We start from the raw sequence: 53244 nt of genomic DNA, 5'->3' as shown, positions 1-53244 counted from the left end.
CTGCAACCAACACAGCAGTAAAAACAAGGTAAGCAAAGAAATGGGCTGCTTTCCTCCTCCTCAATCATTCCATTTGGATTGAATTTCTCTTCACTTTTTTCTTCTTTAGCTTGCTGTTTTTTTTTGTTTTTGAGATCATCCTCACTGGCATTGACACCAGGATCCTGATTGGTATTTTCTTCGCCTTTAACTGGTATGACTTCTGGTTTCTGATTGGTGTTTAAATCAGACTCCCCAGACTTTCCAGACTCATCTTTAGGCTGTTTGGGTATGTCAGGCTGATTTTGGCCTTTTACTGGTATGACTTCTGGTTTCTGATTGGTGTTTAAATCAGACTCCCCAGACTTTCCAGACTCATCTTTAGGCTGTTTGGGTATGTCAGGCTGATTTTGGCCTTTTACTGGTATGACTTCTGGTTTCTGATTGGTGTTTAAATCAGGCTCCCCAGACTTTCCAGACTCATCTTTAGGCTGTTTGGGTATGTCAGGCTGATTTTGGCCTTTTACTGGTATGACTTCTGGTTTCTGATTGGTGTTTAAATCAGACTCCCCAGACTTTCCAGACTCATCTTTAGGCTGTTTGGGTATGTCAGGCTGATTTTGGCCTTTTACTGGTGTGACTTCTGGTTTCTGATTGGTGTTTAAATCAGACTCCCCAGACTTTCCAGAATCATCTTTAGGCTGTTTGGGTATGTCAGGCTGATTTTGGCCTTTTACTGGTGTGACTTCTGGTTTCTGATTGGTGTTTAAATCAGGCTCCCCAGACTTTCCAGACTTATCTTTCTGTTGTTTGGACATGTCAGGCTGATTTTGGCCTTTTACTGGTGTGACTTCTGGTTTCTGATTGGTGTTTAAATCAGACTCCCCAGACTTTCCAGACTCATCTTTAGGCTGTTTGGGTATGTCAGGCTGATTTTGGCCTTTTACTGGTGTGACTTCTAGTTTTGGATTAGTGTTGAAATCAGACTCCCCAGACTTTCCAGACTTATCTTTCTGTTGTTTGGACATGTCAGGCTGATTTTGGCCTTTTACTGGTGTGACTTCTGGTTTCTGATTGGTGTTTAAATCAGACTCCCCAGACTTTCCAGACTCATCTTTAGGCTGTTTGGGTATGTCAGGCTGATTTTGGCCTTTTACTGGTATGACTTCTGGTTTCTGATTGGTGTTTAAATCAGACTCCCCAGACTTTCCAGACTCATCTTTAGGCTGTTTGGGTATGTCAGGCTGATTTTGGCCTTTTACTGGTGTGACTTCTGGTTTCTGATTGGTGTTTAAATCAGGCTCCCCAGACTTTCCAGACTCATCTTTAGGCTGTTTGGGTATGTCAGGCTGATTTTGGCCTTTTACTGGTGTGACTTCTGGTTTCTGATTGGTGTTTAAATCAGGCTCCCCAGACTTTCCAGACTCATCTTTAGGCTGTTTGGGTATGTCAGGCTGATTTTGGTCCTTTGCTGGTCTGGCTGGTGGTTTCTGATCTTTGTCTTTTAAGTCCATATTTTTACCAACAGAGGCTCCTGTAAAAAAGAAAAGTAAGAGTGAAGCCCACATACAGAAGCACATCATCAAATCTCATAATACATTTCCATGAATGTCGTTTATGTACATCTTAATTCTGAAATGTGAGGTGTTGCATGGGACACGTTGCTTGTCCGCACCTTATTTTCTAATGGCAAAATGTTAAATGTTCCGTCTGTATTTGTGCAGTCCCGACTCAATTAATATGAAACCCAATCAATAGCAGGAATGTAAATTACATGTAAAGGTATAATGCAAAACCTTATAATAAAACACTAACATTCCAAGTTTGTCATTAGAAATGCTTGTCAGTTCTTGCACTGAAAACAACATGCAGCTTCATGGCTGCCACAAAAGCAAAACGGGCCAGTCAACCTTTGTGTGTGTGTGTGTGTGTGTGTGTGTGTGTGTGTGTGTGTGTGTGTGTGTGTGTGTTTGTGTCTGTGTGCAAAAATCTTTAGGCAGTGATCTAGGCTAGTCTCTTACAGTAAGTGAAAAACTCTTATACCTCACTCAATGTGTGCAGATCTCACTGAAAGATAACATATTCTGCCAATAATTAGTCATTAAAAGCAATACATTGGTTTTGTAAGTATGTGTATAAAAAAATCATATTTGTGAAAATAAAAATGAAGTTTAAAAACAAACTATTTGACATCCCCCTTGCAACACCTCAGCAGACCCCCCAAAGTCACAGACTCCCTCATAAATAAAACTGGAGTAATAATCACATTCATTTGAAACATACCATTATAAAAAGGAAAAACCCTTCATACACTGGAAAACAGTTTAGAAGTAAGCAAATGAGTTTGTTTTACAAGCTGGATAATACTTAATTTTAAACCACAGCTTTATCTTGCTTTTTATTATTAAAATTATCATACAATGTGGCGCAATTTCCTCTTGAGTTCCTCTCCGCTCTGATCATATAAATGTCTAAAAAAAAAAATGGCTAGAAGTTAAGGCACGTCTCTAGCAGATTTTTTAAAGGTGTACCTCTTGAGGACATTAGAAGTCTTTGTATAGTAAAACATGATGAATATTGTAGCGAAGATTTACAGCTTTATTTATGAAGGCCGGATTACCAAGCTAAGGACCAGCCTGCCTCAGGCCTCAAGTGTGTCTCAACCTGCTGTATTTACCTACCTTTTCTACTTAAATTGTCTATTGGTCCTGTTTTTATATCCAAAATAGCGACATCATACACACATACACACACATTAAGGGTTTGTTTTCGCAGTTTATACATAACAAGCATGGGTTTGTCACTTTCAAATAAAATTATTATGATTTCAATTCATTATTAAATGGTGAGACGACTACAGAAAGTGTCGCTTTAAAGTATAGCTGTTAGTGACTAAATGATTACTTAAATTACAAAGGATAATATTCCTAAAACAGGAAGGCTAATTAAAGCGATAAAAAAAATGTATTTACCTGTGACCAAACAGCAGCACAGAAATATGGAAAATACCCAAAATGCCACCTTCATTGTGACTTCTGCAAACACACACCGACGAAGTTTAAATATGTCTAAATTAATCCGGCTCTCCTTTAGACTCAAGCACAATCCGCGTTGACAAACGAAAGTCGACAGGTTCGAGGGTTTGACGAGTCGTCTTGTCCTGCTTCCGTGTCCTAACTGCTCTTCTTCTGCTCCTGTTGTAAACACAGCAGCGGAGTTTGCTGCCCCCTAAAGGTTGAACGTTGACACTCCAGCGTAGAGGAAACAACAGCTTCTGCCGTATTCACCTCCACGCTTGTTTGCATTGCATTAGAAATATATATATATATATATAATATACTTGTGTGTGTGTGTGTGTGTGTGTGTGTGTGTGTGTGTGTGTGTGTGTGTGTGTGTGTGTGTGTGTGTGTGTGTGTGTGTGTATAATGTGCAAACATTATGTAATTTAACAAGTAAGAAACGTGGGCTCAATAAATAAGAACATTTTGAAAAAATTCGAAAGATAGTTAAATATTTAATCCTTATCTTGCAAGAGTTCATTTGCCGATGTCTAAACAAAATGTCAGCGACGTCCTTTGGTGAAGATAAAAGTAGCAGCTCCAGCTTGTTCTATTAATTTACACCTTTATTCAACTGATTCATTTTACGTGCGAGGAATTATCCATGATGTTTTTTGAAAGGTTTTTAGATGGCAGTGACAAAAGATACCCGACTATAAACAAAAGAGAGAATAAAGTTTACTTTCCATAATAAGTCCTGTTTAAAGAACTGAATCAAGACATTTTACAATATTACATGTGATTTAAAAAAAAAAAAAAAATCTATAACAACAGTAAAATGTTAAAAGACATGTTATATTCAAGTAGTGATTGTTCCATAATGGAGTTGCAAAGATGACTGGTTGCATTTTTATGACAGATGCAGTTGGGTACAGCTTGCTCTTACAAAATGAATGATGTTGAGCAACCATGCATGTTGCTTAACATCCTACGGCTATTTCAGAAACAAATTCATTTACAGCTGAACACTCGTAGCTGAACAGTATATAGGCCACCTAAAATTACTAAATGTGATTTATTGTAATGTTTAAAGGTCTCTTTTTTAAATCAAGCAGAGAAATAAATTGTATAAACTCATAAAATACATATCTAAAATAAATACCTGCTCTATTTCCATATTCAGTAAAGGTGAGACTATAGAGTTTATTCAGCTGTTTCACCTAGTTTATTGGCAGGAACATGGCCCTGACAATAACAATAGCTGTCAATGGAAACAATGAAAAGCATTTAAAAGACCATTTAGTGATGGATGAATATAGATAGATAGATAGATAGATAGATAGATAGATAGATAGATAGATAGATAGATAGATAGATAGATAGATAGATAGACTGAAGACCCCTAAGTCTCAATGGGAAACACCTCCCAAGGTGTGAAAGGGTCAAGGTAAGGAAAGCAGCAAAGGAAAGCTGTGTGTCCTCCACAGTGGAGAAGTGGCTTCAACAGATAAATGGAGAAACAAAGATATCTCCAAATAGAATAATTAACAGTAAATACAATTTAAATTTTATTCATTTTTTAGAATATAAAAATGCTAAATGAACATATTTGAATGAAGTGTTGAGATTCAATGTTTGTATGTTGTTGTTTTTTTTGGTTTTGTTTAAATTCCATTAAGGGTTATGTCAGTATATGACCTAGTCAGCAGATGGCAGTATTGGCATACACTGCAAGTTATTTTGATCATTTTTGTCATTAACTAAAAGAAAATAGCAAACAGTGGTAACCTTTTCCCTTTTACATTGTGCAATTTCTGCAAGTTTCACAAAGCCTAGATCTAAAAATGTCAGCTACAGTATCCTATAAAAATCCTAACTACATCCTTAAAACAAACCACAATATTAGTTATTTGTATTTAAATCTTAACAGTCTCTCTTGTTAACGCTGACAAACACAACAATTTGAGGTATGCTGTAGCTGTGGAGAAGAGATAATGATCTAAATGTTAATTGGAGATGTTTTACATCTCAGCTGGGTGTTGGGAGACCTGTGGGTTCTTGTAATGAATATGTTTTAATTGTGGCAGGCTATTTGACATTTGAATATACCAATGATCCCTCTCATTCTTGACACCCATTTGCATTTCCATCTTTAAGGTCAAACGGGTATGAATAAAACATTAAGGAGGTTCTTAAGCTCACAGCCAGCCATACCTGTCGTCACAAAGGCACCAGCTGAGTCTTGCTAAGCTTAGTGGATGTGACAGAAACAATCAATTAATATCACTTTAGGAAACCACAGGTGAAGCTAGCAACAGCATCCTGTTATTAATGGGAATATAAGGTCACAGAGTCAATAGCAGATATAGGATAAATTCTGATTTTGCTCATGCATTAATCTGAGCAAAAAGACATTAAATGGTCTTTATCAATACTTACAATAAGGGGAAAGTGACTCTGTTGCCTGTGTATCTCTGGGTGCACAGAACTCGGATAACATATCTAGGATCATTATTACCTGTGTGATATGAAATGGTTAACCTGGAATAAATTCAAGATCAAAGAGAAGACCAAAACAAAAAAGAACCTTGGCAAGAGATTGGAAGAATTTAATGAGCAAAAATTAACATGTATTAACTCTGACCCTGCACTTACATGGCAGATGTTGAATGTGACAACATCCAGCTAGGTTTTACAGGTTAAACATGGAAGTATTATATATTGCATAAATCATGGTACCAAAACATAAAAAAAAAAAAAAAATCGCTTGAATTTTTGCTTAAAGAAGTAAATTTGGTTGTGGTAGCCATGTTTTAGTTTTCATGGTATTCTCTTTAAAAACGCACAAAAAGATAGATAAGCAGGTGCAGGTATCAGGATCGGGTTTTAACAAACTATGCAGTCTTTGGAGAAATGAACATTTCCCGTGACACATGGCCCAGAGGAGATGGATTTGCTGGCTGTTTTGACAACTCATTACCTGTAATTCTATTGATGGATTGGTGAAGTGGCTGAGAGTAGGCAGCTGTGGCACCAGGAACAGTTACTTGTGCCTGGAATGATGTAAGACAGGCAAGCAAACAAGCAAAGACTTATTATGGCTAATGACTGCTTAAAACAGAGCAGGGTGGACTTGACAGTTCGGTGCCTCTGTTTGGGGCCAATACAGAAATACATCATCAGTCCATCTTTCATGGTTTTAATAGACTGTGTGAGAAGGAGCTCATTTGTGTCACCTGCCACTGTTTGTCACACACCGTTAGCGGAACTTAAGTAAAAAAATAATGGCTAGATCCAAGTTTGATCCGAGTCATACTAAACTCCCTGATATTAAAATCATCCACTGTAGATGTTTCAAACGAATTCCCACGGATTCCTCCACAAATGGAGTCTTGAATCATAATTATGTACAACTGAACAACTGAAGTCAAATTAGTAAACTCTATAGTCTCCCTGAAGGTAAACGGAATCAGTAGGTGGGTGGTTGTCAGTGGCTTCGTTCAGGCCTGTCCCCCCACATAATTGGTCCATCCCTGGCACGACTCGTCATTTCAAAAGCCACCAAAAACTGTAACCTACCTTGTGTATTTTTCACTAATTGAAATGCCTAATGAGGTCCCAAGGGCTCCATCCCATTACCTCTGAGTTAATTAAAGCCTAAGCAGTGTGCCAAACGGTGAATAAAGATGCAGTAAAAGAGCAAAAGGAACAGGGAACCCGAGCAGGGTTCGCTGTGCTGGGATGGGGCTGACCTGCTTTTTATTCATTGTTGCGGGACGCTACACTGCAAGGAGCAGATGTCTATAATTTTTTTATTTGCATTTATTTTTAGGCTTGAAATTTTGTTACCCTGCTGGTTCTAGAGCTCATTTTCCAGTGCGGTTAGCCTAATTTTGCTTTATTAAACATTAAATTCATCGGCACCGTCAACAAGGTTTTAATGAAGATGTTCCCTATTTAGAACTGAAGTGCACTGCTGGCGTATATATTGAGAAAAAAAAAAACAGGTATGTTTGGTTTTGCAATTTTAACATGAATTGTTTTCAAATTATAATACATTGACAGAAGGCTGTTATCAATTCACTGTGTTGTGGTCATTAGAATAAAAATCCAAACCGCATTTACCTTTTTAGAGAAACATTTCTTTATGAAAAACAGCAGAGAGAAGACAGAGACATTTTCTTTAAGAAACAATTTCAAATGTTTATTTAACATGTCAAAGAAGGGGCACACACTAGTGAATTGAAAAAGGGGATTGCAATTATTGGCCAGAACTAGGGCTTCAACTTCATACTAACATTAATTAGGTTTTGGCTAGAAAGAAAATGTGTTTTTGTTTCTTTTTCGTTTTTATAAAGAAACTTTATGTACATTGGTTCTTTTATACAAGTTCATTGGATAAATGCATCAAAAAAAGAACCCAGTTCTGCAGTAAACTTTACAAAAAATACATTTTGTTTTCATTGAGAGATGTAGAAAAGGAGGCAGTCAAATATTGACCAATAATATTTCTTCCTTTTCAATATTTAGAAAAAAAGGCTGTTCTAACATCTATTTGAAAGAAAAGCAATATACAGCACAATAAATGAGAGAAAAATTGCCTTTGTGGATTCATTCGGTTGGTTTGGTAACCAAGGAGAGGGGCTGCGACTGGAACAGGGAATGATGGGAGTGAAGGGCTGCCTGATGGAAGGGCGAAGGTGGGGAGAGCATGGAGGGGTGCAGAGAAGTAAAAGGGATAGGCCGGGTGAGGATGGGTGTGTTCGACTGGCTACCTGAAGTACCAATAGGGATGGAGATAGTGGGCTGGGAGGAGGAAGAAGAAGAGGAAGAAGAGGAGGAAGAAGAGGAGGACGTGGATCCAGAGGCCTTCCTAGGTAGGGAGAAGTGGTGGTGCATGCGTCCCTCCGGTTTGGTGGTGAGCGATAACGGCTGGGCCTGTTCGGAGTGAGTGGCAGCAGGAGCAGCGGGGGAGGCCAAGGCGGCAGACGGGGTGGCTGGCGAGTCCAGCATGCTTCCATGAGACGACGCCGGGCTGTCACACATCTTCTCTGACGGCAGGTACTGCACGCACTGTTTCTTACTTCTTATTGAGAAGTCTGCAAGGTAAACGGAGGAGAAATAAAGAGGCTGAATCCCAGATCAGCTGCTACCTCCACATCTGGTTCAAGTCCCACCATGCTGCGGCTGACATTCGTGAATGAGTGATTATGTACGAAGCACACATGACGTCAAGGTACACATAAGATATATAGCATGAAGAGTAAAACAGGATAAAAATGGATTATTCAAATGATGTGACGTGTGATAAAAATGAAAACAAAAACAGAACATGACACAAAATGTGCAGTGAGGAGTAAATGAGGAAGCCTCTTTATTTTTTGGAAAATGTTATGTGGTCATTTGGTTGCACAACCACAAACATACCTGCCACTACTAGCACTGAACCTCATAAGCTGCTTGTCAAAGTATAAAGTAGGGGGAGAGAGTTAGTAAGTGCTCATGAAGGACAGAATTAATATAAAAAAAACAAAAAGACAACAAACCTGCTGATTTGGGTTACATGTGAACTCTGGTTGACTTATAATGCTTATGTTGTTACAATTTCTTTCTTCTCTTTTGTGAAACAAAAAGACAAAAAAAAAAAAAAATCAGTCAGAAGAAAGAAAAAAAAAAGCGTCTTACCCTCTGGTTTTGAGTCTGGCTTATTCTCTCTCTTCCTCTTTTTCCGCTTTCCCTGCGTGGATAAAACGGTGCTGTTAAAAGCTGTTTTTCTAAGCGGAAGTTCAGCACCTCAAAAACTTCTTCTGCTCTTTCAATGAGAAGTGAACTTTCTGCATTTAACTGACACAGTAATATCTCACTCGACCTAACAGGATACAAACTGTTACCAAGGTCTACTTATTGATGCAAAACCAGATGACTGGAACGTATTACTCACATAGTTATCTCGAGCTGACCATCCAGGATATAGCTGTGAGTGGAGTTGCCTCTCTTTTCTGGCTAGCTCGTAGTATTTGGCTTGTTCCTCTCTTGACAGAGAATGCCACTGCGTGTCAAGATAAGAGTGTAAAACACATGCACAAAGATATATAGTTCCAAGCACACGTGCACGTCTGTATTAGCGATTCTTACCCGTCTTCCAAGGATCTGATTGATGGCAGCGCTCTCTTTCAGAGTGCACTCTGCCACCACTTTGGCTCTCATCTCCTTCATATACAGCATGAAAGCATTCAGAGGCTTCTTGATGTGAGGCTTCTTGTCTTCTTCTTTCTTAGAAGGAACGGGCGACTTCCTGCTAATCAAAATGAGAAAAAAAAACCTCATTGAAAAAATGGAAATAATGACAAATTTGAGCAAACAAAAGGAGATAACGTGCAAGAGCTGAGGCAGGTTTTCGACAACTCTTTAAATTGTCCTTACGCATGCATTGAGGGGCTGATGTTGTCACCACTGGGCTCCTGCTTAATGGCTGGTGAGACGATGGCAGGATGGGGAATGCCAGTCTGGTGGAGGCTGTGTGGAGGAGGGGTCACCATGTGTGGGGAGAAACGGCTGGACACCAAGCTGAGAAGACGAAAGGAGGCAATGTTTAACCGGTCAGCGTTTAACTGTAAACCTCAGCAGACCTGACTAGAAAAGGTTTGGCTCATTTGGCACATTACTGCCCAGCCTTAGCCTTCAGGTAAAACTCACTGCGCCTACTGCCTCTGTCTAGACTTAAAATCATACACACAATGTGCACCGTGCTTGCTTTTTTTTGTTCAAATAAAGACTTTTTCAAAAGCCCCTTTATTCACCGGCGGCTGAAGAAAAGTGGAGTGTGGTGTTACCATGGTGACAGCATGGCCATGACACCTGAAACCTCTCTCCGTACCACGTTCCAGACCACGGAGAATGTTCTGACAGCCATCCACACATAACACCATACAAAGTGTCTCCCTCAATTTCCAATTGTTAATACAAAGGAGAATTGTAGGGGAGAAATGGGATAATTAAGCTCCTTTCCTCTTTACCACAAGCTTCAAGTAAAACATTAAAAAAAAACCACACAAGCAAAACCACTGGACTGGATAATTACTCTGTTTTAGGTGCTCTAACATGTTAAGCAGGCATGAGAGAAAATACTATAGATGTCCTGTCTTAAAGCAAGAACCAACCTACAATTAAGTAACATGCATACTGAACTTCAAAAATGATATAAGCAAGCTTGTGCCATGCCATTCCCTTCACAATAAATCTTTAGAAGATATATTTGCAAAAATTCTTCCATCCTCAAAAATACAAGTGATGGGACTCAAGTTCCACATTGCAAAAGTATCATTTTAATTCATCTACGTAGCTGCCATAACATTTTATTATTGCTTAATGATGCTTTTGCCTAAATAGAATCATTACATTGTTTTTGGAAGAGGGAAGAAACACAAAATACTATCACAATTAGGCACAAGTTTGTTCTCAGCAGGTTTTGTTGTTGTAAAGCATTTAAATTTGATTTGATAGTTGAAATGATGCGGATTGTTGCGAGCAGTAAACGTAATTTATTTAACTGCTAAAATAAAAAAACAAAAACAAAAAAGAAACACTTCCATGAGGTGTTTTTCTGATTGTTGTGAGTTTAAAACAGTATGGAGTTGCACAAGGTATTGATCACAAAGACCCCTCTGAATATTTCATCTCATACGAACACCGGAAGGCTCGTTACAAATCTTTCCAATTTTGACAGGGGGTCAGAGAGTTTAGTCTGATGGGACGTGTGGGTTCAGATAAGCTTTGATTTGTCGTAATCGATTCAAAGCCCTTTCATCTCTGCTGTATGTGTGTGCGTGCGTGTGTGTTGTGGAGTGGCTCATAACACAGGCCTGACCACAGAAGTTTAGCTCTGAGGGAGAAGACAGGAGAGGAGTGCTGAATGCCAATAACATGTTCAGTCTATTTAGAAAGCTGTGCCTGTCTCTCGCAGACTTAGACCTCACATCTCTTTGTAGTCCTGACACCAGTGCCTGCTCCATTCAACTCAACTGTTTGCATGCTATTTAATTTAGCTTCAAATCGCGACATTTACATGGCTGAGAGATGCTGAGCAACCTCTGCTAAAATTAGCTTCCAACAATGGGAACAACAGAAGTTTAAGGCTGCACACCAGTCATCTATTTTGTTACATTCTGGAAAAGAAAGCACATGAAATGTGATTACAGCATGTCATAGAAGCAGCATATATTAGATGTCTCCCTTTGGGAGGGTGGGAGTGTTACTGAACATGATCCACTCACCTGGACATGGATGCATTCATTGCCAGTGTTGGATAGGGGTGACGGAATCCCCCTGGAGGGATGGAGTACATGGGTTGGCCCTGCCTGGGGGATGGGGGTAGACAAAGTGAGCGAAAAGCTCCAGCGTGAGGTGGATCAAACACAGCTGACAGCTAACCCACCAGCACTAATCCTCCGCTCATCAACTCAAATCCCCTACTTGTGGAACAGAGCCGTTAAAATTGATTATCAAACCCATAGAAAAACCAATAAATGTTCAGAAATTCCTCCCAGGAAACTCAAATGTTCTCATTTACTTTGTTATAAAATGAGCACCTACACTCAGAACATGCAGCGTTTAACGTAGCTGCATGACAAATATAGATTTATTATTTGTGTTTTCCGTGTTTGATTTGAAGTTCTTTACTTAAAGTATCCGTTGCGTATTCCTTTGCGCTCTACAATTATGTGTATTTAGGTAGCCAATCGACAGAGAAAGTTCATTAACATTCACTATTGCATATTATCCCTGTGGTATGATGCAACTCTACAGCAATGGCACATACTCAGAAAATCAAGCAAAACTGAAAAACTGCAATATGTTTGTCAGACATTTTTATGCAGGTGCTGCTATTTAATGTCATACATCTGTAACAGCAGCTTAAAATACCAACAACTTACTGTGGCATGAGCCAGCTCAGAGGGTGTGCAATCGAACCGACAGCACCGGGAGACAGGGGGTAGTACGGCGAGAGTTCAGATGGGTGAGGCGTCCGAGGAATACCTGCAGGCACCACAGAAGAAGACAGAGGACAGTTATTAAAATGATGACATTTTCACAGAGGGCCTATTTAAAACAATGATCTAAAGGTCTGTAGTTACTAGTTTGAGCATGTTGTGAGCTGTGGTGTGTTTATTTTCGTAACACCAATGGTGACCACTTCTTAAAATAAAAAAAATAAAAAAGTCTGCAGAAACTTGCTCAGTAAAATCCAAGATTTTTTCCTTTTTTTTTATTTTTAAACACCCAGAGACATTCCTCCTTTGAGTAAAACATACTCCATATAAAACAAATCCGTCTAACATTTTACCTGTCTTTGGGTCGAGGATCTCTGGAGAGAGGTGTGATGGCGGCGTGCCAGGTGAGAAGTGTTCATTGCTGTAGGTGATGAGGGGCGTCAGTGGATGGACGTGGTGGGCATGCTGTACGACTGGGACTTTATTGGACTGAAGAATAGACATACAGAGGTGGAGGTGAGCAACAAGTGTCTGACATATAACTTTCAAAACAGTGTAGGTGTCAGGTGAAGCACAATATTTCATTTCTAGACTATTACATTTGCTTTATGTCAGTTGTTTGTGTCTTTTCCATACATGTAACACAGCTTTTGTACTCATACTGTGGCTTAACAAACAGACAATATGCGTGGAGTGAACAGGCTGTCATTGGTGAATGCCCTCCATGGTAAACATCACAGCTTCTGCGTGTGACTGGCCCTGTGATGCAATCTGGACCAGCACCAAGGAGCATGTAAAAAGGCCTCCAGACACATGCCAAAATCATTACGGTCATTTAGCTGAGGAGAGAACTGTTTGTTCAGCCCAACAAGGAAAAAAACAACGGTGCCACCAAGTCCAAAAGTTGCCCCAGCAAGCCGCAAACAAACACAATCAGGCTAAGGTAAACTGGTTGCCCATAGGCACGTGGAAACATCTTCTCCAACTCTGTCTGCAATCACTACTATGACTGGGCTGTCAATGTTAAAAATCAGTGATGTATGGTGAACAGACCATGTCATGATGAGTGTCTTGCAGTGTCCCAGATTCCTGCTGAGATCTGACCAGCATCATGGCTACTACAGGGATGATGAAGACAATAATAATAACCAGCGTCTCTACTTTCATTAGGCAACGCTCAGTCTAGCACTCATTTCCCCTGGCTGCCTGGCTGAATAGAGCACTTGTTGGCTCAAGTTGTCACATGGGAGGGTCAAGGGGTGGGAGGGGAGAAAGGAGTCTTGTTCCTTCAGGCTAACCTTTCTTCAATATCCTTCCCCACCCCCTTCTCAACCTCTGTCTCTCTCCAACGTGGTCTGGTGGGGAACAAGGTTTGCATTGAGACTTCTGTGCACTCTCTTGCTTCACGCTGCTGAGAATTGTTCCAAATCTTGGCTTTTTTTTTTTTTCAAAGTGAGGTCCAGCTTTTTCCTTCTTTTAAATCTTCAGCAAATGAGTGGGGACGGGTGAGGAATATATTTACCACTGCTAAACGCAAGCTACATTAAGGCCACTTTGCTCAGGACATTTTTGGTTTCTCCAAACTGTGAGCATATAAGGTGAAAGCGAACGCCGATGTGCAGCGAGCACATTTCACATAACACAGAAAAGCCTTTGATAAAAGTCCATGGCAGACTTACTGGGTTAAAATCCCAGGTCCCACATGTCATGTATATTTGAGTTGTGCTTTGTTGTTGTACTTCATGTACAATATGCCTGAATTTTCCCTATATTGTGAGGGTTGTTTGAGACCTCTAGACCTGGGTGCCAACACATTTTGGGAAGCACTTCAGTGAGAATTTGAAATGATGCCTATTAATTATTCACATCCTGGAATACATGAATCGTGTGGTCTAAACATAAGTTTGAAGGCACTAGTTTGAGCTCAAGGCTGTTTCTGAGTTGAGTAGTCTGAGAAAATGTGGAGAAAATCAGAGCGTAGACATACAAAACTATCCTGATCCGTGTCACCGTGGCCAGAGCTCTCTGTTAGACATAAAGATGGCTGCTTCGCCGAGCAAACTGCTCTATTAAATCAAAGCCATCAAGGTCAGCTTAAGTTAAAATCTAATTCAAATTGGTGAAGTCTCTCTAGAACCCTGACAGCGTGAAATGTGGTTTTGTAAATTGAAAAAACCAGACCAATGACTCCAAACATTAACGCCTCAATACCATCGTACAGTATGTCTTTAGGCCATGATGGCTTCATATGCCTGGTTTCATGACCCACAAGCAAAGTGTAATCAGAAAACCACAAGGAACATGAGCCATGTTTTAAATATAAACATCTACACGATGGAGCGGATATCAGATGGTATCTACGCTGCCCTTTACATAGATGTGCTTGTTGTGTACCAGTATGCAGTGGTGCATAGCTCTCAGCTAGCAAGTAAAAATACTCTGAGCTGCTTTTAGAGTAATTTCACATAGTAACAGGAAAGTTTTCAGAAAGGAAAATTTTTTAAAAAATATAATAAAAAAAAAAAAAAGGAGGGGGCGATTTAAGGAGAAAGTTTCTGAGGCGATTCAGAGAAAAGATGTCTGTCTGTTCCGAGGGTTTGAAGCTAAAGAGGCCGAGATGGCAGTACCTTGCTTGGCTGTCCAACTTGGAACTGTGCTAAGAAAAGCACAGTCCTTGGTCAATGTGGGTGGAGGGGTGGATTTCATTCAAGCAAACATGTTTTTGGATCCTGCACATCTGAATTGAATTACTAGGCAAACAGCCGATGGGGAAGAGAGCTTAGAACAAACTGAATAACCCCACAGCTTTGTGTGTCTTTATGCTCTGCGATTCTGGGTGGGAGGCTCAGAGGCCTTTCAAAACTCCAGGAAAGACAGGGTGAAAAGAATGCCTGGCATGCTGAGAAATCCAAGCCTTGTTTGTCAACGCCAACAGGAAGCGGACATGAGGGGAGACTGACCGTGTCATATGTCTTTAAAATCAACCATTCCAAAACTATGCCATTCATCACAGACAACGTGTGCTTTACGTCTGGTCATCGCCTCTCAAAAGGTCAATGGCATTATAATTCTAGGTTAAAATAATATGGTGCAGGCCGGCATCAGGTTACTTGAGTAAATATCCCCTGTGGTCATTAAATAAATGAAGGGAGGTAGCAAAATGAGCATATCATATACAGACAAAAACACTGAGAAATCTCTTTGGGATCTAGTGTGGTTATAAATATTTGTAAAAATACAAACATACTGTAATAATATTTTCTGGTAAATCTGCCACTTCCACACAATCTTGTGCAACTTTAGTCACAAACTCATCCTGCATTACTCAATCTGAGTGTGCTCATTTAGGGTTTGACTGGAATCAAAGCCCTGGTTCCTTATCGCATTTTTTAAAGTGGATCTTGTCTCTGCAGCGGCCCAGCAGGGCTGCAGACCTTAGATCAGTATTCAGTTCAGTCCTCCCAAAGCCTTTGATTTCATGATGGATCCCGGGTATCCACTGCCTCATGCAAAATGAGAAAATCTCACCGGACTCCCAGTCAAAGGTCTGTTTAAAGAATATAGGTCGAAAGTGAGGAGCTGTAGCTCTGTGAGATTAAAAGACAGCATTTCATTTAACAACTTTGCTTAAAATGTCGTCCTGCCCTGAGAGCTGAAGACTGCACCAGACACATGCCAGGAAACAAAAGGCATCTCTGGAATGCTGCTCTAGACCTTGCCACTTCAATTCATTTAAACAATTCAGTGACTAAGTGACTTATGACGAGCTGACAGGACCTGGTTCCTCGGTGTCTTGATTACTCTAGACGTTAATACAATATTGAAACAAAGAAGGCGATTCTTGTGCGTCTGTTAAGTGTAGATCAGCCCATACTTGAGCACTGAATGCATCGTGTCAGACATTCTGGTCATTTCTTTCTCATTATAGAGTCACACCTCCATCTAATCCAGAATAACAGAATTATTCAGTGTAGTCTGTGATGAGACACAGAATACGCCTGATGGACAAATTACTGCAAGTGACTGAATGACCTCAGAGAGGGGAGTAGGCAGCATTGATATCATTACGAGCCGAGTGTTAATGATTGTGAATGTGTGCGTTATGGAAGATGAGAATGAGAGTGCACCTTCTCTTTTCCTCTGGTCCAGCCTGGTCACTACTGATGGGCTGACAAGTTCCCCATACTGCATCACCTGGCCCTCAAGCGCCTTTGATGTATTATTCATGAAGAGGCAGACCACTGAGCACATGAGCTGATTTTTTTGGGGAGTTTTGGGGAGAGAGTTGAGGATTTCTGTGGGTGTATGTAACCCACACATGCACACACAAGTACACAAATGTGGGTATGCATGGCATGTTGTTGGTAGAGAAGCTCATTCCCTTCTTTCCAGTCCTCCTAGGCCACCACCACAACTACTACCAAAAGCAATACCAACTGAATGCTAAACAAACCTGTCTGTTGAATAATTGAGGATCTCAGACCAGAGCAGACTCAGATTAGCATACAGGCCTTATGGACCCAATCTGCACAGTGACAAGATGGTATTTCCCTGCTCTTTTTGTATCCGCCGAGAACTCTGCATTTTATATTTTACAACATCCTTCCTTGTTAAACATTACTAGAATATGCAGAAATTTCAGTAATTATCATTTCATCAACAATAAGCGCATTGATCGCTACATGCACGTGTAGTGTGAGACTATACTGCTCAAAAATCAATGCGTGATGACTCGCTGTTTTAAAATGGATTAATCTCTTATGCTTGACTGAGCAGACTCTCAACTAATTGACAGCAAATCCCCCACAAGTAGCTTGCCATTATTAATAGCTTATATAATGTAAGACACGCAAGCGCCTACAAGCAGGTCGCAACGACTTATCCACACCTTGAGAATCTATCTTCACACAAATTCGACAATATCAGATTAAACGCGTGCTTGACGGTTGGGGAAGAGGTCAGCCTCATAAGTCCCTGCTGCGGTCTCCTCCTCGGATCTCTTTTCCTGGCTCCTCTTGGCCCTCGGCAGTAATCCCTGGCCCCCTGTGTGTGCCCATCCGCTCCCCCTGCTCTCATTAGCAACAGTGCTGGGGCCTGGGGAGCCTGCAGGCCTGGGGAGCCAGCCTGCTGCTCCCCTCCCACTCCCTTTTTCCCTCCTCAGCTGGAGTAATGAGCACATAATCAGCCTGGCTCCCCCTCAGTAGCAGCACACCAGAGGGGCATGTGGGCACTTGGCCCAGAGTCAGGGGGTAAGGGCACAGGGGGTGTTTCTGTGCCCAGTGTGCACCATGCCCAGAAATAGAGATTTCCATCCCACACAAGATGACCTCCTGGTCACAGGTCAGCCGATAAAGGATTGTGACTTCCTCTTTTAGTTCACAGAATGAAAGCAGTTCCACTTTTGGTGAACTTCCCTACCTTTTACACTTCAGTAGATCAAAAGTTTAACGTGAGCTCTAAGACAATGATATCATTTTGGACTTTTTACTGGTAGTTTCAGGATTTTACGTGAGAAGTACGACACAACATTCTCATCAGCGCACCTAAACATGTCGGCAAGACATTTGAAGTTGGGAGGCAGTTATATGAAAGTATTTAATAACACTTAAATGACAAAAGAGGATGTGCATCACAGGGCCAGACTCACGCAAAGATGAAATGTTCCTGCCTTAAAGAAAGAGAATGTGTAAGAGTAAAAAAAAAAAAAAAAAAAAAGAAACATCAAGTATGTCTTTCATTGAGTTTTGGAGAAAACTTTTAGCTTAAAAACAGTTTGATTCTTCACATTCTCAGTCTTGTACATTGTCGCCTTCGGTGTTGTCGGGTTTGATGTCATTCAAGCAGATGAAGGCCGAAAAGAACAAAGAAAGCCACATAAAATGTAGGAGCTACTTCTGAAGGACAGAACAGAAATTTTCCAGCACAAAAATGAACCTCAGTCAGTGTGCTTAAAGGGGTCCTATTTTGGTATTTGGAGTTTTCTGAGCTTTCTACAGTGTTACAGTGTTGAATCCTGATCAGACATGTGAACGGCACTGTTCTTTATCACCTAAACACATGTTTGAATTTGAGTTTGAGTTCCAGCACGCTCTCCGTTGGGTTTCCATGGCAACAAAAAAACGCGCCGTTTTGAGAGTTTTTTTCTACTTGGAAATCCTTGTGACGTCCCGGGGGATAAGGTTCGGTGATTGGTTACCTTCTACTGGTTAACAAGGGCATGTACAAATACATCAGGCGGGTGGAAAACGTCGGATAAAGTTATTTCGAACAATGGCTGGTGAGTTTACCAAAGAGAGACATCCTGCTGCATTCATTGCTGTGGGTTTCTGTTTTCCACTTTGTTTTCAGGCTCTGATTCAGGTTCCAACATGTAGGGCTGTATGCTATGTGTTGACATTGTATTTTGTTTTTTGTTTTTTTGAGTTCATATTAGCCTAATCCTTCTGTTTATGAGATGTTACAATGACGGCGAAAGCAGGTGCGGTGCGCGCTCCCGATGTAGCACAGTGGCGGGAGGCGGGGCTTAATGCGGAAGAGTCTCAATCCACTCGTTTTGCCCACAGGCTGATCTGACAGCCTACGGAGAGGGTCGGTCTGAAGTAAATAAAGCGATTTGTGACAATAACTCGATCAATCCCAGCCCTTCTGGGCTCAGAAATAAAAATAAATTAGCCTGAAATGCACAAAATAGTTCCACTTTAAATAATTTTTTTAAATTATTCTTACACCCATTTATATTCTGTTTTGATCCTGATTATTGTGACTTCTCCTCTCTGGTTTTAATTCTCTTTGCCTGCATACCAGAATTATACTTCATGTTAGATGTTGACTGTATGGCAAACTATATCATCAGCAAACTCATACTAAAAAAAAAAGGTCAGTGACAAGTTAGTATCTATTCAAATAAAAAAGTTTGTTTCCATCAGACATAAATCAGAGCTGGATTCCGATGAAAAAACCCCTTCACACACAGTTTCCCACTGGCGGCTCTCAGTGAGGACCTTGTCACATGCACTGCTGCTGTAAGGATCCGGTGAATTAACCGCAAATGCAGCAAATGCATAAAGTCAGGACATGCAAGGTCAAAGGGCACAGTGACTCCTCTTTTTACTAAAGGCTGGCGACAGTGTGCTTTTTGCTTGGTATTACGATCGCTTCCTCATCAAGACAACACTCTGATGTAATCGTACTGGCAAGATGCTAGATAAATGTTCTAACGTCAATGTTATCTCATCTTTTCAATCCCAAACACACATCCCTCAGCGAAGCCACAAACCAAACAGGTCTGCTGAGGCCCCGCATTGTCTAAGTGGAGTGAGACACCGTGATGACTAGTTCGCACCTGTGTGGGAAAGTTCAGGAATGGCAAGGAACATCAAGCTTGAGAGATTTATGGCGGAGGCTGAGTTATTGTGGTAAAGACAGACATACTGCTCAGCAGCTGTCCTGCGGGTGCTGTGAGGACGTGCAGTGAGAAGCTGTACAAGGATGGATGGGAACCAGTGGGTTTACATGCACACTATAACTTCATTATTGTGAGTAACCACATTATGGTTATAGTTTGATTAAAGCGTTTTGTATGACTCGCTGTAAATGGATTTCCCCCAATAAGTTTACATGATTTGTTTGATAATTAGTTTAATCTCCTGTAGGATGTTGACTGGAGGAAATATCTGGTAAGTGTCATAAATAAGAGACAGTAACTGGTGGGACAGTTATATGATGTGTGGAGAATTGTGGCTTTTTTCTTCACCCCTTACCCCCTAGCTGCTCATTTTTTTACAAACAGCCTCTCATTTATTTCTGGCATAAGCATTGAATCAAAGCCGTAAAGGACGTCAGGCATGAGTGTAGATGTGCAGTAGTTTGGGATGATCAATAACACAACAAAGTGTGACTCACAATTTGTGCTTGGCTTAAGAGTTTTTCTCACTTTTTGTAATTAAAACTGCTTCATTTTGAGATGCAGCCCACTTACTAAATGCCCTGGTGTCGGAGAACGAGAGTCTTTGATCCCTGCAGAGCTGGGAACATCCAACAGAGGCCATTTCATCTGCAGGTACTGTTGGTGAGAAAAAAAAAGGAGCATAATTTAACAAGACAGCCCGATGTACATGCAAATCATCACAGGTATAAAAACAAAAGATTTGAGAAAAAAAAAAAAGAAAAGAAAAAAAAAAGCTTTCCAACACACAAGCATGTTGGAATCTCAGACTCTAATGAGTGGAAATGGCTCGTACGAGGGGAAGGCAGTTAATCCTTCTCCGGAGAAGTTGTATGAATGGTGTCAAATCCACAGAGATCAACAGCAAACACCTGTACCAGACCCACACTGCTGCCGGAGTCAGACAGCGAGTTCTGGCACAGACAAGAGTAGGAAGAGCGATGTGAACACAACACACTGGTGGGGGACTGTGAAATTGCCGTTTGTCAAGGAAAAACAAGAGGCCAGCTGTGGGCGCCCATTGCTGAGAGGGTGGGAAGAGACAGCTGGAAGGAAGCCCCATCTACACATCAGCGAAAGGCAGAGCTGTGGCCTCAAAGCTCGCTCTTCACTATCCGCTTCAATTCGTTTGGCCTTTTGACCCAAACATAGCCCTTCCTGCTTCAACTATCACAGTATGTCCCACGTGTGGACTAAATAGTCAAGTTTTTTTTTTTTTTTTGCATTTGCAGCTTTTTTTTTTTATTTTCTCATGTCACAAAAACTTTTACAACCACACGTTTGGTTAACGCTGCTTCTCCCTTAGCTGATGTGTCATTAAATAAGGGCTATGTTGTAGAGAAGAGGTCTTTGCAATGTGTTATTTTTTACAAACTGAGTTATTCAGTTATTCCTTTTCAGTTTTTTTTTGATCCTCCAAGAATGATGATGATAGCATGAATCCTGAGCTCCAAAAGCACAGCGACCATCTGGTTTATGAATCATTTTAAATACCGGATACAGCAGCTTGTCCTGCATGTGGATTTTTCTCCCTGGTAAGAATTTAAATCAATTAAAAGAGAGTTTTATTAGTGCTTGATTCAACACGTTTAAGGGATGTTCGTTATCTGTTCTGCCTCTTGGACTAGTAAGTATATTTTAGAGTATAAATCCTGTCAGAGGTGACTGCATCCTGCACTGAATAGTCATTGTTATTTGCATTGCATTGCACATATGAATTTCTCTGCACAGACAGATTACCATCCTCCCTTTGCAATCAACAGCTGAGTGGGAAAGAACAATGAGTAGCATCTGACGCTTGGAAAAAAATGATGGACAAATCCAGCTAAAGAATACGTGCAAAGCTCTGTCTTCTTTTCTGAAGTGTGCAGGATAAATGATGACAAACAAGCAAACTGGAGGAGTCAGGCATTCAGGTTCTGATTTTTAAAACGCCATTCGTCACCCTGGGTTTGTAAGGAGGAAGGAAGCTTGGGTGACTGCGGGTTAAAAATGGAAAAGACATTATAGCAGGAGGGGAAAAGGGAGAGGAGGGAAAGAAAAAAAAAACATTTTCAGGAATGAGTTTGTCGGAGCAGGCAGAGGGTATTGTTTCCTGACAGCTGGGGTCCAACAGAGCACCGAGGCAGGGGGAAGGGGTCCCTTTTTTCACTTGGAAAAGGGGGGAATTCTTGGAGTTGACATCAGCCCTCTTCATTTTCACTATACTGCTCAAGGCTGAATCGTAGGTTCCAACTAATGGGCCCAAGTCCATACAACTGTCAGGAGGCAGTTGCTTTTAAAGGCTGCTAGCTCTCTATTGAAACTTTACTCTGCTGTGTGCATGGTGCCTAATGAATGCTGCTCTCTGGAGAGAAAATCCAAAACAATGTAGTTTTCTCTGTCTAATCTATGTCAATCATGAGTCCTTCTACAAATGAAACAAGCGCTATTGTGAGCGTTTGGTCTGGTCCAACTGTGCCCACCCCAGCTCTCCCACCCAATCCATCCCTTTTTTTTTGACAGCTTCTGCCAGGACTGAGGAACATGCCCCCAGGCACAATTTTTTTTTTTTTCCCCCTGAGCACCTACTTTTTTTTTAATTGCCACTGTGCCCCATGTAGCAACTGTTCACACACTCTCTGAAACATCCAGCTAGGTAACACCAGCCGCACACTGTCACATTAGCTCCTGTCCAGACTGGGGGAACACACCACTCACTAGAATATGAGGAGGGGGGACAGGGAGGATGGCTGGGTTTATGAGTTCTTTCAGGAAACAAAAGGCGAGGAATTGTGGGTCGTGCAGCTCAGACAAAAGTTTCTGAGAAAAAAAAAAAAACCAAAAAAAAAAATTAAGCATATGAAACACGTTATTAAAATAGTTATGCAGAGGCTTAAGTGATATTAGATGCTTGCAACTGCAAGGCATTTAGTAATGCTTAACACATGTCCTTATTTTATTAGAAACAAATACAGACATATGGCTGGGGCTCATAGCAATGCCTGCTTCGGCATGGGACCTGGAAACTCTGGTAAATGCACTCGGACAGAGAACTGAAAGAAATGAGAATCTAAATAGAAGTTTAGCTGATCCATTTTTGTAGCTCTCTAATTGTCTTCCAGCTTTCCCTGCTGCATCCAGCGCTCAGAATAGACATCAGTAGAATGTGCTACTTTTACAGGACCCAGATGCAACAAAGGTGGCAGAGATGCCACAGAATTTTTTCCAAAAAGCTACACTGGAGCCCTTTGGTTGTTTGAACAGAAGAATACAACATATGCTCCGGGGCAAGTGGCCTGCCAGAGCCGAGTTCTAATTGTTACATTGCTCTCGCAGAGCAGGAGAAAACACAGCCAAGAGTCTTTGTCATCTCTGAAGTGTGTAGAGCCATACTGGAGGCCAACATCAGAGTGCGGAGGAGAGACAGATGTCTGGACATTTGCTGTCAAACTAAGTCACACTCTCTGCCAAAGGGACAGTAAAAATTCCTAACTTTGTTAGCAACTATCTGCCGACTTGAAAGCTGCACTGAGTGGTCATATCAGCTACCGATCTGACAAAAAGTTTGATGGGATTTTTATATTTTTTCTAAAAAAAAAAATCTCTAATAGCCAATTTTAGCTAGAGATTATTATATGCCACTGCATGCTATATGCATTTGCATTAAACCACTTCAGACAATAACAAATAAAGGTTTGAATATGTATAAAAAGTGGCCGCTCAGAGGCCTGGCCATTGTGATACGGGTTGAACAAACCAGCAGTGAATGGCGGAGCGGCAGGAATGCCTCCACGGATCGCTTCAGCAGATAATGTCAATCACCTACTGTGTGGAGAACCCCTCCCCATTGTTTTCTTTTACCCCCAACAGAAAACAAATGGGCCACACAGCTTGCTGTTTGGTTGAGGTGTTAATTACCATCCCCGGCCCATATGAACAGCAACTTCAGACAATAACTCTGTCAGACCCCCTACTCAACGGCTCCTCCCTGGTTTACTCTGCTGATCTCACCCCTTCTTGCTGGGCCTTCGACACCTCCACCTGATCTGTGCATGAAACACAATTAAAAGATTACAGGACAAAGACAATGTGATAAGTAGCCCTCGTCTCTTGCTCGAGAGTTTGCATTGAGTCTCACAGTTTGCCAACATTAGAGGCAATTACACTGACAATTCTTAAGCAAACCCCGGCAGTCATTGTGCTAATTAGTGTGTAATCGAAGGGGAAACGGCGAGCAGCTCAGCTGGTCAGACCTGAACTGTACAACTGGCCCTCCTCACGTTTCTCTGAGGGGAGATCATGACCCATTATGCAGTCCACAGTGAGGTGAGTGTATCAGTCAGGGGGAAGCTATTAATTAAAACCACTTTAGAAGAGGATCCAAAGAGATGCAATCATTTTTTTTGGGAGGGGTGGGGGGTGAAGAGATAATTTTGTGATCATCTCATTTAAATAGACTATATAGATTATTATTATTATTCTAATGAAATTAGCAATGATAATTTTCATCTGGTTGCATTTAGATGTGCTATAAATCAAGCATCCATGAAAAACTTTTTTGCAATTACTTGTCCCATTTGTAAGCCCACCGCTTGCATTTCATTTTACATTAAATTAACCCTGCAGAGTCCATGATGCAACAGTGGAAGCAGCATGCTGCTAATGGCAGAACACATTTGAAGTGTCCATTAGTCCATAGAGGAATGAAGTTAAGTGACTATGACAGGGGCACTCCCTCAGTTTGCCGGGCTCCTATTGTGACCTGGTTGGTCGTCCTGCACTCTTATTCACAGCCGGTAGAAAAACTGGGTCAAAGGTCAGACATCCAGAGTGCTGTGGTTTCTATGGTGACATGGCCTATTAAGGCCAGGCTCATTGGCCTCTTAACATGCTCTTGTACACAAAAGAACTATTAGTGCAAAGAGGGAGAGAGGGCACTGAAGAGGGGAGGCAGCGCAGGGGAGGTCCAAACAACACGGCGTCAAGGTTCCTCCAAGATGGCTCCACGCGGTGCCTGCAGCTCCGGGCAGAACCTTATTTAGCAAAGATAAAATTTCCACATCGTGTTATCGAGGCCAGTCGAATGCACTGACCATCTGTGGAATATACTGGGAAAAAACGCTTGTCTTTATGTTTGTTTTCATCGATATCTAAGATTCAACTCGCAGAGCAACGGTGTCATGTGACGGCTTCATGTATATTCTGTCCAAGGCCAAACAAGCCATCCAGGTTTATTTGGAAAAATCCTTGAGGTGTATTTACTGTCGTTTCAGTAATAAAATGGCATTAACAGAATACAAGGCCAAGATAAATCACCCCCTCCCTGAAAAGTTTTCTAACATTCTTCCCCTGGTGAGCGAGTTGCGACTTCAGCACGAGTTTGCATTTTTGCAGCTCAAGCAATTATTTATTTCTCCGAAATTTGACTTGTCTTGGTCAGACTTCTGCATCCTGAATCGAGATCGCTACCAAACTGCTCACAGAGCTGCCTAAACGAAGCTGCAGTTGTTTGCAGAGCATTATCTAGCTGACTCTCAGCTAATTCCAACCAAACACTCACAGGAGAGCGAAGTTCCAGCTAGGAATCAGTGAGTACTTCTGTAAGCGTAGAGCATCGGGTCACATAAAACTCACTGTATAATTAGACGCAGAAGAAAATAATTATGCATCTGGTAAGAGCAAGGCCATCTCATAAAGACAGAGAGGAGGGTGCAAAGCTATTCAAGTCAATTATGTGAAGTCAGTAATGTGGTTTCCCGTACCTGGGAGATCTGCTATCAATAGTCACAAACTGCTTCCCTTAATGTCAGCGTGATCTGGTGTCAGGACAAGTTACACCTCAAATGTCAAAGATGTTGTCCTATTTCATGTCCTGTGGCATTGTTGAAGCAGTTGCACAGGAACACAACTTCTTTTTTTTTTCTTTTTTACTGTTTGGGGAGTTGCCTCGTTTCATTGAAATTCACAGCTGTAAACATCTGTATAATTAACTCCAGAACATGAGGTGGTTACCAGCGCTCCACTGGATGTTTACAGTAAAGCTCAACCTAGAAATCAAATGCCTATGTGTGTGTGTGTGTGTGTGTGTGTCAAGTCTACGCCAATGACACACAAGTGAGACCAGAATTTTTCATTTATGACCAAACACAAATTGACTGGAGGCGGCAAGAGTTACTAATATAATACAGCGTTTTCTTGCCAAGGCATTTAGGAGGCAATGAAAAGTCCAACATGCTGAACGGGGAAAAATACCGCTGCAAGGTGATCACTCCAAACGCACAGCGAAAACATAAAAATCATCTTCGTCTCTTCTTTTTCCAGAAGTTGGAGACAAATATTGACTTCCGCCCTCGCAGAGTAAACTTGGTTTTGACGACCAAAAAGTTTCTTTTTTGTCTGTCATGGTGCAGCGAGGGTTTTTCTTCTCTCTCTCTCTCTCTCTCTTTTTTTAATTTTAACTTGGAATTCTTTTTAAAAGCACTGCTGACAAAAGCAAGAGAGGCAATGAAGCATCTCGAAGGGAAAAAGTCAGTTTTGAGAAACTGAGGTGGGCATAAGTGGGCGTAGTGGAGAAGGCAAGAGAGGGAGAAGAAAAGAGGCTAAATTAAACACATTTGTTTCTGCTCTCACATACCACAAGTCTTATGAAAACAGAGGGCTGATTGTGTTCACTCTGCAAGTCCACCTCCCTCCTCCTCTGCCCTCCCCTCTGTCTCTTCCCCACCACCCAGCTCCGCTCCCCCAACCCCTTGTCCCAAGCAGCAGCAGCCCCCCTCCCCGCCCACTAACCTCTTTCAACACACACACATACAGCTGCCTGCAGATGCCTGCTGTGTTTGCTCTCTGAGTGCAAAGGCGCAAATCTCCAGGCCCCGCAAACTTCTGGGCCCTGCCTCATCTCACTTTTTACTACCTGACATCCCTGTCACCCCACCGCTAACCCCACTCGATCCACCCGCCGTCTCCTCCAGCTCAGTCTGACTCAGACACACACGCTCATATGCTACAGGTATGTTTCAGCGCTCTGTCCTGTGGCACAAGACAAGAACTGCTGAAAATAAAACAGTTTTCCAGACATTTACAAGCAAACGTGTCTAAAAAAAAAAAAGGAAGGAAATACACAGATTAATTGAAAATACTTTGTTTTCAGCTGGCTACATAGGAAAAACAGCAAAAACCGGGAAATGTATTTATATATATTTACAAAAATATCGGAGAAATCTTAAAAAAACAAACAAATTCTTCTTATTCCACACTTTACTTGAATCCAATGTTTTTGTGCTTTCAGACGTCTATAATGTGTGACACAGCACAAAATTACCATGACATTCCCCAGGATTAGTTATGCGTATTGTCAGCAGGCTGCAGGGAGGTCTGGAAGGTTGCCAGCACATTTTTACACCTGAAACTTTCGTATAAGTCATTTCCTCGCAGTGTCGGGGCTTCATTTTCGTCGCGCCGCACACAGTGATACAGAGTCCTAAATCATGATCCAGTGATGGGCTTAGCTATAAATTCAGTTTTTGTCCACATGTAGGTCTCCCCTTACATGTCGGAAATTCTACAGAGAATAAATCTCTCAGTCAAAACACAGGTCTTCGGGTCAGGAGGAAAAGCTTGCAGAGAAAATACACAGCGAGATGAAATTCAGTTAGCGCAGGCTGCAATCAACAGGTCTCTTGAAAAAAAGGGAAAAAAGTACTTTCTGATGGAAAAAATGTTTATATGGGACTAACTTAAATCATAACCACTCATTATGGCTACTGGAGTAAAAAAAAAAAAGCCTTATGACAGAAACCAGACCTGTGATACCTCGATGCTGGCCATTAGGCTGTATACAGCTGCTGCTATCTTTCAGTCTCAATACAATCTAATGAGAGCGACCAGGTGATTACGATCAGGGGCTGCCGTAAATATCAGATTCCCAGGGACAGAGTTTAGGAGAGGCCCTTTACAATTACACAGTATTAAGGAATGCAGAGCATGAACCACAAGAAGATGGAGCTGAAGTCAAAACGCTCCATCAAATCTAAATTTTAAGCTCCCACCACGCGACAGAACAAAAAATTTAAAAAAAAAAAAAGAAAAAAGAAGAGTTTATTTTGCATGAAGAGCTGTTTCTGCAAGCTCAGGCTCTGTGCTACAATACATTTCTCCTCAATCCAAACTGCACACTTCTGCAAACAATTAAATGTTAACCCAACGACTGTAAGCTGCTCAGAGAGAAAGAGAGAAGGAGGATGGGGGAGGGAGAGGGGGGGCGGACTGGAGAAAGAGTGGGGTGCTTGTGCACAATTACAGCAGGGATTTATGGCCTGAGAAACAATTTATAAATCACAGCGCCTGAGCTAATGTGCTCCAGATTGTTCTCCATGCAGCTGCAATTTTGGTCTGCGTGAAACGGCATAATAAACCTGGCTGGGGGACATGTTTGGGTGGTGATGGTGGGGTGGAGAGAAACATTGAGATTGTGGGTGGGTGCGGGGGGCTGAAACTTTGGAGTTTCAACAAAGAAACTGAGAGTCCTGTGCTGGATTTTGCTGAGGTGCCATATTTGAACGTTAATGTCAGCAGAGGAGATGACAGGAAGAGGAAAGGTTGAGCCCAACGTGGAATACGCAAAAAAGGAAAACGAAAGGACGTTTTCTGTTAACAGTGGAGCAAACAGTCAACTGCAAGTACCTGCACAATTAGACAAGTTTCTGCTGTGATTAAATTGAAGTTTTAATCCCATTTTACAAGCTTTCAGTGAAACTCTTGAAGTGAATCCTGACTATTTCAAAGTTATAATAAGAAAAAGGCAAATGTAGCGAACTGATCCTTTCATTGTGGCTGCGGGGCTGGTGTGGAAGAAGGGATCGGATGTGCCGTGCTGAAGGGAAGCCTGGGCTTTTGTGGCCACTCAGCCAACTGGTCCTGAACCTTGACCTCTGACCCTTCACCCGGGAGGGAGGAGGGGGGCAAACAAAGCCCTGAGTGACATCTGAAACTAGACACTCTGTAGGGAGAGAGTGTCTGGACAGGACTCAAGTAACCCCATTAACTCCACGGAAAAGATTTATGGCTATTTATTCTCCCCTTGCAAATTTCGAAAGCTGAAGAGTCACACAGATCTGTCAAAAATAATCAAGCAATTAGAGGTATGCACCAAGTTTCATGCTGTTTGCTTGCCAATGTCTCGGTCTTGCGCGAAGATAGGCAAAAGTGCTCCATAATTAACAACTCTGAGAAGAGCTGTGATTAGCAGCGGTGCACACATGTGCCAAGAGCTCGTCTGTTGCAAAATAAATTCTGCCTAATAAGAACAACATGAGTCTGTCTTCGGGCGGGTTTGGGAGAGTCACTGGTGCATAATCGCCAGCACCTTGCATGGATTTAATACAATGACTTACGAGAAAGACTGTGGGTTTAGTATACTGTAAACAAAAACAGTGAGATGGTGGTTGATGGTAAATGTGCCACGGTGAATGCAAGCCTCCGTCACCAGAATGCTGAAAGCCACTGTAGTATTTAAATTGGGCAAAGAGGGAGGAAGACTGGGCCAAGCATTCTGTAGCTCAGCTGTGAGGCTCTAAGCCGTTGCCCTAGGGTCTTTGTCCTGCCTTTCAGGGCAAGTCTGAGGTAGTCAAAGACCCTATTCATGACCGGCGCTCCCCCTGCCAACACACCCATACAGCCCCAGTCAAGTCAGCCGAGAGCTATAGAGCCTTCCCATTTCACACGAGAATCAGACCTGCCCCTAAAGCCTGCTTCAGGGATTTCCAATAGCGAGCCCCTCCAACCCATGTACAAATCAAACAAAGGCTCCTTGGCCTGCTCCGTGTCATATAAGGTTGATTAGATTTTCCTTTTTTTTTTTGGTGATGTAGCTACTTTATATTTGAAGAAAATAAGTCAGCTGAATTCGTAGAGGTTTAGCTTCTAACCCCATGAACGGATGCAAGGATTCGACCTGAGAAGGTGCGCCGCTGCCACATCTGACACGAGATCCATCACACACAGTCACACTTTTTTTCCTTGAAAGATGTAGCACCAAAACCCAAACCTAAGCACATCACATGATAAAATCTCAGAACAAAGAAACCTAATCATGCTGATTATCTGAGGGCAGGCACAAGGGGAATCCCACTCTTACTGAAGACTGTCTTATGTCTGCTAAGCACAAGGCCCTCAATCACGGCCATTACTCATAACTAATCAAGAACATTACCTCATATTTTCAAATTGAGCAGATAAGGTCAGGAAAGAGTGATATCCTGTGGCTGGGGCCAACGTGAAAAAAAAAACCTCAGTCCATCAGAAGTTTCTGCTGCTTTTGCTGTTTATTCTAACAGGATCCACAAGTCTGGGCCCAAATAAGGAGGCTACACATTTTAGATGACTTGTGCCTTTGCATGCCTTTAATCGAATTTGATGCTCTGCAGAACATTGTGACTTCTTAACAAGTACAATTGGTTTATGAGGGTAACAAGGGGAGGAAAGGGGCACTAAAAGGTGAAGTTATTGCTAATATTAGGACAAACAGCCCGATCTCGTGGGAAAATTGCACACGTGTGATTTTGAATAAACAATCAAAGATTACTTGTAAGCGACAAGATCAACTGGAATACCAAAAGCAGCCACATAGACGTACATGTGTCCTACTTATATAAATGGATTAAACATGGAAAGTTCCCTGTTGCTGTGGTCAAGATTTATGCACTCTAAACACAAGATCTATTACACACACACTACTCGGTTTCAAACCCGGAGAACAAAATTTGCAGATGGTGGATGAGTTTCATCAGCTGCATCATCTATTACAGCTGGACGTTTAAGTGTTTATGTGTAGATATCTTGGAGCTAAGACATAAACATTCCAGACATCGAGATGCACTGACTTTATCTGTAAGGATTTGCTTAAGTTCGTCCAATCAGCTGTAAACTGTTTTAAAGTTTTGTACACAGTAGGAAATACAAGCACGGAGGTGCAACATGTTGCAGTGGCGTGTGTCCGCCAGGGGACAAGCCCCTGCTCCAATATTGCAGGGACAAACTCAAAGCAAAGCTGATTTATAACTTCACCAAGAAGAACAGCTGCTCTGCTTGCTGTCAGCTAACCTCATCCTGGATGGATAACCATCCACTTCTTAATTTAGTATGACCACTTCAGCCTCACTGATACTACACACAGACAGCATGACATGGCCTTTAACAGCCTGGGTGTCCCGTATGTGACCTGAAGAGGAGCCTGATGTAAATCTCAGCAGCGCTGATGCTACACGTGCATGATCTGATATCCTCCTGCTGTTCACTGATTGGGCTGTGACCGTAAGGGAATGGCGAAGCATTGCGGTCTACGGAGTAGAAGCTGTTCTCTGTGGGAGACAGAATCCCTTCTGATAAGTGAGTGCCTCAAGGTCTGGAAGCAGGCCCACCTCAGGATAACAGGCAAAGGAATCGCAGCACCCGTATCTGCCCCAGTTTATGCTCCCACCACCACATCTCATCAACAATCTCTCCTCCTGCCTGCTCTCGCTCTCCTGCTGCCTGTAGTGCTTAAACTGAAAACAGCTGGTTGGAATACCAGACTGATGAAACCCTGTTTAGAGGTTGTTTTTTTTTTTGTGTGTTTTTTTTCATTTTCTTCCTGCTGTATAATCACATTTTATTAACACACAGCTCAGAATTTAAACTACAATCACAGTTTTCTTTAGTTAAATTAATCAGTAGTGGTTATGGGTATGAATGGACCACATATACTTATATAGAGCAGTCGGATAACACAGCTCATTCTCACCCCACCCTCCCTTAACTCGTATACGTAAGTGTACCTACAAGTAAAAATTATTTTAATGATCAGAATATCATAAATTTTCATGAAAAGTCAGTCTTAGAGGTGAAAGGAACCGTCAGATGATGAGATAATGACAGAAGATTTAAGCAAGTTTTATGTGAGAATCAACTTGTTTGTTTCGTCTAACTAAAGTTATATGTAATATCTCAAAATTAGCAATGTGAAAATGCTCACTTGGGCTTTTGCTAAATGCATTTGACCTTGTTTAAATAACTGCTAATATTTATTTAAACCTTGTCAATGAAACTTTTTACTAATAATAAGCTACAACCCACTAATATCCTTTTAGTTTGACTGACAAATAATAAAGAAAATTCCCAGAAATGAAAGGAAGTTAAATTTTAAAAAGTGACAAGAAGCTACGCTGCTGTCCTTAATGGATTAAAGGAAGATATAGTATATATAGGATTTATTAGTTTACCTTTTTTTTTTTTTTTTTGCAAAAGCTGTTTAGGAACAAACTGTTTTATGACTGCGGCGAGCCCTGATTGAGCACGACTATACACTCCTCACAAATCCAGAGGCCCAACCCTCCCCATCTGCAGCAGAACTCCGCGTTAATACCGCAGAACAGACAGGACTAAGCCGGTATTCACAAAACACATGATACATGACTCCACCTCCCCATTCCTCCATTTCCCAGAGATTTAACTCCCTGCAAAAAGAAAAAAAAAACAAAAAAAAAAAAGACACCAAAACGTTTGCTTTACTTTTTGGATAATTAGCAGCTGCGTTGCATGAGAGAAAGCAAGTGTTGGATTTCCTTTGCTTTAGCCTCAGCTATTTTGAGTCTCAGAGTAACCCAAACCTGCAGCGATGATCATCTGCTAAGGATTGCAATTGTTCAACAGCAGGTCCAAGACATGTATGGGCACGATCAGCAGTTTCCTCCATACACAGCTACAGATTTCTTTACTTGACAGAAGCCCCTTAATATTTAACCTTGATACAGGAGAGTTGTGTTGCCGAGTTGCTAAAACAAGGTCAATATCAAACTTCAAAATCATTTCACGGGTTAAGAGGAACACACTTTGGAGAAGATTTTGGTGTGCTGGAGATGTTAACCTTTAGTCTTTCAAGTCAAATACAAGTTTGCCCAAATGTTCAGAGGGAGAAGAATTGCACCGAACTGCACAGTAGCTCCGACCAAACGTTGCAAACGAGAAAAACACATACACTGATTTTTTTTTAAATGCACACATATTCATCTTGGCACATCAAAGGGATTCATTGATGTCGCTGAACATGGGGAGTCTGCGGCTGGAGAGGGGAGATGTTGGTTATCCTTTCCTCAAAGGGTCCAGAGATGCTCCTGATGGGCCCCACGCTTGAGAAGCCAGAGAGCGCTATAAACAGAATTTCTAATGCCAAGCGGGCGAGTGGGTGGGTTAGGTAGTGAACTAGCAGGCTATGGGGTAGCAGGAGGAATTGACGCCAGCTCATGCTTTCCACAGAGACCAGAGAGGGAAGGATACACACCAGGACTGACACCATTTCACACAGCTCTGTGCGAGCCGTGTTAGGAAGTGAGCATCCATGATGAAAAGGAAATGCAAATGGAAGATGCTGTTTCTCATGTTTCAAATATATTTTCCAAAAAAAAAAATTATAGTGTAATTACTTGATTTTTCTACATATACAAGTAAGTCTGACTTCTCCAAGCCTTAGCAAAGAGATCATTATCAAAACGGATCACTCCGGGCAAGAGTTCCCAGCATTTCTGTGGTTGCTGGGGATCTGTTTCTAATTGAAAAGAGCCACCAGACTGATGTAGATGTGTTTGCCTTTGAAGAAAAAATCTTTTAAAAGCTATAAACCCAGTCAAAGAGCGTTGGCTATGTTGACACATCGCTTGGCTGAAAAAATATTTGCGCGTTAAGATTCAGAAATACAACACTGACGGTTGTCTGAATGTGAGCCCTGCACACTGTTCCCTCTGTTGCAAAATATCCACACAGCCTCACCTGAACACCCTCTCCTCCTCCTCCTCCTCCTCCTCCTCCTCCTCCTCCTCCTCCTCCTCCTCCCTTCAACCCCCAGTACTCACTCACAGACTTAGCACAGACAAACGTTCGGCATGCATGGCTGCATGTTTGCTCATTCACACACACACACACAGCGACACACACATAACAAGGTGAGTGAAATGCCCAGTGAGCCACCTGATGAAAAGACACCTCCACACAAACAGGCTTTGCTTATGTAGGGAGAGGCCCTTTTATTCAGTCGGACAATGTCTGTGTTGACTTTTCTTTGTCTGCACACATTTTTAAGCACCAAAAGCAGCAGAAAGAATGGAAAAAAAAAGAAGTCAGAGAAGCATGCAACCATAGCCACTGACATGTTCAGACTTATCCAAGCTCCCTATTCATATCTCCAAACAATTTTCTATTCAACAATCATGCTCGGGAGTTTGAGCGTCCAACCGCGTATTTGATGAAGATATGTTTAAGCGGCCAGCCTCGCTCTCGCTTACTTGCCACCTTCTCACACACAAGAGACATTTCGCTCTTTAGTGACGGCGATGATGATGTACTAGCAGAGTTATCTGAAAGTGCTGAGGAAGCTGACCAGAGGTGGCGTCAAGCAGAGTGTGTGTTCAACAACTAAATCTGGCACTAGTCCGTCTCTACAGGAACAATGCAAAACTGCGAGCTGACAAACAATGAGCTGGATTTGTAGGGCTGACTTTTTTTTTGGGGGGGGGGGGGGGGGGGGGGGGGGGGCAGCTCTGCACAGCGGGCAGAAGTCTGGTGGAACATCTCTGCAAACATAAAACCTCCTCCTCAGCTCTCAGTGGATTACAGCGGAATGTCAGCTCTGAACAGGCTTTAAATCAGTTATGCTTGGCCCTCAGGGGAACTCTGTGCTGATCCCATGTAGGCCTGTCTCTCATTGCTCATGATAGGGTTGCCACATCCAAATTTTTTTCCTAAGGTTCAGGAGTCAAATCCTTCTTCATGTAGCACATTGCTGAGCAAAATTATTGCATAATGACACTTCAGCTGCATCTCATGTTTGTTCCGCAGAATATGCACCACAGCACTGAAGGTAGCTTCGTCCATACGTATGGTGCTTGGAGGTTAAAGAAAGTTGGAGAAGGTGTTGAGTACACGCCTGCATATATAATAGTTACAAAAATATTTGCTTAAAGCAATAAAAACTTGCAGCTCTCCACCTGGATATAAAAACAGTAGATTTTGTTGCCTGGTGTTAATCACATGACCCGTTTGCCAGACACAACTTTAATGTGTCTCATGCAGCACACGTACAACTACATACCACTCTGCCTGTAAAACAAATCTGTCAGTCCCAGCAGGGCCTTCCAAGCCATGCAGAAGCATAAAATCTTTGCAAGAAATATCCGAGCGGTGACAACAAAAATCCACTCATCCTGTTGGCATTTGTTTTTTTTTTTTTTTGTTTTTTTTTCATCTCTCTCCAGCTAATCTCTCACAATAAAATGATGATCGATGATCTTATTAATTAACCTTAGCTGTTCACCCCAATGTGCATGTGTGTAATGGCAGCAGACTGCAGTGAACTGCTATGATCCTCAGGTGTAAACAGCCACAGCGTCATGATTGCGAGCCTATAAAGGTACTAACTTGAGCCTCTCATCAATCACATTCGCTGCATTCACACTAAGCCGCGAGGGCAGGGCAATATGGAGACCTTAAGACGGCCGCTAAGTATGCCAGCTATTGTCCGCCTGCTTATTTTCTGCCACAGTGATGATTGACACAGCCAGCTCTCTATGTCCCATTGACCTCATTCTCTCTCTTTTTTTTTTTTTTTCCAAATATGGAGGATTACACATCTCGCTTCAAGATGCCCTTTAATTATTTGTTACTTCGCTTCAAGTGACAAGAACGGCAGTTTTCATTTTCAACTTTGCTTAAAAAAAAATACACAACCTAGTGAGAGGCTTTAAAAAAGAAACACAAACTCCAAACTTGCAGTAAAGTGCTAAAATGTTTAGGTCCGTTTGAGGGAGTGAGCTTGTTCCTTATGTAACTTCAACATCAAGAGAAAAGCAAATGATTCTTGAAAAAAGGTTGGTTTTTTTGGGAGGTGGGGAGGCGAAGGAGGCATAAAACTTTACAATGCACTTCTTTTCAACATGTTTATATCTTACTAGTATTCTTACTAAACTCTAAAACCAACAACGCAGACAAATTACAAGGTGCCATGCATCACATAGTGTGAGGAGAGCAGCCATTTAGTTAATGAGCCCCAATGGAGACCTCCAATGAAGCCATCAAGACTGCTCAGAATAACAATGGTCAACTAACGCCTTTCTAATTGAATGGAAGGTGTGGGGAGGCGAGGGGAGTGGGCCTGGAACACTGAAAAGGAGACAGAAAGGTGGGGGTGGGTGGGAGAGTGGTGGTGGGGTGGGAGTCTTTTCAGTCAGATGCCTGCCAGGCCTTAACGAAAGTACTTGTTTTTTTGGGGTGTGGAGGGGGAGGGATGTGACAAGATTTTTCGGAGGGGGGAAACTCCGACCAACAGAGCTCTCCAGCAGGGATTATTTCAAGGAAGTTTGCGTAGACACTCGTAAAATGTATTTAGAAAGCTCCAAACCCAAATGCCATTGGTTAAAAATCCTGTATGTTTGATGCAAATCTTCCTTAGACTGTAGTTTGGGACTGTACATGTACTATCTTACATGTATTATCCAAATGTCGTTCACAAAGAAAAACAAAACACAAATACAACAGACAAGTCTAATAATCAATATCAAATACTATAAAGGCTGCAGAACTTTGCTAACAACCCATGTGACGCCACCACATTGCAAAGTTTGCATCAACAACACTCGCTTGAGACTGTCAACCTTATCTAGACATTTAAAGTCTCTGGACAACGTCTGTCACTGGAACTGCGGTGAGCTGATTCTGTGTGTGTCACCGAGAGGAATTACATTGTAGTTACTGCTGGACAGAACTTAAGGAACAGCCTTCTCCTTCCTGTGCAGTGTGTAGAAAGTTTCTTAATGCGGTTTAAAACACATTTTTAAGGTAGCGGTTATTGGCCTGCACACACACACACACACACACACAAAAAAAAAAAGCCAAAGTCACATAAAACTGCAAAAATGAAAGAAACCAAGTTTAAACAAAGTTCAAGATAACATTGTGTTCTATTATAGTCTGATTTACAAAACTACAGGACAATAGCCATGATAGCATATTTGATAAGATCAACTCTAATAAAGCAAGCTCAGTATAAAGTAAATATTAAGAGTTTTTGCATTGCAGTAAATTCTGATAAGGATTTATTCTAAATAAGGACGAATAAGTTTGAGCTGCACGTGAACTTGTCATTTGCAAGCCTTTGCCAGGAGTGGGTGGTAGGGAGAAATTATATCCCCCAAAAGAACAAAGAAGTAGTTAGTAGCCTACTACTCCTTGAGAGGCCACTTGGAGGGAATATGGCGGTCTGGCAGTGCACAAGGGACTTTTACGCAAACTTCATGTCTTTGTTTTTTCTTGCAGAGTAAGAGAGAATAAAGAAAGCAAAGTTAACAGTAACATAAGTACCAGGAAACTTACTGTTCTGGGAGACAGCGAACCATTGGATAGGTATGGGTTGGTGAGGTCTGGGATCATTAGAAACGGGTAGCCTGGATAGTGAGGGCTCTTAAAAAAGCCACCATCTTGCTGTCTTCTCAGTGCTGCAAGGGGACAGAGAAAAGTAAGCGCTCACCAAGGCACACAACTGGCTCTGTTTACGTTTAAAAGAATATATTAAATAAAATAAAAAACGACCAAAATAAATGATGTTTCACTCTTTACCTTCGCTGAAGTAGTCTCTTGTTTTCTCATAACTTTCTGAGTCGGGTCTAGTTTGGGGGCGCCTCTCCGCCTGCTGCAAGGGAACACATGCACACGGAGGCGCAAAAAACTATTAAAACTTTCAACACTGTTAAATCACATTTCTGCGACTGCTGAGCACCGTGGGGAGCTTTTCATTTGCGCGGTGTGTTTACCTCCGAGTCCGACGAGCTGCTGTTGTTTTCCGACTCGTTCACTAAGGAGGATTTCACATCATCCAAATCCCTCTCCGCGGATACATTCTCGGATATCTTTTCCTCCTGTTCCCCCTCGTCTTTGAACGAGATCATTTCATCGTTGGCCCCCAAATCATCCCCGCCGCCTCCGTTGAGCTGTGGCATTTTCGCACACCAGTGGGTCGGATCGAAGAGGAGGAAAAACAAACGCAAGAACAACGGACTTTTTTCTCTTTTTTTCTTCTTCTTCTTCAACCAGAGTAGTTGTAGTCCAAACGTGCCACTTGTAGTAAAAACTAGCTAAAAGAAATAGTTCATGTTTCAAAACTCCTCTTTCATCCTCTGAACGTGGCTCCGTGGTCCATGTCGTTTTAATAATCCACAGGTAAAGTTAACAGCAGGAGAAATGTGTCGAGGAGTGTTTGGCGTCTGCGGCCGGATGCGCAGCAACTTGGCAAAGTTTAGTCTCCTTCGCAGCTTGTGGACAACTTGTGGTCCTTGTACGTCTCTACTTCTTGTGCTCCTGAGGAATGGCACTTTCTCTCCTCCTCCAGAGTCCGGGGACAACATAAAACCACAGCCCAAGCGACCGACAAAGCTACTCAGCAACAGGCAACACGTCCGATTTCATCTCTTAAAATCCATGTGTGAGAAAACAATGGTGGAAAAAGAAAAGAGTGGGGAAAAAAGAAAGCACGAGTCGGACAGGCTGCAGTTTCCTTACTTCTGACTCGCCTTCCCCAGTAGCGGACGGTTTGTTGTGTCCTCCAACAAACGCAAAGTTCATTACTAAAAAAAAAAAAAAAAAAAGCAAGAGAAACGCAACGCAAGGCAGGAGTGTGGAGAAGGTGGGGGGGGGGGGGGATCAGCTCTACGGCCTTTCCCTCCACATTGCTGCCGGGGAATGCTCTCCGAAAACTACTGGGTTGTTCAAGTGGAAGAAAAGCGCAGCTCGTCCGTAGAGGAGGAGTTAGCGCTGAAAACCGACACTTCATTCACCACCACGCAGATCTGCTATTCTTAACCCTCCAGCCACTGACACGCAGGCACCACTCAGACCCTCCAATTAAACAAAGAGCAGCCAAACTTATTATTATAATAATTATTATTGTTATTATTATTATTGAAATAATTTACTATTAAATTAACAAATATCTGAGCAATTATCTAATCCTCCACTGTCCAGGTCACGTGTTCCCATAAATTGTATTTATATGTTAGAATAAACATCTTAGCAGCGCTGTTGGCCAGCTGATATTTCCAGTAATGTAAGTGAAGGCATCAGAGACCACACTGCCTCCATCTGGGAGAAAATGCCTGGCCAGTTTTGTTTTGTTTTTCCTCTTTTAGTGACAACAGTCATAATTACACACTTGTGCGTTAATTGCACGTCTGCGCCAGAGAAGACAAAGCGCACTAACACCTGGGATAAGCCTGTGGTGTGAAGGCGCAGCTACAGGCAACATTTCAGGCCTTTCTTTGGCAGGACATATCTGGCTTGTTCGCATCCTTCGGCCTACAAAGACTGAAGGTCGTGGTCCCATTATTGATTTGAGTAACAGTCGTGGTCCTGGTTTTGCAAGCTTGTCTTGGAAGTTCAGGGGAAGAAGTTGCTGAGTTTTCTAACTTGCACATGAATCTTAATCAAGACAGTGGCGCAGAAATGATTTTATATATTTATTTATCACTTGCAACTTAAAAATTTTAGCATTGTTTTGAAACATTTTTGATTTCCTGCCCTGTCTTTACCTTTGTCAGTCCAATACCAGTGGACCTCAGACTTGACTTAACTGCTGATGCCATTGGACAGGCTGCCCTTGTTTGAGAAAAGAAGTCATTGATGTTGTTGACTGCATGTCAGCAAGCTGAGGGTTGACTGACAATTCAGCAGTGTCTCCATGGGCCTCATTAGATCCCCAGATTCCTTCTGGGTGTGTGTGTGTGTGTGTGTGTGCGTGTGTGTGTGTGTGTGTGTGTGTGTGTGTGTGTGTGTGTGTCTGCATCTGTATTTGTATTCAGTTAAAACAACATATTGTGCAGTTGCAGGCTGCATCTCCTATGAATTATAGTGTGATAGTGGGTTTCTTGTACACAGTAATACACAGCAATATTTGTGTACTTACACAGACTCACAGGTGACTATTTGGCCTCAGGGCAAAGTATTATTGTTTTTTAGAGTTTTTTTTTTTTTTTTGGTGATGGGGGTAGGTTCTAGATCCATAATGCAACCAGATTAGCCAGTCACTGATTCCCATATTGTCCTCATATACACAAAACAAACACAAAGTAAAGATAATATTCTCCCATACTTTCCCCTCAGCTTGTCATCACAATTAAAATACTTGTTTATGTCCCAGCAATCATTCAGCAGTCATACACCATAGCTTTATGAATGATGAATAAAGAAATCTAATATTAAAACAAGTCAACACAGAAAAATAACAACATGCAGAGGCAGTTGCTCAACAGGAATATCTCCCAAATAACACCTGTGCACGCATAAGTTCAGGCAGTTAAAGCACCACTGGCGTGTGGTAGGTAAATTGTTGCTCAATTGCAGCAGTACAGTGAGAAATCACACTCGTATGAAAATCTGGAGAGAAAAAAGTCCAGTTTGTCTGCAACGTTTTATTCCTTGGTGAGAAATTCTGCCGATGATAAAGTACATTAACGGAGAGCCAGACACAAAATACTTAACATTTCAGGGATATTAAATTCTAGTTGTCTTATTTGTTGAATGCTAGTCCCTTACTCTGATTTATTCATGGAATCAGCTGCAGTTCTGCTTGTTGGATCATCTCCAAATCTAACATTTGGTAAAAATGAATTTTCTTCACACCTGCAACACGTTAAAGAAAATTTTTATCTCCTTTATTTTTACCAATGTAACTTTCCCGCTTCCTATCGCTGTTATGTGCGATACAGATTGGATTAAACGTGGAGTTGATGAGGGGGTCAGGAGAGATGCAAACAGCCACAATCTTAGCCTGGGGGCAGATCGACTGGTGGCCAGAAAATTTATTCAGAGGGTGCTGTCCCTGCATCTGCCTTACTTTGAAGTTGCTCTCTCAACTCTGGCATGTCGTACGTGACTGTGTTGATTTTTTTTTTTCCACTAAAGAGAGTGTGAAAAGCAGAGATGGAGCAGTGGTGTGTGCCAGCACACATGCATGTGTTTCTGTGTGAGGTGTGTTCACGTCAGCGTGTGCTTGTATGCGTGTGTAATGCTGCGTTACTGCATGTGTGTGCGTTTGAAAGACAGTGAGAGTGGAAGAGAGAAAGGAGGAGAGGTTGGGAGAGAAAGCGAGAGATGCTGTGTGCCAATCCACAACTCGCTTTGGAGAATTCAAGGTCATCCTTTCATGTTTTGCCAACCATCGGTCAATCAGTTTCCAATCAAAGTGGTGCTTAATTCAGCAGTAATTCCCATCTCCTCACCATATTCTCCCCTCACTGTCTCAGCAGCGTTAATGCAGTTCTTCTGTCTTTTCTCTGATCTGCTGCATTGTGTCCAACATGTTGCCAGGTCTAACCCACCCTGTCAAGTTCTCTAATAGTACCAGTTGAAGTGTGCTGAGGACATGTCAGATCACACAATGCGCTACCATTGCAGCTATGCAGCTCACTTCAGAAGATTTAGGTTTTGCTTTATTCTGCCTGAAGCATACCCGGGTCACAACGCGCATTACTCCAAAGAGCCAGAACGTCTCCATTTGTTTTTGTTTTTGTTTTACAGCTTGAAAGAACATTGTCTGAAATGGGAAACATTTATAATGAAAAACCCCTTTTTCCAAGAACACATTAGATGTTTAGAATCTAGTTTAAAATCACATAATGTTATGCTTTTCAAACCAACTTTCAAACCTACTTATATTTAGCGAGCGATATTTAGCTTGAATGAAAACAAGAATATAGCATGACTAAACCTGAATTTCAGCTCATCATTCAAGATTTATGTCACGATCACAAATATGGGGATATAGATGAATATTTCCAACCAGTGCACAAAATAATCAAAATAATAAACACTCCATTTCATGTGACTTAACTAAATCCTCCATTTACACACACACACACACACACATAAAAAATAAAGCATTTATATATATATATATATATATATATATATATATATATATATATATATATATATATATATATATATATATATATATATATATATATATATATATAAATGCTTTATTTTTTATGGTTTGCAGATATGATTTTTATGATTCACATAATAAAATGGCAAAACAATTATTACAATAATTTTTATTATTATTTTCTAAATTTATAATAAGGAAGATAATTTCTGCTTTCAAAGACCCTTCTTAAATGTTGCCTACCAGTAAAAAAAAAAAAAAAAAAAAAGTGCTTTTTGTCATTGGTCATTAATTAAACTTGTAATTTATTAATGCATCAAATATGGACAGACTGGAACCTATATGTTCAAAAAACTATCTAATTATGATTGTAGTTATTTTATTAGTGAATTTATTCAGAAAATATTGAAAATCTTACATACTCCACCTTTAAATCACTTTACATCTGGCATCAGTGTGGTTTTTTCCAAAACACAGTATGACCCTGACACAGAGACAAGCGTGTGCCAATGGTTTTGTATATGTTACACATACATTAACTGATGGAGACATAAAACGTTTTAAGATACGGGTGTTTCTTTATTCTGACTGAAAGCCAGGATCCATTTATGAACTTACAAAACTCTTTTGCATCACCACCGAACCATATTAGCTCACCTCCTCAGTCATCACACTAAGTCTGGACGGGAGTGCCTCATGCAATCATGGATCTCACTAAAATAACCTCATATCCGTTTTAATCCGCAGAAAGGTCCCCTTTCCAGGCTGGTATGGGCGTATATGGCATTTAAGACTCTGCGAGGATATGATTAGATGACAGTTTTTACTGCTTGAAGGGTGTAACTGAAACACTAAACTGTGCAGAGAGAGGAAAATAAACGAGTGTGTTGCAAAGTTTTATTTCTGCCTTTCCTCTTAACTCTGGTGTTTTGTTGCATTTGTAGTATCCTTTTCAAGCATAGTCCTGATATATAGATGAGAAATTCTGTCCCATTGCCACAACAAAATAATGTGGATTATACTTTAATTATACTTTAGGAAAGTTTGTTACAGGGTTTACTGCTATATAAAAACATATAGGACATACACTGTGCTTAACACATGCACAAGTAACTAAATAAGAATCAATCAATAAATGAGCAGTGCATTTACAAAGGCATTATATTATGTCCTTTTTTTTTTTTTTTTTTTTACAATGGTGTAACATCATCAACCTTAAATAAAAATAAAAAAAGCTTCAAACATGTCCCCATTCTCCTGTGAGGATTTACATGGCCCCTAAGAAGTGTTCACTCACACCTCTTGTCTGAAATGCATGTTCATGTTTTTGCAGAGGATGCTTTCAAGGAACATTATTTCCAAGAACTTCAAAGCCTGCCAAAAGCACTCTCCTATTGGAGAGTGCAGCAGCTTGAAAATATACTTATATTTTCCAAATGGACCGGAAGAGGCCCTTGCTGGTATCAAGGTGATGCAAATGTGGTGTGTTGCTCCTTTTTACTTATTTATTTATTTGTTTTTTTTGTAACTCAGTTTACAGCACAGAAATACAGCCCGTATTAAAAAAGTAATAGTCTTTTTACAGGCTTTATTTTACATTTACTTTAATTTCCCATAATTTTAAGCACAAGAACACAAATATACTTTTTATTCTGCTGTGTCCATATGGAAATCTCAGTTTTATGGTCAAGGGGGAAAAAACAATCAGTGCCAACAATGCCAACGGGTCCTCATGGACACTATTTACTGTGTTCAGCTCGACAAACTAACTACCATAATTGTCCAGAAAACCTGAGTCAGACTCTTTCCAGATGCTGAATCCAGGTTTTGTGATATTCCCTGTTTTTATTGATCCAGTTATTGCTTGCAAGGTCACAGTCTTCAACTGTCTGTGTTTTCTCAGCTGAGGACGGACTGCACTGCTCCTCAGAGTACTGAGGATTAGTTCCCGTGATGTAAACCCAGTCCAAGTCAGAGGCTGTTGGCTTTATTTAATATGTTCACCAGATTTTTATGAGAATTACGCAAATGAAAAGGTTTGCATTATGTGTGAACCATACATTCCACACAGGCATGCATGGCAGCAGACAGCTGGAAGTAACTTGAACCCCCTCGGTCACTTATCAGCCCTGGCATCCCTGCCATTTCCCATAGCCATCTTCAAGCCAGAAGAATCCAGCCTTTGTTTTCATCTCTGTGGGCCCTGTGTTAACTCAGCAGCCCCGCGCTGATTGTTGCAGAGATATTAAAGAAAATGGTAGATTTGTCTTTGTCCATATAACCCTGTCTTGTGACATCCAAGCTTTATGTGTGTGTAGGTGTGTGTTTGTGTGTGTGTGTTGAGGGGCCTTTACTTGATGCAGTTGTAGAGACCAGCTGCACCTGCCCTGTATGTCAACATCAGGGTCTAGAGCAGGCACTCAAGAAGAGAGGTGGCTTTCACACTACTGGCCTCACTGCTGCTTACTTTCCAAAGACAACAATGAGCATGCTGCAGAACCGGACTGCAGAGCTTTTAGGCTCTATAGGCTTGGCGCCTGGTCTGTGTGGCCTTGAGATTATCTCCAGACTGAGCCCTCCACATACAAGCTCATTGGACTTCCTCACGTCCCTTTGTTTTTGTGGATTAAAGTTTCCAGGATGCTTTTTGACTGTCTGTTTTACACATAGAGACAGGATCCCCCGTGGGGGTTGTTACGAGGTTACAGGGGGGTAGTGAAGGGGTCAGGGAGAAACTGTCAGTCTATTTCCTTTCTCTAGCCTTGGGAAACTGCACCACAAGTTTTTTTGCATATTTTTAGCGTTCTTGCTGGTTTTTGTCTGTGAGTATCCACAGGAGAAGACAAACTAAATCCCAGTCCAGCAGGAGTTGTGTGTTTCTCATGGTTTGCTTATTATTAGTGTTGTCTTTTTGGGTCCATCTTTTTTACTACCTATGGAATGACTGTGTCCAGCACACACAATGTCAGAAATACGCACAGCACCAAGAAACCATCATTTTTATGTGCAGGTCCCTAAATCTTTCTTCCATAGCATCACTGCACAACCCTTCGTGATGGCTGACTCATACTTGAACGTCTACAGCTGGTAAAGTGTGTACATACGTGGGTGCGAGCGCCAACTCTGCCAGTGGAGGCAGAGCTGCTGTTGCTTAGTGAGAAAAAGTTCACAATCAAAGGTGTAGAGTGGAAATATGGAAAAATGTCATGTCAGAAGGTTGATGGTGTTTAATGGTGTTTAAAGTATCTTGTAAAAACTGGGTCATTTGTGAGAGCTGCTGATTTGTGCCAAAATGATATGTTCTTTTATTTTCCCAATTGTTTGTGATGAATTAAACGACTCAGTTCATTTCTTTTTAAAGAAACATCTATTGAGAAATGACATGAACATGGTTGAATTATAGAACAAAAGGCAAATCGCAGCTCCTTCTCTTCTTTGTCAAAGTTTGCATCAAGGTCATGGCAGGTATTGAGCGATCGCATTCAGCAGAGAGAATGAGCTTTTACAAACCTGCTGGGCAGTTGTGCTCATTTACATTCAGACAGTGTAAGCAGAGAATCACCTGAGCAGCCCAGATAATATTGCTCGCAGACGTGTCCTACCTGCTGCACCGCATTTTTTTTCTGCGTTATCTCAAAGTACACCGACACCTCTTGTTCCGTATTGTGAAAGAGCTGGGACTCATCTGTGGCTGTTCGAATGGCTGTTGTATGTTTCTTAAATGGTCTTCTGTGCTACTAAACTGCTGTAAATATTGATCTAGGGAGTTTGCTTCATCGGTAAATCATCTAGGCTGCTATCATTCTCAGTTTTGCAGCAACAGTCTATTTGTATTGTCACTCGAGCTATAAACATGATACTATGTGTTCAGTGAGTACAGTGTTCTCTCAAAAATAGACAGTGGTAAGAAAAGGTCATTTCATTCTGAGAGGAAGCGCTACCGTATACATATAAAGAACACCACTCTGATGTAAAATATAATTAGAAAGCATACTTAATCACATGATCGTAACTGTTTTTCTTGCTTTGTATTTTTGTAAAAATGATCACTCAATGAAGAGAGAGAAAAAATAATAATTTCTACTTTGCGTTGGCCCACCTCTCAGTAATGCCTGACTCTGCAGCTGCACTGTGCACCGTGGAAAACAAACAGTGCAGTGCAGCTGGGCTCCTCAAGACAGCAAATGGGGAATTTTAATCCCCCCACCCCACCCCCCCCACCACATCTCCTTTTTTTTCTTTTTTGGCCCTAGTCAGATTTATTTGGTCATAAAAACAAAAAAAAAAAAAAAAAGAAACGAAAAGGAAAAGTATCCCTCCATCTGAGAAGGATGTCGCAAACTTAGAAACACAACAAACCAGGAAATGAATCCCTCGTAGGTCAAAGTGCTCAAAACGCAGCGGTCTAACCCCAACTGAAATGGTGACACTACCTGCACAGTTCTCATCAGGCTGTCATACCTACAACTGGCACTAACTCACTAAATATGCAGCAGAAAATCTCTTCAACAGTAGTAATGTTCACCGTAACAGCTCATCACCGTTATATCCAAGGGCCAAACTATATGTATCACTTATCCAGTCTCACAGTGTGATCCGAAAACAAACTATCCCGAGATCCTCAAACTATTACCAGCTGTCACATCCCTCCACAAGTCTAACTCCTAACCTGATATGATGGGGCAAGGCGAGGTGAGGGTCAGGCCTCAAGGAAGACTTATAATATGTAACTGAAACCAGGGGCATTATGTTCGTAATTGCCTGCGGTTGAAAAAGGAAGATAGCCATGTGTGGCACCTTTTTGTCTCTCATGTCACCTTCATCACTTTCTTATCTTACATGAGAGCCTAAAATGTTTCATGAAACCAATAACAGAGCAAAGAATATTAAGATACAACAAATATGTGGTGGACTATAACTCAATTTATTTACTGTACTAATCAAGTCAGTCAAGTAAAAGAAAAAATCTACTCATGCAAAGATTCTTTACTGATTTAATTTTTAAAAAAAAAGCAAAAAAAAAAAAATTATAATAAAAGATTGCACATTGTTACATAATCTCTGCAAAGGAGATTATGTTTCTGGTGGCATATCTGTTTCTTAGCAACTTTACACAAAACCATTAGCCTGATTTTTGTAATTTTTTCTGGGAATGGGTCTTGGTCTAATGTAAATCCATTATATTTTGGGACTGATCTGGAAGGAATTGTGGACACAAGAACTTTTAAGAGGATTTTTCACAATATGGCTGGAAATGAGCAACTTGTCAGAGGTCTGCACTTTCCTAGTTTAACATGAGACTATCCAGGAGTGTATAATAGTTATTTAACCAAGTAAAAGTGTTCACTATCAGTAAAGTCTTATCTTCACCATTCATTGGTATCGTCTTTCAGTAGGGGTGAACCATGTGAGCAGTTTGTGTTGAAGTTATGCGATGTAAACTCACTGTCACGGGAAGAAAACACATTCTCTTTCAACAGTTTTTCACATCACAGCACGGATTAAAAAAAGATGTGGTCCCAAACACAACCTCAGAGGAAGAACACGACATATTACACCATGTTTTTATTAACAAAACTGAGCTAAAATTCAGAGACTGTATGAAAAACTAAGTTCAATCCTGGAGATATCAGAAAAAGTTAATAAGGCACTGAAGAACTTTTGCAGATTTTCTCAGTTAGCCACCTACTAAAAAAGCTAATTTAGCATCTGTCTTGCATCATAGCTGTACTCTGAGCTTTTTCCAGCAACTAAAAGTTGGACAAATGTTGACTTATATCTTAGCACTTGCTCTGTCTCTGCCTCTGTTTTTCTTTTTTACTCCAGTGATGTTCCAATGTTTCTTTGACGAATCAGCCACTGTCCCCATTCAAAACGACCAGTGTGTTGATATCTCCTTGCTGATGTGTAATGTGGTGGTGAATAAAGCAAAACTCAGCTGCACCGTCATAAAAGCAAAGTTATGAAATGCAGTTTCTCAGCCTTGAGATGCTGCTGGGCAACGACAGCTCCAGAAATGTTTATAATAAATGTCACTGTGCCATTAAGCAATTCAGGAACGTTGAATTTTAAGGTCAGAAAGTTACATAGAGCAACTTTAAAGGCACCAGTAGCTGCCAGATGCCGTGAATCCAATGCATTTGATCAAGTGAGCATCTACAAATGTGAAGATTTCTGTAAAAACTCAAGTTGCCGCACTTATCTGGTCTGCACCAGGTGTGTATTGTGATACACAATACCAAGTAGGACAGAAATCAATCTAGGAAGGGTTGTAAGGCCTTTTTCTGTTTGTAACAATTCAGCTTCCATTGGTCGACAGCAAGAAAGATTAAGAAAGTTTCTGTGATTCCAACTTTCAAGAACAGCATTACACAGCTGGTGGTTTGGGTTTGTTTTGCAGCCACAAGACCTGGCATCATGCACTTCAACATGAACGTCTCTATATACCCAAGTATTCTCAGTAATACCAGTAGCCATCAGTCTGACAGCGTAAACTTTACTGAAACTCAGTCATGCAACTAACAATGTCCCAATCAAAGTCCAGGTCTCAACCTGATTGAGGTGCTGCACTGGGACCTTAATAGAGTTATGCCAATCAATATCAACAAATGCCAGCAAACCTCAGTAAACTGAAACAACATTGTGAAGACAAGTGTGTCAAAATTCCTCCACAACCTTGTGAGAAACTGATAACATCACAGAGAAAATGGTTCCTTTAAATTGTTGCCTGACAGTGCTTTTACAAGTCATTGAATCAAAAGGTGTATGTAGTTTTTCACACTTTTGCATTTTAGCCTAGTTTTAGTTAAAACAGAAGGAAATTCCTCCACTTTGCAACAGTTCTGAGCACTTCTTTTATCAAAATTAATTTTTTTAGATTAAATCTAATAAAAAAAAACTATTAAAAAAAATGTTTTTCAGCAAGGGACAAAATCTCTGATAAAGTTCCTTCTGATATTTCCTAACCATGTTTTAGCAGCTTTCAATCTGTGCAGACAGTAATGTAGAGATCGAGAGGGACAAAACTTAGCAGTCACAAAAGCAGTAAAGAAAAAGCATCTTAAAGCATTTTGAAACCGTTTGCAGTTGTCAGATGATTCTTATTACACTTACAAATATTATCTACATTCAAACAGTGGCTGGTGCACAGTACAGAAAGTTTGGGTTGGAATATATCGTCGAGATATCAAAAGGCCACACCAGAAGTCCCAAACACCTAAACTGGGGATGGAACTGAGGATAAAACTGGTTAACTTTGGAGGTAGCAATTCAAGGTTGTCCTCTTGGAGTAGAAACAACGCTGTGTGTCACTATCCACTGTTGTTCCCACAGATATTATAAAACATCCTTAAAAGGAAGATCCATTCATCTACAATAGAGACTGTTGTTCGTGCTGGCTGATTATACAGAAAAAATATCCAAATATGCAAAGATCACATTGTTTCAAACTGTTTTCTGAGTCAGCTTGAACAATGGATTCATTATAAGTGACTGTTTCAAAAACTGATGATGAAGCATTTTGCCACATAAAGTAAATAACAAATTCCACAGCTATATTGTCCCTTTTAAGTTTCACTTCTGCTTCCTCTATAACTGTACTAACAGATAAGACTGCAGAGAGAGGCAAATAGAGTGCTTTGCAGAAATCATCTGGAATACCACTCAAAGCTGTAGCTAGCCCCGTAAAAAAGATAAACGTGTCCCCATGAATACCTGGGGAATACTGTGTCTACCTATCCCATTCCATCAGTATACTGAGACACAGGACAGGCTGCAAGCCCCCAAACTCTCCAGTTCAAGATGCAACAGCTCAAAACACTGAACAATTTAGACTTCACTAGAAATACTACATGAGTACTTGTAGTACTTCTAGAACTGTGCAGATGTTTTTAGCTATGATCAAGTTTATTGTCAATGAGAAGGCAAGACAACTTTCATTAGCATCAGGTGTCAGATCCAAACCTGACTGTTTTTCTGAGATGACTTATCTAATAATTATGCAAAAAACAGGATTCATCCAACTCCTTGTATGATATTCTATGAAAAGGTCACTGCAATCAGAGGAGCATATTTGTGCCATGTCACAGCCAGTGTCTTTGCTCTACTTGTGTTTAAAACATAATGCATAATGCAGCCATCCCTTTCCTGGCTCTTTTTTTTTCTTTCATGATAAGATTTATCTTTTGTTTGCTGCTTAGATTGAATTGGACAAAGATATGCAAAGAATGCATGTAAAGAACAGAACTCTAAACATGAACTAAAAGCAATCAGGATGTTCAATAAAAAAATGGTCAGTCAGAGCATTGTTGTGGTTTCATTTCCTGAAACTCTTGATAATGACATGGATTTCCAATAAAGGACGGTGTGACAAGAGGCTATTTTAGCGTTTTGGTTTTTAAAAGGAGTGTGTGTGCATTTGTGTGTGTATGTGTGTGTGTGTGTGTGTGTGTGTGTGTGTGTGTGTGTGTGTGTGTGTGTGTGCGTGTGCATGTAGTTCTTTATCTTGCCTCACTATCCAACCTCTTACCTCCCCTTTTGGGACTTTAGGAGCATCCTGTGACCTCTGACCTCCTTGACAATAGGGGCCAGGACATTTCCCAGTGAGCGCCGATGGAGGCAACAACAGGAACATGATGGGTGCTCCTGGGAAACAAACTGTTTATTGTGCAGCAGGATGGACAGCCCCCCATGCCCGAGTCATTTTACACACAATCACAGACGCTAACTACACACCTCTGCACAGTAAATCCAGTCCAACAACAGGTGGCAGTTTTAAAATCTGAACCGCGTTGCAGCAGTTATGCTCAGATGTCTCATATTTTCTGAAGAAGGCATCTGCATGTGCAAGGGCTTGGATCTGGCTGTAACATAAGTAGAAAGTTAACAAGGATATTTGCCTTTCACCTACGTCATGTCATGTTACAGCTACACAGACACTTTTTGCATCATTTAATTTCACTCTCTCTGTTCCAGCATACAGCCCACGTACATGTTGTTCTAGTTTTTTCTTTCCGCTTCATTTTTGCACTGGCTTCAGCTGCAGATAATAAGTGTATATTTAGTCAAACTTTCTATTTGGAAAGAGTACCAAGCCATTTGTTGGTGCTGCCACTGCCTGTCTGTTTCAGAGGAAATCCCTCCTTTGTCTCTCAAGGAAGCCCAGCAAACTGGAAAAACGTGAATTTATCATAAGGGCTCAAACAGCTGGAAAACATTTGATTAAGGAGAGTCACCACTAAATGTATTAGTCAACACTACACACTAGTTATTACCACTGCTCTGGAGACTATTCATTGCAAGAGCAGCACAGTAAAATAGTTTCCAGAGCTGTCAATCACCACGCCAGAAGTGTGGTGCAACACAAAGACACAGAGGGCCCGAGGGATAAGAGTTTAACCCCAAAGGATTACTGCCTCTTTATGACTGTATGTGTGGTTCTGTCTGTGCTCCACATGATGTACATCTGATACGGGTGGATCAGATGAGGATAGGCATAGGGGACTGGATCTGATCTAATTTCTTTTGCTCTCTCTGAAGAAACATTAAATCATGATCATCAGAAAAGAATTAAAAAAAAGAAAGAAAAAGAAACCCTTAAATCATTTTTGGAGGATGAACCCATGACTGAGACTCAGAGCCTCAAGAGAAGCAAAAGAAAACATTAAAATAACAATCATTTTTAATATCAACATCACTTAATATTGTTATGCTATATTAGTTTCATTCAGTCACGGAAAATAAAATACGAATGGACAAAAACTTTAACAGTTTTTCTTCAATGTGTAAAAACATTGATAAAGTGATAGTTAGTTGACAAGAATGACAACAATCTAAAAGTTATCTAAATTGATATTTTTGCAGCCTTTCATAGAAAACAGCATATGCTGAAGTATAACCCTGATAAAAAAATTATTTGATAAATGTGGTATTTGTATTAAAATACATAAATATTCTTAAGTAAAGACTTTCTTGCAAATGGAAAATCCCATGAAATTAAACCTGCGAGCTTGTTAATTCTACTTAGTAGGTGTATCTTTGAATCCACAAATGTTTATGACAGCATCATGTCAACTTTATAAGATGAAAAAATAAAGAAAAGAAAAAAGCATTCATATGCCAACTAGTTTCAGAGAGGGAGAAGAAAACTTTAACAGTTCATTTGTTTAATTAAAAAAAAAAAACAATTTAAGAATTAAAATTCACTATAGTAAAGTAAAAAGAAACATTAGAGGAATGATTCTGAGACTTTCCAGGTCAAAGGCCATCTTAACACTGTCCAGCAAAATCAAATCACAGGCAAGGAAATGGGCCATGAAACTCTGATTGCTCCATACATAATGACCTTTCTTCCAGTTGCTTAGCTCAAGAATTATTTGATTGTGCAGAGTGCTGACTTCACTGCAAACATGAGCACTGCTTGCACATATTGCCTGTGTGCATAATCAAATCAAGACCACTGATATAAGGAGTGAACAAATATCTCTTAGTATGAAGGAACAATGCATCTTTGTTCCATAAGAAAGTCCTCAGAAAGCTACAGACTGACCGAAGGTAGAACACCTCTGGGGACTGTGAGCCTAGCTTGTGCTCAGCATTAATTGGTTGTGCTTTTATTGGATAATTTAGACATTAGCAAGACCCATTTAAGTTAATTTTGAAAATGACAGTGAGCATATGTGCTTTGTCATGGCAACCATGGGAAAAATGCCATTGAGGAGAGGATACTGAAGCTCATACACAGCTTTAACATAATTGCTACAATGAGCGTAATGCTTTCCACTATACAGTGGAACTTTCATGTGACCAAAAAGACAGATCACGGGAGTCTGCGGTTTCAAATAACAGTAGTATAGACTATATTCCCCAGGAGACAAGTCAGCTAAGCCCCTACCCCCACCCATATCATTCCACTACAGCGATATTCACACCTTGAGTCATACATCAGTTGGGAACTTAGGGCACCAGTCTTGTAACTAAAAACTCAACTTCCTGCAAAAGGTGGGAAATTCCCCCATACGCTTCAATTATGTAAAGGTTTACAGAAATAAACACTTATATTTACTGCTTTGAAGTGCTACAAAGAACAACATACCGCTTGAGCACTGAAATCATTACTGTTGCAGCAGCAGCTACAAACCTTGTTGGTTAAAACACAGTAGCGAGAAAATCAACATGATTTGAGATTTCAGAGGCAACTACTAGCGGGTGAGCCAGGAAGGCTTTGTGAGGAGAGGCTTAAATACAACAAAGTGTGAGCTTGACAGTGTCTGAAAACCTCATGCTGATAAATGGTCTCTCCAAGTAGAAAAACTCAGAAAACAAGGCCCCTGCTGCACCAGACCCAAACTGCTACCTCTGCTGCTAGCTGAAACTGATTACTGGCAAGCCCTGAGGACAGGCAGGTCATTGAGAGCACAGAGATGAGCAAACAATAAGATATTATCTGAAGGAATCTTCAGTTTACCAAAGGAAAATGGTCCCTCTCAGTGTCACATTGACGACAGGATCCTCAACCTGACACTGAATCAGCCATTTAAGAAGAATGAACACTGCGACCCATTCATACATACTCACTAAAATAATGAGAGCTCTTTTTTCACCCTTGTTTAAGACATATAAAGGGAAGCTCATGAGTGCATGCAGCTGACTCAGATGAATATGCCTTTACAGTGATTGTGTATTGAATTAACAGTTCCATAGACGTTTTCCTCTATTCTTTATGTGCTTGTAAATAATACACTTGTTTGACTCTATTGTGTACTCATCTATTGTTATGCAGTTATGCACTTAAAAAATTATATGAATTCAAAACATGTTAGAAATAAATTAGATCTTTGAATGCAGTCTTTAAATTGAGAATAATTATATATTAAAGCTTGTAGAAACACATTT

At 41.0% G+C, this 53244-nt stretch overlaps 2 protein-coding genes across 3 annotated transcripts in view; both read right to left on the bottom strand.

Moving 5' to 3' along the window:
* The window catches only part of LOC306764517 (uncharacterized protein), a gene marked incomplete at its 3' end in the record, with an annotated part of 4550 nt that extends 1408 nt beyond the window's left edge, over positions 1–3142 (bottom strand). The window contains exons 1-2 of the mRNA XM_079251692.1: positions 2952–3142; positions 5–1513 (exon numbers count right to left, since the gene is read on the bottom strand). Of these exons, the coding sequence (XP_079107818.1) occupies positions 5–1513; positions 2952–3006 (1564 nt within the window). The 5' untranslated portion in view covers positions 3007–3142. The remainder of the gene's footprint in view (positions 1–4; positions 1514–2951) is intronic.
* Positions 3143–7207: 4065 nt separating this feature from the next.
* Positions 7208–38025, bottom strand: tcf7l1b (transcription factor 7 like 1b). 2 transcript variants are annotated; one of them, XM_079251986.1, is made up of 12 exons: positions 37226–38025; positions 37032–37104; positions 36789–36910; positions 19947–20030; positions 12322–12457; positions 11912–12014; positions 11252–11335; positions 9402–9545; positions 9114–9276; positions 8920–9027; positions 8664–8715; positions 7208–8077 (listed from the first exon to the last, which is right to left on the bottom strand). In XM_079251986.1, exons 1-12 carry the CDS (start codon positions 37409–37411, stop codon positions 7590–7592), a joined length of 1743 nt encoding a protein of 580 aa, XP_079108112.1. In that variant the 5' UTR covers positions 37412–38025; the 3' UTR covers positions 7208–7589. The 2 variants fall into 2 exon arrangements, with proteins under 2 accessions (XP_079108112.1, XP_079108113.1); XM_079251987.1 differs by having other exon boundaries at positions 9114–9273.
* Between the last annotated feature and the right edge of the window lie 15219 nt (positions 38026–53244).

Source organism: Telmatherina bonti, assembly GCF_933228915.1.
Source record: "Telmatherina bonti genome assembly, chromosome: 13".
Taxonomy (NCBI): domain Eukaryota; kingdom Metazoa; phylum Chordata; class Actinopteri; order Atheriniformes; family Telmatherinidae; genus Telmatherina; species Telmatherina bonti.
This window is presented reverse-complemented; position numbering and strand designations above follow the sequence as displayed.

Excerpts from the sequence above, each read along its gene's own strand:
- tcf7l1b (XM_079251986.1), bottom strand. The coding sequence starts at position 37,411 with ATGCCACAGCTCAACGGAGGCGGCGGGGATGATTTGGGGGCCAACGAT. Across the intron at positions 12,015-12,321 it reads GATCCTCGACCCAAAGACAG|GTATTCCTCGGACGCCTCAC; the intron begins GTAAAATGTTAG and ends TGGTGCCTGCAG. Across the intron at positions 9,277-9,401 it reads ATCAGCCCCTCAATGCATGC|CAGGAAGTCGCCCGTTCCTT; the intron begins GTAAGGACAATT and ends CATTTTGATTAG.